At 33.9% G+C, this 72,089-nt stretch overlaps 1 protein-coding gene and 1 pseudogene across 1 annotated transcript; one reads left to right on the top strand and one right to left on the bottom strand.

The window, feature by feature from the left end:
• The first annotated feature begins 21,372 nt into the window (after positions 1-21,372).
• LOC149573209 (cysteine-rich receptor-like protein kinase 3) lies at positions 21,373-37,365 on the top strand (annotated as a pseudogene).
• A 966-nt stretch (positions 37,366-38,331) lies between these two features.
• Positions 38,332-39,549, bottom strand: LOC149573208 (uncharacterized). Its single transcript, XM_089812120.1, has one exon. The coding sequence runs from the start codon at positions 39,351-39,353 to the stop codon at positions 38,496-38,498; it is 858 nt and encodes a 285-aa protein (XP_089668246.1). The 5' UTR covers positions 39,354-39,549; the 3' UTR covers positions 38,332-38,495.
• Positions 39,550-72,089: the final 32,540 nt, after the last annotated feature.

The following is a 72,089-nucleotide window of genomic DNA, read 5'->3' as shown; positions in this document are numbered from 1 at the left end:
CTTGTTACAATACACAATGTTTCAGTTAAACTTTGCCTTGAACCAAAATGAAAAGAATGTCTACCCTCTAAGAGAGACACATATTAGCACAAATGAATGACTTAGAGGGAACAACTCAACATACAGTTCAGATGATTGGATAAAACACCTGCCAACACAATTGGACGACCTAGATTTAATGTGTTCTGGGTAGTTGGTTCATGCACAAACTATAGTTATAGAGATTACATTTAAATACCTATGATGGTCAAAAGGAACTTGATGATTCTTCTAGTTTACGAAACAATAACAACGTTTATGATTTTATTCTATTTCAATCCCCAATTCTCCTGGTAGCATATCTATTGTTTGAAGACAATTAAATCACACCCCTATTTGTTCCCTCTAAGGAATGGAATTTCCAAACAATCTTTGAAAACAGACGCATAAGAATGTTCACTCCATTTAACCTAAGTTAACTTTTCACAAAACAGTGAAGACATGATTTCCATGCACGACAAAGGGGTCTACCATTATTAGTAGTTGAAATAAACAAAAAACTAAGCAACTAAAGGAACCTGGTATATCCAGAATCCTCTGACTTGCTCGCCCAACCCACCTCCTTCTAGCGACTACTGCTGTTGGTTTTTGCCCTTGCCCCGGCTTTTTAACAACATCCCAACAAAAATAATTGACCTTAATTCGTTCCCGCCAACCTCCACAATGGTAATATATATTTAATTTTTTTTTTGAAAGTTAAAAAGAATGAAAACATTTTAAACAATTTGTTTTATGAGCATATATATATATATATATATATATATATATATATATATATATATATATGTTATAAATTTTTTTCTTTGAAGTTCCTATTCACAAAATCAAAATAGAACTTTTATTTGTATATCATAATAAAACATCAAAATTCATCCGTTAGTGATTGAATATATTAACAATCTATCTATACATCTTTCATTAAACCAATCAAATGAAACATCAAAATTTTATTTCGAACTTTCAAGGTTAACTTTAGTAAATGTAATGAAAAACAACATGAGATCCTATATGATGTGTGTGTGGCAGCACGGTCATCCGATGCACCCCGTTCTGAGAGGCTAGCTCTATCTACCTCAACCACACTCTCGTCGTGATGATTCCTGCATCCAGTCAGACACTCGCAACTAACAATGAGTCAGTACCCATCATAATCAATATATCACATCTTAATTACATCATCATCAGGAAGTAAATACATTAGCAATAATCACATTGGTATTAAATCACGACATTAAAAAATACATCTTATGGCAACATCATCATAACATAACAAATCATGTATTCCATTGTAAAATAATGCATTTAATCTTTCATGTAAATCTAAGATGTTAACTTTCATTTATCTTAAATCAAGATTAAACCATCTTTGACCAAGTTACCATTTGGCTATTTGCCACATAAGCAAGAAAAAGAAATGGTTCAAGACAAGACATGACAACACTGCATTTGCATATGAATATTCAGAGTCCTTATGTCTGCAAGCAGTTGGAATCACTATTGATGGGTATACATCTATCTACCAATTAAATGCAAATCACTATCAAAAATAAACTTTGTCATTCAGTGCAAGTAGCATAACTAGCTTTCAAGGGATAACGTTTTTCTCTGCAATTTTTTGAATTTTTTCTCGCCTGGCTCCCAGAGCCTGGCTTCGGCTACGGTTTCAGCCCCTGGCTTTGATCCGGCCTCTGTCACTGGCTTCGGCTACGGTTTCAGTCCCTGGCTTCGATCTGACCTCTATGCCTGGCTTTAGCTTCGGCCCCTGGATTTGATCTGGTCTTTGTGCCTAGACGACTTTAACTATCCTCGAGGTTTGGATTATTTGGAGGTTGGGAGAAATATCAGGGTTTTTGCTATTGCTGGTTTTCGGGTCCGCTCTTTTTCTTAGGAGCTTCATGCCTCTCTATGCTAGTTGCTAGTAGTTGCTCTTTGGGTTGGCTTCTACTATGCCTTCTAGGGGTAGATCTGCCTCTTATGCCGATGTGGCTGCATTTGAGGCTGGTCTTCATGGTGCTCGAGCTGTTTAATCTATGCCTTCTCGTCCCTGTGAAGTTTTCCCTATTTGTGTTTCAAACCCTTTACGGGTACTCCTGGACTTTGAAACAGTCGACAATATTTTTGGTATGGCAGATGAGCTCTCTTCTTTTGCTACTATCTTTAGATTTCGAGATTTTTGGCCCTCTCTTTCTAATCTTCATGCTTGGATTTCTAAGCATTGGGAGCCTATTTTAGATAGTAAGGTCCACATCTTTTCGGTGGCTAAAGGTTTTTTCATTGTAAAGTTTAGTTCTGTTAAAGACAAGAAGACTATTTTGTGCAATTACATTTTTTCATGGGAGGACAAATTTTCTCTTATGGCCAAACCGTGGCATATGGACTTTGATTCCCTAACTGAATCTTTTAACAAGGTCCTCATCTCGATCCGGATACTGAATCTCCCAATGCATCTCTGGCATGATTCAGTTTATGAAGCTATTGGGGCTGCCATTGGTGATTTTTTATATGTGGACTCAAAAACTTCGGATATCCTTCATTCGACATATGCTAGATTTCTTGTAGAGATGGATATTTTTAAGGGCCTTCCTGAGAGGGTTTGTTTGGATTCTTCGAGGGGCTCTTTGTCCCTTATTTTGGATTATGAAGGTATTCCTTTTCGCTATAGGAAGTGGCATAAGATTGGTCACATTGCTGCTCGTTGTGCTGCTGTGAAGACTAAATCTAGATGTCCTCCTTCCTGGTGGTCAGGGGCCTCTTCTGAACACTATACGGTGGTAAAGTTCAGTGATGCGCCTCTGGATTCAGCGGTTGTATCTGAGGATGTTTCCTCTACAAATTTTCTTTCGGTGCTAGTGTTTGAGGAGGTTCCTGCTCCTTCTCCTGCCCCTGTACTGGATGTTCCTCCTAGTCCTGTTGGGGGCCAGGACCCTTTTCCTGGCCTTGGCCCTGTCCTTTCAGTGGGGGGCCAGTTCGCTATGGGCTCTTCTAGGATGAATGTTGGTGTTTCGGATCCCCCTAGGCTTCATTGTTTGGTTTACTCTGGGGATTGGATTGCTGAGGCAACTAAGGTGGAGGATGGTTGGACTACGGTTAAAAGAAAGAACACTAGATCGTCTGCTCCTCCTTTAGATATGAACCTCAGATCGTGCAAGGGTGGCTCAAAATCAAAGGACAAATCATGATATATCTGACTTTGCCCCCTTGCTGGATCGCTTCTTTTGGTTGGTGATAGGCTTTTTATCACCTTGGTTACCCTATGTTTCGAGGGGTGACCAGTTCTACTTTTTTTTGTTGTATCTTTGTTTTTGAGTTTATTGAATATCTTTAGTCTTGTACAGAGTTTCAGGTACCCTTCAAAATCTGTTTATCTAATAAAAAACATAACTAGCTTTCCTTTAAAATAAATCGAGAACCTCCAATTTTTGTGCAATGAAGCTGCCCAATTTGTATAAGATGCACTATGTACTAGCCAATGGATTTATCTACATTAAATCTCCCTCTTTATATGATATTATAGCACAACTACAATGAAACATCTTATAGCAGATGAGATAGATCCCTATGTTATGAAACATTCCTTTCGTTGTACACATAGCTTTCATAATATATCTCAGATGATGGCATAATGGAGTTGAATTTGATGATCCATGATCACCCTATACGTGTTTATTGTAATCGAATAGGAAGGCTTGATCTCATATTTTGACATCGAGTTCTCAAATAAAAATTAAGCATAGTCCACATTAGTGGCTTAAAACTCCATATACCTAACTTTCTATTTCGAGGAATATAACTTTGAACCCCTGCAAAGTAGCAAAGTTATGAGAAATATCGTAGTCCAATGTGTAAGGAAGCAAAGGTGCGTGGAATCGCTTCCTACGCTAATCTTTGAGAGGACGATTATGCAAATCAAAGTAACTATTGCAAAGATCTCAAGAAATGCGTAATAACATAATCAAAATAACAAAGAACACACAACACAGTGATTACCATGGGGAAACCCTTCCAGGAGAAAAACCCCACCCTCCAAAACTTGCACAATGTATTATCAAACAAAGATGATTACAATACACTTGCAATGCAAGTTCTTACAAGAGCACATCACCACAACTCAAACTTGAAGAGACTCCTTCTAGCACCAGTCTTGCAAACTAAACTCAATTACACAAACACCTCCCCAAGCCCTCCTTTTATAGTGAAATTGCAATCTGGAAACCACTTATGGTTTTACAAAACCATGAGCAAAACTACCATGCCACATGTTACCCATTTTTGACATTTGCATTTCCAATATGGAAAAACAACTAGGTTAAAAATACTAATCCCGTCCACAATTTTGTCTCTTAGTCTAGACCCCCATAAAAGTCACAAAATGAGTCATCAAAGCTCTAAAAATAGCCTACCTATATTCTACTAAGGACAAGACTCATTTAACAATTCACTAACCACTTTCCAATGCATAAACAAGTGGAAAACTCCCACAAACTAATTCTGAAATTTTCCAAGAAAAGATTGCAAGGTTGAGACACATGTTTCTCAACACAATGTACCATCAAGCAACAAGGTTTTGAAATAATAATGCATATAATTGCGGATTTGAAGCATTAGGATCATTATTTTCACCATATGCCTCATTAAGCTATCTTATATTTATTCAATGACTAAAGTTTCAAGGCATTTAACATGGATCTCTATTGGATTAGTGGTAGTTCTCATGCAGATCATACAAACAGATAAAAAATGACTAATTTCACCTAATTTTCTTATAGCCCAATTCATATATTTATAGAAGAGTAAATGCATTATTTAAGAAAGCTTTCAATTAAAATTCTTATAAATGCATTTAACAATTAGGGCAATATTAAAATAATGTAACTTTTAGAGAAAAACTTCGCATTTAGAAAGATAGTTATCTATTTGGATTTACAAGAATCCTTGTAAAGAAAAATCATACTAAAGATTTCATAGACATCTTCATTTGATGCAACTGTACATGATATAAATAGGATGTAATAATGATCACTTTAATAAAATTTTCATTTTGAAACTAAAAGTGATTAAGGAAATATTATCATTAGAAAAATATATTTCTTCATGCATGATGAGATAATTAAATTCATCGTTTGGAGATACATATTCGAATGATTTCACATTTCATAATATACATAACTGGATATTTTTCAATCTATGAGAATTAGGGATGAAAGTGAATAATTGATCTCGATCAAATAGAGAAATGGAACTCCAAATTTTGCAAAATTTAGGGTTCCAACACTAACCTTCACAATGTTATCAAAGTTAATATGATAAAATATCTTATGTCATAACCAACTATCATTCACTTTAGCTACTAAACATGTCATTTCAGTAGGATTTGACTGAAATAAATTACCTCTTGTTCTTGTACTAGTACCAGTTAGTGTGCTATTCTTATCCTTGATAATTCAAGTCTTCTCAATGAACTGCAACTGATATCCCTTATCAACAAGTTGTCCAACACTCATAAGATTATGTTTCAAACCATCCACATCTTAAACATCTTTAGTATTAGTCTTTCTATCTAGTGTAATAGATCTCTTTGTTTTTATGCGACATGTTGCTTTATTTACAACTCTAACTATTCAACTAAGTATTGAACTTAAAAAATTGGTTCACATCTCCTGACATGAAATGAGAACAGCCACTATCTATAATCCAATTAGACTTTTTCTTTTCAACTTGGGATACTAATGCTCTTTCCTATTTTATTTCTTCTTTTATTTCTTCATTTTTATGGATTTCTTCTTTAATAGAAACAAATCCAATTTTGTCATCATCCTCATTTTGGGACATTTAGAGGAATATTGACTAAATTCTTCACATGTCCAAAAAAAGAAGAAGAATTTTGTTATCTTTAGGTTTTCTCTTCATAGGAAGGGAAAGTACTTCAATCTTCTTGTCCTCTTCATCTTTTTTTTGACAACTACTAGAATAATCTCTACTTGTAATTGCATTTATTTTCAACATGGATTTGTCTTTCTTTACACTAAAACTACTCTCCACTCTACGAAATTCTCCACTTTATTTACTCCCAATGTTAGATATTTTCAATATTGAAAAAAATGTTCCTCTTACAACATTAGGTGTGTAAGGAAAAACATATTCAATAATTTGCATTATCTATTTATAAGTAAGTGTCAAGACCTTAATATTTTCCATACAACTTCTTCTTTTCATTTGTCTCCTCCATAATTCTTTATTCCTATGATAATCTTTGATATTATAGAAAAACATCCTCTTACAATTTCATCTTCTAACATTTTAGCATCTTGAAATAAACATATCCAACTCTATAATCTAGCCTTCTTTGCATGTTTATCACCCTCAAATGTAATTTCTAAATCATTCCAAATCTCATTAGCAAGTCTTAAATTTTTTACCTCTCCATATTAAGTTTTATGAAGAGATGATAAAGTGCTTCTTTAGCAAGCATCTTCTGCATGAAATTTTTTTCTTTGCTTCCTCACATCCTTCAAGCTTGTCTTCTCCAATCATAGTTTTGGGCTTTATAGTTACCAACTAAAGTTTTTGACCCATGCATAGTAGGCATGTCTTCATCTTTTCTTTCTAACTGTCATAGTTAACTCCATCAAACTTCATACTATCTTTCCTAAAATGTACCATATATCTCCTTAAGGTCTTAAGATTTTCCTTCAATGACCTAATTCTCTAATATTCTCTGATACCAATTGATAGAAATTGAATTCCACCAAGATAACTGAGAGTTGGGTGGTGGTGAATCATTTATGCACTTAAAATAACTTTCAATATGTTTATTAATTTTGAAACATGTAAATATTAGATGCAACAACCATATAAATATGACCATTCATAATAACACCAGATATGTTAACTTGCTAAGCCCTTGATCAGAGGTAAAACCCTAGTGGGGATGGTACCCACAAAATGATGTATTAATACAAAAGTCCCTCTTTAGAGGATAAACCATATTAGGAGTCAATGAAATACAATCAATACATATCAATCCCTATTAAGACACTTTAAATCCCTTCTAGGAGATTCCTATCCTTTTAGGAGTTGTGTCTATCTTGTTAGGATTTGTGTCAACCCTATTAAGAGTTGAAAGGAGGACTCCTGAACCCACTATCCAAGTAGCCTCTATACTATTCCTTCCAAATAATACAATGTGAAACAACAACTATCCAACCATCAACTTGTCTTGCCAAATAGGATTCCTTATAAGGTCAGTGTGCCTCAACTGCACCAAACTTTGCTCTAATCTTGACAAGTTAACATATCAAGCTCACACAATACATATTATGAATAGATGAACGTAGACCATTACCTCTACTAAAAGAAAATAAACTTTCCTTTATAAAAGGTCCTAAAAAATTATTGAGTTCACCTTGAGGCTTTCCAAATTTACAATAATCATATAAGGCCATCTTAAGATATTATAATACATATTATATTACAATTTTACAATCTATCCAAGATTACACACAAATTTTCAACTCACAATCTTCATAGATTTACACTCAATGATCTTCAGATTATGATCACTTAATGAAGGAATCTTGAACATGTATTCAATATCTATCTAATTCTTCTGAAGCCAATTCCATCTCTATGAGAAGATAGAATCAAAACAACAATACTTGGTTTCTAGAAATATTTTCTTAAAGATGTCTTCACTAAAATCCTCACAACTTTGTCTAGTCTCCATATTTTTGTACGCACTCATAGCTGTAGTATCTAGAAATACTATAGAATATAACCTCAAGTGTGAATAAGATGATCTTCAATTCTTTAATTTGTGCCAAATGCTTCTTCATCTGTAACTCTACCAATGTTTACAAAATAACCAATATGTTTGTGTTTTGACAAACACTATCATTAATACAACACATAAGCTTAGAATCATGTCTCCACAATGCTAATATATTCTTGCATATAAGAATATCATTAGTATTCATGCCAACACCCTCTTGTTACCAAACCTCCTAATTCATTCTAGAAGTCCATCATTGATAAGATCAATAGGAAACTTGCTAGATGGAAAGGAGATATGCTTAGTCAAGTAGGAAAAGTTTTGCTTCTTAAATATACTCTTCAAATCATGTCGGTCTATGCTTTGAGTCCCTTTTCTATTCTTTACAAATGTACAAATAGTCAATTAGAAATATCCAAAAAATGTTTTTACAGTCTGGTGTTGAAGAGAAGTGTTGGATTCCTCTGGTTTCCTGGGAAATAGTGTGTAAACGTAAGAAAATTGTAGGGATGGGTTTTAGAACTATCATAATGGTGAATATATCTTTGCGGGCTTAATAATGTTGGAGAATTTTTGAAGAAGAGAAAGAATGGAATTTGATCATTAACCATAAATATATCTTTGAAACCCTTACTATAGAGGAATTTTTTACTACTAATCTATTGATTAATGGATCTCAAAAATGGAATAACACTAAGAAAGATAAAATTACTATTAGATAAAGGAGGAGATGGATTCTTTGGAATGGAATAAGGATCAAGTTATAGGAAGATTGTTGTATAAAAGAAAAGTCTCTATTAGGTGACCCTTCCTTTACTCAAATAGCTAAGATTTGCGAAGATATATTTGTTAGTGAAGTTCAAAATTATCAAAGAAACAGTATATGGGTCAATCTAAAGGAGGTTAATCCTATTAGTGTCATAATTCCAACACCATTTCCATCTTCAGTGGAGTGCACAATATTATCAATTAATTTCAAACTTACGGTGATTGCACGCATATTAATAAGTTATGATTCAAAAAAATTGGATCACTATTTCTTCTTGTAGTTTTAATCTCTTTGTAATTGCTTAAGGAATCAATATACTCCTCAACATCTACACCCTAATCTTCTATTATATACAATGGTTTTAAACATTGTATTCATTCAATTTTCTTATGGAATAAATGATATTTTTTAAAGATTTTTTTTTTCTACAAAATATTTCTATTTCCAGCTATATCTATGGTGGAAATTTTTCATGGTACTAGAGCCTAGTTTCTAGCAAAGAAAATTTTTTTTTTGCGAGTGTTGAAGATCATATTTGTTGGCACAATGGAATTCTTAGCACCTATTTTTCTTACTCCATACATCTATTTTGAATGAAATCCCAAGATTTAATTTCAACTTAGAGGTAAAGTCTTGTATAGAATAGTCATTGGAAAAGTTTTTAGATTGACAACCAAAATAATTACAACTTATGAAATTGTAGGGCACCCATGACCGATGGAATTTCCCTCAGATTGCAGCCAACACGTTAGGATCCAAGAGCAAATAATAATCCAATATATGCAAGGGAATCCTATGCTAGACAAAAAATTCAAAACTAATATCATTGGGGAGAAGGCTTTTATAAATATCATTAGGGAGAAGGTTTTTAGAAATGTCAGTGAAAACTTGATGTCTAATTGCAAAGATTTCAATAAGGATGATTGTACTAATCTAAATAACTCAAATTTTGTTGGCTTCACAAAAGATAAAATAAAAGAGAGAGAATTTGATCTAGTCAAGTCCTCCTAAGGCAAGGTACAAGATGCACATTGATAGTGAAGCCAAATCAAATCTGATAAATTCTCGATGTGGGGGAATGATCAAAAATGAAGAGGGAAGATGCTAACAAGCTATGATTGTGCCACTAGGAACTTAGACAAGTCACATGGCATAAGCCATAGAAGTACTCCAATCTATTAGTTTGGAAAAAGAAAAGGGTTTTGATAACATGTGGTTTTTTGGGGATTCTAATAACATTGTCAAATGCATCAAAGATACATGTAAAGGTTCTAGATATATAGACCATATCATTAAAAAAAATGAAGTCAATATCCCAAATTTTTAGAGACTTTCATATTTATCATGACTATAGGGAAACTAAAAGAGCTATCAATATTTTAGCCAATGTTGGTACTAAAATGAATTAAATGCAGAAGTGAAATGGTGAAAATGATATGAGCAACAATTTAATGGATATTATTAATTATGATAAATACAACCTTAGGGTAGGGTTCATTTCCACCAATGAGTGACATAATGCTTTATACTTGCCACCATTATTACTTTGTCTTGCTTTGTAAGAAGGCATGGAATATCACAATTTTGACTTTATTTCCAAACACTTTCTAAGTTCTTAAAAGTCTTAAGTTTTTTTAAAATATCAAGTCCATTTTCTCTCTACAAGTTTATTTTCTTTGCGAATATGGGTGGAAAACTAAGCTGTGAGGAACATAGCATTTTTGAGTGGAAGTGTGATGAATTTGTGTGGAAGAACTGAAGAAATGGGGAGTTACCTAATACCTAAAGAAGTTGCATGTTTTAGATCAAAAGATTACCAAAATATTTGTTGATTACTGGAACAATGCTAGGGTTACTATCTATGACAGATGTATTGAGGTAGCTAAAGTCACTAGTTTTCCCAATGCTAGTATGATTCTTTTTAAAGATGCGAAGATTTCTAAGAATATTGTGATCAAGTTTCTAAAAAAGGAAAGATAAATGGGTAAACACAAAGTTATATTTCTACGAAATAAGTCAAATTAAACCTTTCTAGGTGAAATTTCTTAATGTTTTTATGGAATAATTCACTTTGGATGGAAGGTTTATGAGGGTTCACAATTTTAATTTCGTTTTCCTAAGTCATTTTTTCTACAAGTCTTGGATATATTTTCCTATTTAAAAAAATCTCTATAGTTCCTTGTTGAAAAGTATTATGAAGAATCATAAATACCCTATAAAATTTGTTCTTTATGAGGCATTGATGTTGGTTATCTATGAGTACTATTGAGATAACCACATGGGGTCTTTGCTTGAACTCAAAAGGAAAATATTAAGAGGAAATGTGATGAACACCATGTTGTTAGTTTGAAGAATAAGAGTAAATCGTGTCAAGGAAAATATCAGGAGGAATTTTAATCTGAGGCCATTGATAGTGATAAAAATTTCAGCGAGGATGATGCAAATGAATACTTAATGGGTGATTCAACTCAGGAAAAGACTGGGAAAAAGATTAAAGAGTGCATAAAAAGGGTAAAGAAAAAACTTAGGTAGTGTCTACCAAAAAAATACCATAGAGGAAATGGAAACTGAGGATTAAAGATATTAGAAGACCAAATATATGAAGAAGAATGATTAGGTTGGGCTGGAAGAAGAGGTGGCTTCTATCTTACACAAATTTAGCATTGAGAAGGATACTGGCAAGGAAATTGTTATTGTTGTTGAAGAGTTGGATAAGGTTGATTATAATAAAAGGTCAACAATTGAGAAGTAGTAGGGAGAGGAGAATGTTGAGATTTTTTAGGATAGTGTTAACATTGTGGAAAAGAAGCAAGGAGAGGAAAGAATAAGGCCAATAAGGAAAACCCTAACCTTGTGGACAACAAGGATTTTGCTTTGCACCCTCAGAAGGAAAAATAAATCCCTGCTCTAGTAGTAATACCCCAAAAATCAAAGTTGATAATTAGAAGAAGCCTTCTATCTATCTACACTCGGATGACCCCAAGGATGAAAGAGATAAAACTTTGGGAGCTCTTTAGTAGACTAAGGCTAGGTATATCTATTTGTTCTGAATAGATATAGGTTCATCTAGCTATAGAGTAGGATATAAGTAAGATGAACAAAAAAATTAAAGGATACACATTTATGGATAAAATCAAGATTAGAATTACATTTTAAGACAAATAGTGTTATCTTTCAATTAAGATTAATGACTTCTACTAAGGTTAGAGTTAAGTTACAGTTATAAGGTACCATCTTCATATGGATGTACATGCATTTTAAGACCTTTTAACACTCTTTCTATAATTTCTTTCTTGGACCATGGATGCACCTATTATCAATGTCTCTTTTTCTCCTCTCCCCTTCCATTTCAAGATTCTTTGTCATCTCTTTCTTTTTGACATGATCTTCTAGGTGTCTGTTTGATACCTTTGGACTCTATGTCCTAATCTATTTGTCATCTTCTAGTTTTATGTTTTCCACCTTTTGAAGTTTTTTGTGGCTTTTTTGACTTGTCTACTAGGACTTGGTCAACCTAGATCAACCTAGTCTAGGACTAGGTTGACCCAAGACATCCTAGTCCCCAGTGGTTGTGGGGTTTAGGGTCCAAATGTCCTCAAGTTTGCCAATTAATTAATTTTACTCCCCTGTTAACCTAAGTTATTTTCACACCTGAAAAATAGTATAAAAAGAGGCATGAGGGCTTCATTTTCATATCCCATCTCATTCTCAACAAATCTCATCAAGAACTCTAGACAAGGAGTTCAAGTATTCAAGCAAGCAAGTTTCTTCAAGCATTCAAGGATCTTTTGTTAGCATTTCCTCTTCAAGATCTAGCATATTGTTGGGCATCAAGGGAGGAGATTTACATTCAAGTATTCATTATATTCTTCATTGATGCACATTTACATCCATGGATAGATAGATAGATAGATAAAATTTTAACATCCACGAGGCTAAAAATAGCCTATGGGACAACAAGACAACTTAAGCAGTCTTAAGTAGCTCTGTTCATTTCTTGTGTAGGATGATGATGAGCCTACCCAATTGCTCAATGTACTCTTCATTGAATAGGTTATGCAAAGAACTACCACATATCGTATTTGCAAATTTATCTCTCCTATCCTTGTAGGCCTCACATTCTAAAATAAAGTGCTATTTAGTTTCCAGTTTCACAAAATTGCAAAATCTGCAAATTCTCTCTTCCCAAGCCTCCTTTGGCCTCTTCCAATGCCCGGTCTCACAATGAAGTTGGTGGGAGTTGGTTCTCAGCTGAGCCATAAGAATTTTAGCCCTCTAAGAAATGTTGGCTCTTATGGACGCTTTTTGGATTTGATCAAGAGTGGGGTTGAACTCATTTATATATTATATTTTCTTCCTCCCGATCTCACTTCCCCAATTTCTCTTGAAGAATTTCTCCATAACAAAGACCTTTATTTCTTTATTATTTGTGGGGTACATATTGAATTGAATATTCCATTTACTTATCCATTTGATGTTTTGTTGCATCCATATCCTTTATCGCTTACATAGTGTATTACTAAAGACAACTTTAGGCCGTCTATCCTCTTCCAAGGTTTTGATCCATGATGTGGTTATGGTAGATTCATTGCAATTATGGAGATATCTTTCATCCTTTATTTCAAATCCAATATCTACAACACACACGACGAAAAATCCTTATCGACAAAGGTTTAAAGCAAAGTGAATCCTAAATTTATCTTTTCTTCGAATCATTTAAATTTAAATTTATCAACTACAATTAATTCCTTAACTTAGGGCTTGAAAAGGAGAGCCCTCCCCTAACAAAACCCCCAAAACCTGTCTTCTCTATGTTTACTTACAAGATATCAATGAAAGGCTTATAGATCTAGAACCCCCTTTTCGAGTTCTTTCTCGACAAGTTAGTTTTATATCGTTGGACTACCTCAACCTAGTTATAGGAAATATTATTAAGTTAATCTAGTCCTCAAGTCTCCATTTTTTTGGGATATTTATGGTTTTTTTTTTTTCTTTCATCATTTTACTATGAGATCCATGGACAAATATTTAGAAATAAATTCACTTCCACCCATTAGCGACTTCGTGGAACATAGACAGATTCATCCTCAATAAAATCTTTCTCTAATAATATCCCAATTCTTTCATTTTCATCTACACGAGTTTCAAGACCTTGAGTTACCCCTTTTTGGGTCAATCCTAGAATAGGTTAGCCTAGAGTGAAATATTCTGGAATAGGGTTACCTATGTTGAGTTATGTTGTAGGGACTTTAGATGCCGAGGCCAATGTTGTATTAGAGATGCACATTTAATATTCAAATTATCGCATGGGATTTTTTTTTTCATGGCCAAAAACAATAAAAGAAAACTTATGAACCTTATTTTCACATCCATCATCCATACAAAATTCACAAGACATTAACATGCATTCAAGCACTCAAGAAAGACAAATATTCCTAAGGCATCTGAAGAATACAAGGTTTAAGGATCCTTTGTGAGAATTTTACAAAGTGTATTCTATGTCGGACTATTTTGTCTTTCTTCAGATATATTCCCTCTATCACAACTGAACCTGCATCACAAATTTAAGTATTTTAAAATTTGATAGATATAAAGTATATATATATATATATATATATATATATATATATATATATATAGAGAGAGAGAGAGAGAGACACACACACACACACACGTGTATATGTATAATTTACCTACGGGGAACAACATTCCATCACTTTCTTCAGGCTCATATAACTTTGTCCTCTCTGCAGTACATCACAATAAATAATAACTGACACCTTCATGATTTTTAGGCTTAGCAATCACTGCACAGACATCTCTTGCATAAAAAGTATACATGTGTGTATGTGTATAGTATATATAAGACAATTCAAATTGATAATTAAATAATAAGTTGAGATTAATTTTTATGATACTTACCCACTTTTACCAATCCAGAGATATAATTATAATCATCAGAAATCAATGGAATATCATCAAAATTTTCATCATCTTTATCAAATGTAATGGTAACGTCAAGTGGTACCGAAATCCATGCACCTGTATATCCACATGTTTGATTGATGCATTCCTGATAATCTTCATCAATGCAACTGTCACAAAAACATGAGTATTCTCTTGTCTTCAATGTCCAATTGCAATTATCTGTACTCATAACTGAATGTAAGAAACATGTCTTTTCTATCCTCTTGCAACCATATATGTTTTTTCTATTAATACCTGAAAGTTCATTAAATTGAAAATATAGACAAATTAAATTTAAACTTCAAAAAATTGAAAAATAAAACTTAACAATAAAATTTTATAACTTAATTGCATAAAATTTAAACAGATGTACACATCCATACTTGTTATCTCCCAAAAGACTCTATATGGTAAAAAAAAAATGGCCCTTTTTTGTTTAAATTTTTTTTGGCTCTTTTGACACCCATAATTACAGATGAATGATTTTCTTATGTAAAATAAAAAATGCTAAAATGTGCTACTCGGGGTAAGCTTTCTAATGACTATAATTGTAATACATATTTTAATAATTAAGACTTTCAAATATGAGTTTAAATCACCATAGGTTCATTACCACTTGAACATCAATTGACTTCAACACTTCGGAAAAATTAGTAAATTAAGTCAATTTTTTTTGGAAAAATATCTAGGAAATAGCTTATTGAAATAGCTTTCTATTCAAAAAAATAAAAATAGATTTATGATAAATTGACTTCAAATTATCTATGTCAAAATAGATTGGTGTCACTTCAAAAGTTCATAAAATATACAATATTGAATCAAACCAAATGCATCCTTTGGATATTGATGTTACAAATCCAATGCTAAAAGAATTACCTCATTATATTTTCTAGAAAAATATTATGTGTGTCAAGCGGACTGTCACTATTTAAAAATATTGAATTTTATTATGTACCACTTTTTGCAAGAGAAGAAAAAATTGACATAAATATATATATATATATATATATATATATATATATATATATATATATATAAATATGGTTACAAAATAAGAACAGAGTCCTAAAAATTACTAGTTTATGTCATCTTGAAATTATTTATAGTTTTAGAGATATAGTCACTTGAACGTGAGGTTTGTTGCAAAAATATTGATTTCATTGTCAAAATTGGTTAAAAAGTGGAACCCATTATTATGGGATTATCTCATGGCCACAACATTCAACATCTTCACTATTGCTATTGCCACTTCCCTATTTGCTCATCATTTCCTAGCTATTGGATCTATATAATGACAAAAGTTGTTCAACCTAAAGATTTAATATTTCTTCATTTTTCCAGTTACTCCTGTGCATAGTGTTGTGTCCTATGAAATTTCATAAGTTTAATAAGGTTTGACAATTGTCGTTTGACTTTTAGTCTCACTCCAAGCAGAGAACAGGTGGGAGAGGTAGATGACACCTACGCTGCCTATTATATGCCAAATGGAAATTTTGCAAGAAGATACAACTACCCATCTCCAAACCTATTTTTCTGCAAAATTTTGTGTGCAATAAAATAAGAAGACTAGTGTAAAAAAGGCCTCCACCAATGAAAAAATTAGAATTTATCGATCAATTTTTTTTACAGCTCTTGTCTCTCATCTTGATGATGAATCATGTAGTGTGATTCGAAATGTTGATGGTAAAAATTCCAACACAATCTAATCTAGAAGCAATTAAGAATATAATTTATTGATAAAAAGTTGTGTTTAGTGAGATATAATTAATTGAACATAGTTTTGTGGAAATATTTTTTTAGTTTTCACCATTTTCCAAAAAAGATGAATTGTAAAGAGTCAACTGAAAACTATAATGCCCACCTTTAAGGCAGGGATTATTAAAGAGAGTTTAGGAACAACTATTTCTCAACCCAACATTCAACACAAATGAGATGTAAGAACAATTGGTTGTTTAATTAACAAGAGCTTTGGTGGACCTAGAGTCCCTGCCTTTTGTTAAAAATGGAGAATAAAAATAGCCTATAATTAAAGTAGGACTACATAGAAAAGATAAGAAAGGTTACTAAATTTTTCACTAAAAATTGCCAATTTTTTTTTTAACATTAAGTCTATCCATGTTCTTAAAAAAAAAAAAATCTTAAAATGTATTCTTGCATATTTGAACACACTATGCATGTGTATGGAGGAATATTTAAGAGATGGATATGAGGCATTTACCAATCATCATTTGTTTATATGATTGTGGATGAAAGTCTAGAAAGAAGCTCTTAATATCACAAGCCTTGCACAAGGCACACGTAAAATTCATAAAAACATAAGATACTTAGCAACTTATGTGCCCATGCGCCCATCAATTCCACTTCTATGTTAGTCAAATGAAAGATAAATATTGCAATGACAACAATATGACTTAAAAAAAATCTAAAGATTGCATAGAAGACAATTATTTTTTGTATATGGGATTTATTATAACAAATAATTTTAGATAAACATATAAATATGCAAATTGAAAGTTTTAAAATATAATTATTTTAAACATAACAAATATAAAAAATAATTTTAAAATGGCTTGGACACATGAAAACAATTTAAATTATAAAGGAAAATATAAGAACTATCTGTATATAATTTGTATTATATATATAAATAGATCTATAGATACATACATATATAGCTTTATACATAATTATTTTTTGATTCCATTATTTACAATTTTTCAAAATTTACATTTAGATCACAATCATAAAGAAAAATTATACAAATGAAATTGAAAAAACATAATTTATATGAATTATACAAAGTTCACATCATATATATAAATAATAAAAATAGAAATGTTTTCCTACAAAATATCATAAACATTTATAACATAAAATAATTTTAAAAATAAAAAATATATGTTACATCTCTAATTTAATAATTGAAGAAATCAATGAGTTACTTTATAAAATTTAAATTATTTATAAAAAAAAAACCTGAAGTAGTGCAACTTAAAATCATTTTCATTATTCATATAACTAAAATTAACTAATTATTCATATAAATTTGTGGTCTTGAACAATGCTGATATTTATTATTAATTAATATAATGGCCCACTCATTAAAACATGTTATCCCTGCATAGTTTGAATTGAAGGCTCAATTTGAATGGTAGGTTTATGCCAACTATTATCAAAAGTTGTTGAGGGTAATAATTTAGAAGAAGCTACACAAGAAGAAGAAGAAGAAGAAGAAGAGTACAAAAAAATTGGAAGAATATAATTTTGAGAGAGGAAATATTTTGGAAGCAAAGATCGAGAGTACAATGTTTAATTGAAGGTGATAGAAACACTACCTTCTTCCATAGATTAGCCTCGAACCATAAAAGAAGAAACGAGATCAATAGGTTGCAAGGAGAAAAGGGAGCATAATATAAGGATTAGGAGGAGATGGGAACACATGTTGTGGAATACTTTAGCAAGGCATACACAAAGGAAAATAGACTAGGGAATCAGGTAATAAGAAGAAGCTTGATAAACACAATCCCACAAGTGCTAGGAGAGGTGGAAAATAATAGAATTCTAGGAAACATCGTAGAGGAGGAAGTGAAAAGGGCTGTGTTTTCTATGAAAGCTTACAAAGCCCCAAGATTGGATGATTTCCCCCTGACATTTTTCTAGCAATTTTAGGAGGTTATTAAAAATGAGCTGATTTGGGCAACCAGGGTTTCTTTAAAACGGGGAAGATGCTAAAAAGGATAAATAAGACTTTTATTGCCTTGGTCCCTAAGACTCCATCACCCACGAGTCTCCTTGATTTTAGACCTATAAGCTTTTGTAACACTATTTATAAGGTTTTTGCTAAAGTAATGGTCAACAAGATTAAGCCCTTCCTTGAGAACATTATAGAAACACCACAAAAAGGGTTTGTGTTGGGAAGACAAATCTTGGATGCTGCAATAACAACCCATGAGATCATACATTCAAAGGAGAAAAATAAAATACTTGGTATGGCCTTCAAACTAGATACCTCTAAGGCATATGATAAGATAAGGTGGGACTTTATGTATGATGTTATTGAAAGAGTGGGGTTTAATGAAAAGGTCATAAACCTTGTAAGGAGGATGGTGAGTACTATCCAGTATGCAGTCCTCCTAAATGGCTCTCCTTGGGGTAATTTTGAAGCAAGGAGAGGACTAAGGCAAGGAGACCCACTATCTCCCTACCTTAGGTTAGCAAATAAAATACTGTAAAAGTAAACTCTATTTTTTTTTAACACTAATGTTGTTATGTAGAGGAAGATCAAGAACATTTTAGGCTATCAATTGGCTAAGCTCTTGAATACTTATTTGGGTTTACCTTTAACCACCAAGGAGGTAAGAAATGACTTTTGGAATACCATTGTTGAAAGAATACAAAAAATACTAGCATGATGGAAAGGGAAAATTCTTAACAATGTTGGAACATTGCAGGTACTCTTAGCGGCTCTGCAGGACATTCCAATTTACTTTCTATACCTTTTTAAAATAAACCAAAACATGGTAGATAGAATTCAGAGAATACAGAGGAACTTTCTTTGGTTAGAAACAAAGGAAAAGAACAAATTGAATCTAGTCAACTGAGAGGATGTTTCCAAACCAAAAGAGAGGGGGAATTGGGAGTGAGAAGACTCAAAAATTTGAATAAAGTCCTTCTTGCTAAAATTGGATGGAGGCTGGGAGAAAACAAAATGGATTGGAGCAATATAATGAAAGCTAAATACCTAACTAACTCCTCATTTACTCATTATCTCTTTAATAATGACCTCCCAAGAGGATAAAAAATATGGATGAATATTGTTAAAAGAAAAAGTTTACTGAGGGAAGGAGTGAGGTGGATTATAGGCAGTGGGCAAAACATCAGATTCTGGGAGGATAATTGGATGGGGGGAAATTGCTGGTTTACCATAGATTTAGAGGACTAATGGAAACATTGAAAGAAGAGGTGGGGATGAAAGTTGTGGATTATATTGACCCTAGAAGGAAGTGGAAGAAATTGTGAAAAGATAATTAACCCTAGGAGGATATTCAACTACTTAAAAAACTAGAGGAGTTGATAGAAGCTCAAAGAATCCCAATGTTAATATAGGAGGATAAAGTTGTGTGGGAGATAATATCTAGTGGCCATTATGCTATCTACTCTACTTACAAACTCCTGTTTTGTAAGGACTTGTGACAACATGGCTTAAAGTCTGGATTAGTAATCTTCTACCTAAAATCAACTTCTTTTAGTGGATTGTTCAACATGGTAAGATTCTATCATTGGACAACCTAGAAAAAAGGGGTCTTTTTAATCACAAATAGATGCTATCTCTGTAAGGAAAAGGATGAGAGTATCTCCCACCTCTTCCTAGAATGTCCATATACCCTAAAGATCTGGTCACTAGTGTAGAGAAAATTTGAACTATGTTGGGTGATGAAGGAAAATATGAGTCAATTTGTGGAAAACTAGGATTGCCCCTTTTATCACCCCAAGCTAGTTTTCCTATGGAGAATTGTCCCATCATACATTTTTTGGCACATATGGAAGGAAAGAAACAACAGAATCTTTCGAGAAGAGGAAAGGCCTGTGGAGGTAGTTATGGGAATTATGGAGAATTTTCTAAAAGAAAATACAAAGATTACCAAATGTAAGGTACCGAACGAAGAACTAGGAAGGAAAGAATGCCAAATAGCAAAAAGATGGGGTATCCACTGGAACTTTAATCATTTTGATAACTCTAAGGTAATAAGGAGGCAGTAGACAAGGTGGAAACCACCTACAATAACACAACTTAAGTTAAATATTAATGGTGTTGCAAAAAAAGGTGTTGCGGCTGGGGGTGGAGTGCTGAGAAATGGAAATCGTGAAGTATTGTTAGCCTATTTTGGGAACGTTGGTGGAGGAAGTCATAACATGGTAGAAGCAATGGCTCTACTTTGGGACCTACAATTGGTTAGGAATATGCAAATTAAGGAAATAACTATAGAAGCTAATTCTAAATTAATAATTGATATGGTGAAAGGAATCTCTTAGCCATGTTGGAATATCCAAAATATTATCACAGATATTAGACATACCTAAATGGGATGGGAAAACTCCAATTACAACACATAAATAGGGAAGATAATATGGTGGTGGATGCTACTACTACCATGGGGTTTGATCTAAAGGAAAGTGCTAGAGAAGAACAGATACCCTAAAGAAGGAAATTAAGACCTTGATTTGCAAGGAAAGGGAGGGGAACAAAAACTGAACATGGCCAGACAAATAATGATTGATGTCAAATTTGGCAATATCATAATTAGGAAAGTGAAGAATGCCAATTTTAATAATAATTGTAAAAGAAAGATGACAAAACACTATAGTACAAGTCGTATAATAAATGGATGCAATTTGAGGCAAGAGTTACTTTGCAATTAACAAAATGTAAAAGTTTACAAATTTTCTTTCTGAAAGTGCAAATAATATCATTACAGATGCTGTCAGAGATTTCAAGGACATTGGAGTTATGATGCAAAGTACACACGAATCCCATAATGAGAAGGGATGGGATTTTGAAGTGCCTCAAAAAATTGCTTATAAGATGATTAAAAGCCCTAGAGATGTTATTTTCAAAATTGTTGTGCTAACATTAATGAAAAATATCTTCGCTGCTAGCAAGCTTGAAGGTAGGAAGGTTCAGATGTAAATTACTAAGGTTGGGGGGATAGGAGACAGTGAAGAAGAAATGGGTGTAGACTTGAATCGACTAGAGCGAACAAAGATTGAAACTTTTAAGGATAGAATCGCGATCTAGTTCCTATTGAAAGATGGGGGATTTTTATCGTATATGCAAGCAATGGTGGGTTATGATGAAAATTGTGCTCTTCAGTTTATGAATGGATGGAATGACCGCAAAGTTACTATAAATGGTATCAAATTTCAAGTGAATGACGAGGTTATTGTGATCGCCACTGGGTTGTCCTTGAAAGGAAAGAAATGGAAGAAGATCATGAAAATGGTGGACAAAGCAAACATGAATAACGTTTTTGATGAGGATGAGGAACCTGTTTGCTATAGGGGAGGCTTCTTAAGGGATAAGCTACCAACTCCTCAAGATGATGTTTGCTTGGTTATCATGAAATACCTCACGCTCGAAGGCAGGTTTGGAGTTTACTATTATTATCAGTTCCCCATACTAAACCATTTTAGAAATAGAGATTTTATTTCTATCCTATTCTTTATGTTACACTCGCTTGAGGATATGATAAATGATGTAAGGGAGAAAAGAACCAAGGGTAATAATTTCACTATCATTCACTAGGGTCTGATTTTTTCACTTTACCAGTTTCATGTTGCCCTCTGTCGCCCTAGGGTTTTTGTTGTTGATAATCAATGCCACCACTAGAATTTCCCTTTGAGTACGAGCACTAGAACTACAATTTACATGCCACACCCTTCCCCTAGTAGATATAATAAGAAAAAGAAAAACCCAGACCTGACAGTTGAACAAAATGGTCGTTAAAAATCAAAATTGAAAAGCCAATGGAAGTGGACATTGGGAAGTCAGAGGAGGAGGAGGGAGGAAATGGTAGGAGAAGGTCAGGAAGGCTAGCCAAAACACAAGCAAGATATAAACAAAAGGCTAACAGATTTAGGGTTGAGGAGGTGGAAGAGGAGAATTCTAAAAATAATGAAAGAGAATTGGAGGAGGAGAAACTCTTGGACTTCAAGAGAGAAAAGGGGAATGAGGAGAAGGAAAAAAGTGAAAATTCTATAGATAAAACCCAGATGTTTGCTAGTAATGCCAATACCATTGAGATGACGCATGTGTCAGCTAGATTTATCTTGCAACCTATTACCTTATGTGAAGATAGAAATAAAGTGGATAACTCCCCCATTACATCTCTTCCCTGGCTAAGGAAAAAATCAATGTTTTTACTAACCCCCAAGTTTTACAGGATGAAAACTAGCCATTGACAAAGACTAAGGAGGCGCATAAGAATGTTGAAAAAGGAAACATAGAGAAAGAGGAGGAGTAGAATGAGAGGAATGCACAAATTGAGAGAAGGGTAAAATCCTTAGAGGATGGGTTTTACTCCTCTAAATTTTCCTTGGACGTTACACATGCTGCTGCTACCACCATTCAATTATTGGCGCAACAAGCTCCTCTATAAGTTCTTGGCTGAGGATTGGACTAGAGTGCTTTTGGCTGGGAAGGAAAAAGATAAAGATGAAAAATACAGTGGTGGTTCCTAGGGGTATTTTAGTCATAGTTGTTTATTGGTTTCTGATGCTACTTGGTTTGCTGGTTTACAACTTATTCACTGACTTGGGTTGGCTTGTTTATGCCAACAGATTTAAAAAATTAAACTTTAATAGTATGTTTGGTACTTTAGACTTTAGATTTAGTATAGATATTATGTTGATAGGTGTAAATGATAGTGTGATGGTTTTGGACTGGGTTAGTTTTGTTTATGCCAACAGTTCATGTTTTGAACAATCATGGTATGCTTACTACTATAGTTTCTATTCTAGTTAGTAGTTTCTCTATTAGTGGTGTTTTTGGTTAATAGTTGTAGTTTTCTGTTGTTTGTGACTACCATCTGCTTGTTTTGCTAGTAATGTGCTAGTTAACAACTTTTTGGTTGTAAGGGCCAACCCCCTTGTTTTGGTCGCTTTTTATTTCAAAAACTATTATCAAAAATTTGAAATGAATAAACCTTCTATGTACCATTCAACTAGATAAATGTTTAATATCCTATTTCACTGTCAAATTGTCAAATAATATGTCAGATCTTTTATTTAGTTTGTACAACTCCTTCATTGACATCAGTGCAACAAACTTTATCATCTTAAAAATAGTTTCTTGGACAGATGGAGATAAGGAGTTATGTCAATGAGAATGCACTAGAAGAATGTTTTAACTCATGTCATATCAAATTCTAAAAATATTACTCCATTGTCTATTTCTTTGTATCCCTACTAATGAGTAGAACCTTGTCTCCAATCCCTCTAAATTCGATTTGCCCTAGATGATAATTTTTTGATAGATAATGAAGAAAATAATATATCTGCAATCAGTAATAGAAATTATTTGAAATGCCTATCCCTATACCTATATACTTCCTCTTGCTTCTATATGCCAAAATTTGAGGAAATTGCATATTTTGAGTAGTAGTATATTAGAGCTTTAAAAATAGAGAATGATTGTGGCAAATAGCAGGCCAAAGAAGTCAGAGAGTTATATCCCTGGAGAGGTTAGTTTGATGCTTGTATTTGAAAAACAATTGGGAAATTGAACATTTTGAGCAATTGGATTTGAATTGTATATTAGAGTGATTAAATGCTTATTGCTACATAAAGATTTAAGAAATTTAATTGGTCATTTATTTCAATACTGACATGCTCAAATTATTTTAGACATGCTATCGATGAGAAGAGGGTGATATTATTCATTGCCACTTCAGCTAGCTTTCACATCATAGTTTTCATAGGAGGAATACAATGATCTGGGCCAAAAAAAATACGAAAAGCAAGAATCACACACCTCCCCAAAGAAGATCAAACTACATGTGTCTTATGGGTGGGACAGTTGCTACCATTGGTAAAACATCAACTTCAAATGCAAATCTATGGTGGTTTGGTTCAGCCCAGTGCCTCCTTCAATACAATTAACAATGATGTTTACAACCATTTCTATAGTTACTACTATTCCATTCTTTGCCATTTTTTTCTATAGAGTGAGAGTTATATGATGTTTTTCTATAGAGTGAGTTCCAAGAACTATGCACATATATCCTTACATAGATTACATGGGATAAGCATGAGTGATTTCCTAAGATAGTAGGATCAAGATTTCATCTGGGAACAACTATTTGCATAGGAGCATAATCAACAAAATAGTACGAAAATTCTAAACTTTCATTCTTTTGACAAAGATAGAAATAGAAAATAGAAAGTTCTAGAATTTAATTTTTGTATTTTTTGACTGGAAAAAAAAGAAATAAACCCAAGGAAAATTGTTATTGACCAATAGAAAAAAATAAATTATTGTACAAAAACTAAATTTAAAAATAAAGTTTTCTAAACCTTAGTATCATCATATTATTTTTACTTTGCAAATTAATAGAAGAGGGCTAATGAAAACATTAGTTTCCTATAAGGCAACGACTAATAATCTTCATGGTGGGAAATTCTTATCGATGGACATTTAAAGTAAAGGATTTGAAGTCGAGTGCAAAATAAAGAAATATTTCAAGCACCTTTTTCAAGAGTAGTTTATTTCTATTAGTATTTAATGATCAATCTTTCTGATAGAATGATATTATTGTTATTAGTCATTAGTCAATTGACACGATAAATATAGATCGTATAGGTAGTGTAAAACTCACCAGTTTCCTTTTAAAACACTCCACTTGGATTAAATGACCAACCCAATAGACTAAAAATCCAAAAGTCCAGTACAAAATCACTTTTATCATTACAAACCAAATCAATCAACCTGACTACAAACATCCACAACAGGTGTACTCTAACAAATAAATGAACAAATCCTTAAGATTTTCTTATCGATGGACATTTAAAGTAAACAATTTAAAGTCGAGTGCAGAATGAAGAAAGATTTCAATCACCTTGTTCAAGAAACCAAATCAATCAACCTGAGCACAAAATTCCACAACGGGTGTACTCTAACAAATAAATTAACAAATCCTTAAGATTCACTTATCGATGAACATTTAAAGTAAATGATTTAAAGACGAGTGTGGAATGAAGAAATATTTCAATCACCTTGTTTGAGAAACCAAATCAATCAACCTGACCACAAACTTCCACAACAGGTGTACTCTAACATATAAATGAACATATCCTTAAACTAAATCATCACTTTTGTCATTACAAACCAAATCAATCAACCTAACCAAAAACTTCCACAACAGGTGTATTCTAAAAAATAAATAAACAAATCCTAAATAAATGATAAACAAAACTTATAATGGCACTAACTTTAAATCTAACAAGGTGATGAGTGAATCTTAAGGATTTGTTCATTTATTTGTAATGACAAATCTTGTAAAGATTTTTGTGCACTTTTGGATTTTCTGTCTGCATGATTTTCAGGTGAAAGCACAAACCTGTGTCACCATTTGCGATATTAAGAAGGGTTATGGCCTAAATAGTTACGGTCGTATTGGAATGGCCGAACATGTTCCAGTTGTACATACGTTGCAGGTGTCCCCGTCGACGTGGCATGCAGGGTTACGCTCGAAAAACTTATGGCTGAAAGGGTTCCAGTCATAACCCCCATGTATCAAATGACTCAAAATATCATTAAAAATAGCCAAAAAGTGGTTGACGGCAATTTTATAAGCCTAGGGATTTTAGTTCTAACCCTTTCAGTCGAAACAGTTACGACCAAAATTGTTTCGGTTGAAACTACCTATGTGGCAGCCACACAAGCAAAAATAAGAACTTTTACAAACTTCTCACTTTGAAGGCCAATTTGACTTATTAAATTGAAGTTTTTTTAAAAACTAAAAATATAGTTTTGTAGGTCTTGGAGTCAAGATTATGATCATATAATTTTATTATCATTTTGATTATGGATAATATGTCATAATTTGAAAATATTACAAGTAGGTATTTTAAGATTCAGAAAGATGTCTATTCAAAAATAAGAAAAAAATAGTAAATCATGTTTAAAATTATTTTTTAATGCTGCACTAAAGGAGAGAGTCTTCTTCAAGAATATGTAATTTGTTTTAAAAAAATATGTAAATTTGATGGAAAAAGTTTGAGTGAAGAAAAAAATTGTCAATTTCTGATAACTTTGACTTTAACCAATTATAACTTGAAAAATATTAGCCAAATTTCAATTTTTCTTCTTTGGTGCACTAAGTATACATGTCAACTCTAACATATTCCAAAATTAGACCAAAATATTAACATTTGCATATATTTGTTTGAAGGGAAAAAAACTCTATATTTTCAATTTTTTTAAAAATTAAAAAATAAACTTTTAAAAATTAAAAAATAGATAAAATCTTCAATCAATTTGTTTAAAAAAAATTACAGACATAAAACTCGTCTAATTTTACACATTTTATTAGTTTACATCATCTTCAAATTCTAAGCACAAATGCCACTTTTATGTCGTTAAAGTTGAAGACTTTAAATTCTGATATCACTTTTCCTTTATAAAAGGTGACATAGGTTTGTACTTTTACCCTTTCACCAGCAGACTGAAAATCCAAAAGTGCAGTACAAAATCACTTTTGTTATTATAAACCAAATCAATCAACTTGACCACAAACTTCCACAATAGGTGTACTCTAACATCACTTTTGTCATTACAAACCAAATCAATCAACTTGACCACAAAAATTCCAAAATAGGTGTACTCTAACAAATAAATGAACAAATCCTGAATAAATGATAAGTGAATCTTATAATGGCACTAACTTTAAATCTAACAAGGTGATAAATGAATCCTAAGGATTTGTTTATTTATTTATAATGACAAATCTCATAATGATTTTTGTGCACTTTTGGATTTTCAGTCTATTAGATTTTCACTAGCAGACTAAAAATCCAAAAGTGCAATACAAAATCATTTTTGTCATTACAAACCAAATCAATCAACCTGACCACAAACTTCTACAATAGGTGTACTCTAAAAAATAAATGAACAAATCCTAAATAAATGATAATTGAATCTTATAATGACACTAACTTTAAATCTCACAAGGTGATAAGTGAATCTTAAGGATTTGTTCATTTATTTGTAATGACAAATCTTGTAACAATTTTTGTGCACTTTTGGATTTTTAGTCTGCTGGTGAAATCAAACAAACTATAAATCCAAAAGTGCAGTACAAAATCATTGTTATCATTACAAACCAAATCAATCAACCTAGCCACAAACTTCCACAACAAGTGAACTCTAACATCACTTTTGTCATTACAAACCAAATCAATCAACCTGACATCATTTTAATTTTGACCTAAAATAAGATATTTAGGAAGGAAGTAAGGGCAAAATAGGGTTTACATGGGGAGATCGAATGTATAGGCAATGAAATCGCAAGAGGGTTTAGTGTCATTACATTTAATTCAAATCCCTTATTATAATGGCACTAAACTATCCTACAATTTTGTTGCATGTACACTTGACCCCCCACACAAACCCTGTTTTTCCCTTATTTCCTAAATATACTATATTAGTTCAAAATTAAAATGCAATAAATGATGATGGAACCACGACAAACTGAAAATCCAAAAATGCAATACAAAATTACTTTTTTCATTCCAAACCAAATCAATCAACCTTACCACAAACTTCCACAACAGTTGTACTCTAACAAATAAATGAACAAATTCTTAAGATTCTCTTATTGATGGACATTTAATGTAAAGGATTTAAAGTTGAGTGCGAAATGAAGAAATGACTTCCACAATAGGTGTACTCTAACAAATAAATGAACAAATCCTTAAGATTTACAATTTGTGGTTAGGTTGATTGATTTGGTTTCTTGAACAAGGTGATTAAAATCTTTCTTTACTCTACACTTGATTTTAAATCCTTTACTTTAAATGTCCATTGATAAGTGAATCTTAAAGATTTGTTCATTTATTTGTTAGAGTACACCTGTTGTAGAAGTTTGATTGATTTGGTTTGTAATGACACAAGTGATTTTGTACAACACTTTTGGATTTTTAGTCTGCCAAGGTTCTATCGTCATTTCTTGCATTTTAATTTTGAACTAATATAATATATTCAGGAAGGAAATAATTGAAAAATAGGGTTTACATGTGGGATCAAGCATACAGGTGACAAAATTGTAAGATGGTTTAGTGCCATTATATTTGATTGAGATCCCTCTTTGTAGCAGCCGTTTGATGGTTTGTCAGCAAGTGCAGAAAATCTTAAAGAACACAAACTTCCACACAGGTGTACTCTAACAAATAAATGAACAAATCATTAGGATTTGCTTATTGATGGACATTTAAAGTAAGGGATTTAAAGTCAAGTGGAGAATGAAGAAATATTTCAATAACCTTGTTCGAGAAACCAAATTAATCAACCTGACCACAAACTTCCACAACACGTGTACTCTAACAAATAAATGATTAGTTATTTAGAAGTTAGAGTACTGGACTTTAGGATTTTCACCAGCAGACTAAAATTCCAAAAGTGCAGTAGAAAATAACTTGTCATTACAAATCAAATCAATCAACCTGACCACAAACTTTCACAAAAGGTGTACTCTAACATCACTTTTCTCATTACAAACCAAATCAATCAACTTGACCACAAACTTCCACAATAGGTGTACTCTAACATCACTTTTCTCATTACAAACCAAATCAATCAACCTGACCACAAACTTCCACAACAAGTGTACTCTAACAAATAAATGAACAAATCCTTAAGATTTGCTTATCAATGGATATTTAAAGTAAAGCATTTAAAGTCGAGTGTGGAATGAAGAAAGATTTCAATCACCTTGTTTGAGAAACTAAATCAATCAACTTGACCACAAACTTCCACAAATCCAAAATTGCAATACAAAATCACCTTTGTCATTACAAACCAAATCAATCAACTTGACCACAAGCTTCCACAATAGGTGTACTCTAAAAAAAATATGAACAAATCCTTAAGATTGAGTTATCGATGGACACTTAAAGTAAAGGATTTAAAGTCAAGTGCAAAATGAAGAAAAATTCCAATCACCTTGTTAGAGAAACCAAATCAATCAACTTGACCACAAACTTCCAAAGTAGCTGTAATCTAACAAATAAATCAATCCTTAAGAAAATTTTAAGGATTTTTTCATTTATTTGTTGGAATACACCTGTTGTTGAAGTTTGTGGTTAGGTTGATTGATTTGGTTTGTAATGACTAAAGTGATTTTGTACTGCTCTTTTGGATTTTTAGTCTGCTAGGGTTTTGTCGATATTTCTTGCATTTTAATTTTAAATTAATATAATATATTTAGAAAGGAAGTAAGGGAAAAGTAGGGTTTACATGGGTGATAGAGCATATAGGCGATGAAATTGCATCAGGGTTTAGTGCCATTATATTTGATTGAAATCCCTCTTTATAGTGGTCGTTTGATTATTTGTCAAATACATTTCTCGAACATGGTGATTGAAATCTTTCTTCATTCGACAACACTTGAGTTTAAATCCTTTACTTTAAATGTCCATCGATAAGTGAATCTTAAGGATTTTTTCATTTATTTGTTAGAGTACACATGTTGTGAAAGTTTGTGGTTAGGTTGACTGATTTGGTTTGTAATGACAAAAGTGATTTAGTACTGCACTTTTGGATTTTCACCAGCATAATGAAAATCCAAAAGTACAGTACCAAATCACTTTTGTCATTACAAACCAAATCAATCAGCTTGAATGCAAACTTCCACAACAGGTGTACTCTAACAAATAAATGAAGAAATCCTTCAGATTCGCTTATCGATGGACATTTAAAGTAAAAGATTTAAAGTTGAGTGCAAAATGAAGAAAGATATCAATCACCTTGTTTGAAACTAGTTTATTTCTTTTAGTATTTAATGATCAATATTTTTGATAGAATAATATTATTGTTATTAGTCATTAGTTAATTGACGTGAAAAATATAGATTGTATAGGTAGTGTGAAACTCACCAATTTCCTTTTAAAACAATCCCAAAAGTGCAATACAAAATCAGTTTTGTCATTACAAACCAAATCAATCAACTTGACCACAAACTTCCACAACAAGTATACTCTAACAAATAAATGAAAAAATCCTTAAGATTCACTTATCGATGGATATTTAAAGTAAATGATTTAAAGTCGAGTACGAAATGAAAAAAGATTTCAATCACCTTGTTCAAGAGTAGTTTATTTCTGTCAGTATTTAATGATCGATCTTTCCAATAGAATGATATTATTGTTATTAGTCATTAGTTAATTGACATGACAAATATAGATCGTATAGCTAGTGTGAAACTCACCAATTTCCTTTTAAAACACTCCCAAAAGTGTAGTACAAAATCACTTTTGTCATTACAAACCAAATCAATGAACCTAACCACAAACATCCACAACAGGGGTACTCTAACAAATAAATGAACAAATCCTTAAGATTTGCTTATCAATGGACATTTAAAGTAAAGGATTTAAAGTCAAGTTGGAAATGAAGAAAGATTTCAATCACCTTGTTCGAGAAACCATATCAATCAACCTAACTATGCATTACAAAATCACTTTTGTCATTACAAACCAAATCAATCAACTTGACCACAAACTTCCACAATAGGTGTACTCTAATAAATAAATGAAAAAATCCTTAAGATTCACTTATCAATGGACATTTAAAGTAAAGGATTTAAAGTAGACAGTGAAATGAAAAAAATATTTCAATCACCTTGTTCGAGAGTAGTTTATTTCTATTAGTATTTAATTATTGATCTTTCCGATAGAATGATATTATTGTTATTAGTCATTAGTTAATTGACATGACAAACATAGATTGTATAGGTAGTGTAAAACTCACCAGTTTCCTTTTAGAACAGTCCCAAAGGTGCAGTACAAAATCACTTTTGTCATTACAAACCAAATCAATCAACCTGACCACAAAATTCCACAACAGGTGTACTCTAACAAATAACTGAACAAATCCTTAAGATTCGTTTATCGATGGACATTTAAAGTAAAAGATTTAAAGTCAAGTGTAGAATGAAGAAAGATTTCAATCACCTTGTTTGAGAAACCAAATCAATCAACTTGATCATGCAGTACAAAATCACTTTTTCCATTACAAACCAAATCAATCAACCTGACCACAAACTTCCACAATAGGTGTACTCTAATAAATAAATGAACAAATCCTTAAGATTCACTTAGCGATGGACATTTAAAGTTGACTATAGAATGAAGAAAAATTTCAATCAGCTTGTTCGAGAAACCAAATCAATGAACCTGACCACAAAGTTCCATAACAAGTGTACTCTAACAAGTAAATGAACCAATCCTTAAGATTCACATAGAGTACACCTATTGTGGAAGTTTGTGGTCTGGTTGATTGATTTGGTTTCTCAAACAAGGTGATTGAAATCTTTCTTCATTCCACACTCAACTTTAAATCCATTATTTTAAATGTCCATCGATAAGTGAATCTTAAGGATTTGTTCATTTATGTGTTAGAGTACACCTGTTGTGGAAGTTTTTGGAGCTTAAGATTTTCTTATCGATGGACATTTAAAATAAAGGATTTAAATTCGAGTGCGGAATGAAGAAAGATTTCAATCACTTTGTTCGAGAAACCAAATCAATCCACCTGACCACAAACTTCCAAAACAGGTGTACTCTAACAAATAAGTGAACAAATCCTTCGATAAGTGAATCTTAAGGATTTGTTCATTTATTTCTTAGAGTACAACTGTTGTGGAAGTTTGTGGTCAGGTTGATTGATTTGGTTTCTGGAACAAGGTGATTGAAATCTTTCTTTATTCCACACTCGACTTTAAATCCTTTACTTTAAATGTCCATCAATAAGTGAATCTTAAGGATTTGTTCATTTATTTGTTAGAGTACACCTATTGTGTAAGTTTGTGGTCAAGTTGTTGAAAATACAAAAGTATTGTACAAAATCACTTTTGTTATTACAAACCAAATCAATCAACCTAACCACAAACTTTGACAACAGGTGTAATCTAACAAATAAATTAACAAATCCTTAAGATTTTCTTATCGATGGACATTTAAAGTAAAATATTTAAAGTTGAGTGTGGAATGAAGAAAGATTTCAATCACCTTGTTCAAGAAACCAAATCAATCAACCTGACCACAAATTTTCACAACAGGTGTACTCTAACAAATAAATGAACAAATCCTTAAGATTTCCTTATCAAAGGATTTGTTCATTTATTTGTTAGAGTGCACCTGTTGTGTAAGTTTGTGGTCAGGTCGATTGATTTAGTTTCTTGAAGAAGGTGATTGAAATCTTTCTTCATTCTGCACTTGACTTTAAATCCTTTACTTTAAATGTCCATTGATAAGTGAATCTTAAGGATTTGTTCATTTATTTGTTAGAGTACACCTATTGTGGAAATTTGTGGTCAGGTTGATCGATTTGATTTGTAATGAAAAAAGTGATTTTGTACCCCACTTTTGGATTTTTAGTCTACTATGGTTCCATCGTCATTTCATGCATTTTAATTTTGAACTAATATAATATATTCAAGAAATAAGTAAGGGCAAAATAGGTTTTACATGGGGGATTGAGCATACAGGTGATGAAATCACCGAAAGGTTTAGTGTCATTATATTTGATTGAAATCCCTCTTTATAGCAATCATTTGATGGTTTGATAGTGAGTGTGGAATGAAGAAAAATTCAATCACCTTGTTTGAGGGTAGTTTATTTCTGTCATTATTTAATGATCGATCTTTCCATTATGATGATTGATCCATTGATAAGCAAATCTTAAGGAGCACAAACTTCCACAATAGGTGTACTCTAACAAATAAATGTACAAATCCTTAAGATTCATTTATTGATGGAAATTTAAAGTCGAGTGCGTAATGAAGAAAGATTTCAATCACCTTGTTCAAGAAACAAAATCAATCAACCTGGCCACAAACTTCAACAATAGGTGTACTCTAACAAATAAATGAACAAATCCTTAAGGATTTAACAGTACAAATCATTTATTTGTTAGAGTACACCTATTGTGGAAGTTTGTGGTTAGGTTGATTGATTTGGTTTCTCAAACAAGGTGATTGAAATCTTTCTTCATTTTGCACTCGACTTTAAATCCTTTACTTTAAATGTCCATCGATAAGAAAATCTTAAGGATTTGTTCATTTATTTGTTAGAGTACACCTATTGTGGAAGTTTGTGGTCAGGTTGATTGATTTTGTTTGTAATGACAAAAGCGACTAAAAATCCAATAGTACAAAGTCACTTTTGTCATTACAAACCAAATCAATCAACCTAACCACAAACTTCCAAAATAGGTGTACTCTAACAAATAAATGAAAAAATCCTTAACATTCGCTTATCGATGGACATTTAAAGTAAAGGATTTAAAGTTGAGTGCGGAATGAAAAAAGATTTCAATCACCTTGTTCAAGAAATCAAATCAATCAACTTGACCACAAACTTTTACAATAGGTTTACTCTAACAAATAAATGAACAAATCCTTAAGATTCGCTTATCGAGTGTGTGAAAACATGTCTTTGGTTAAATTTGAAAAAGGCTTGACAAACCATCAAATGGCTGCTTTAAAGAGGGATTTCAATCAAATATAATGGCACTAAACCCTCCTGCGATTCCATCGCCTGTACGCTCGATCCCACATGTAAACCCTATTTTGCCCTTACTTCCTTCCTAAATATATTAGATTAGTTCAATATTAAAATGCAAGAAATGATGACGAAACCCCGACAGTGTGCAAAATGAATGTACAAAGACATAAAAGGGAACACTTCTAAGGCAAACAGACTCAAATTGCCAGTGAGCATTAACTGCATGCAAATGGATAAAAAAATACAAATGAATGTATAAGATATATGATACAATTGAAATTGAATGTACAAGATTTATATATAATTGCATCCAAATGGACACGCCATGCCACATTATCAAATGGACCAAAATCTATCGGCTTACCAATGCAATAGACTGAAAATCCAAAAGTGCAATACAAAATCACTTTTGTCATTACAAACCAAATCAATCAACCTAACCACAAACTTCCACAACAAGTGTACTCTAACAAATAAATGAACAAATGCTTAAGATTCTCTTATTGATGGACATTTAAAGTACATGATTTAAAGTCAAGTGTGGAATGAAGAAAGATTTCAATCACCTTGTTTGAGAGTAGTTTATTTATGTCAATATTTAATGATCGATCTTTCCGATAGAATGATATTATTGTTACTAGTCATTAGTTAATTGACATGAAAAATATAGATCATATAGGTAGTGTAAAATTCACATGTTTCCTTTTAAAACACTCCACTTGGATTAAATGATCACGAAAGCTCCCATGCTAAAAATCTAAATTGTTTACCGTAATTAAGATGATGGTATTGGTCATTTGAGATCTTTGATTACAATTTCAATAGTCATTAGAACTCATATATATATATATAATGAATTCAATAGTCTCTCACTAATGGACGGTGTAGCAACAAAGATTCATGTAGATTGTGTTCAAAATACAACTTGAAAACACACACTATAATATTTGACAAAGGTAAACATTCAAGAATACGAAACACATTCCTAATCATACCTAATTAATTCCTAATTATCATTTTGTTGTACTAAGAAAGATTCACCATCACTTTCCTTCCCCTAACACTCCAATATTAAATTTAAATGATATCACCTTGTTTGAGAATTCTAATTTAAATAAAATTATTTTAAATATAGTATACTATAACATATATTATTTTTCATTCATATTTTAGATAACTAATTTTGTTATATATTAAATCATGTATTAAAATTTATTCAAGTAAAAAAAGGTATTTTCTTAAAAATTCAATTTATTATTTTATAATAATTTATATAAGATATGATAATGAAATAAATAAAATATTTTTAGATAAATAGTATTATTGATAAGTTTATGTTAAAATGAAATTCATTATTATGAAATATTTAAATGTAAAATTTATAAAATAAATTATATTTATAATTATATAATTTTAGTAATAAAATGTAATAAATTATTTAAGCCATATTAAAATAATATATAAGTTATGTCTAAATCTTAATTTTCTTCTTATCATTATATAAATTAAATATATAATAAATTTATTAAATTAAAATATGAATTATATAATATTAAAACTGGCGAATGCAAAGCGACCTGCAAATGGCTGAGGTTCAGATCGTACTACAATTGTCAGAGAAAAACTTTCATCACAAGTAGAAAAAATCCATCAGTATTGTCAAGGATCAGGGGATGGTTATTCAAAATAAACAGGGTTATCAGCGTTCACTACAATCTCAGAATCTTCAGGATCATCGAAAAAGGAAAATGTGAAGGCAAACACAAATGCATCTGCATTGGGACTTCTTGGATTATCATTTCAGCGATGCCCTTTTGTTTATACATTTATGTATAAAAATATAACCAAGGTATGTTCAGAAGCTACGGTGTTGGAGAAGCTAAGACATCAAGGGATTCAATAAAAGAGAATCTCATAGTTCATGTAGTGCATTGTTTATACATTTTTGCAATTTGAGAATATAGGCTACTGGATGTATAAAAGTATGTTATCAATATGCAAACAGTAGTGTTTTTTTTATTATGAACTAACAAGAAAGTTTGTGTCTGAGTTTCTCATAAGAGAAGATGCTTTTGATTCCAATTTGATGTGGAGAAGACTTATATACAATGTGTTGGATCAAAGTCTGACAATGCTGAGATTTTCTCTTGGTCTCGTTGTTCTTTGAGATGCAGATTAGGAAGTAGGGGATGCCTCGGAAGTAGGGGATGCCATGATGCATGATTATGTTGGTTGGCCTTCATGGGGGAGATTGTTGGGATATAAAGCCCAACAATCATTGTGACTATTAAGCTTTTGTGGCTCTTTGCTAGAAGGTTGTATGTAAATGTATACATAGACATATGACTGTCATGTACTAGCTTAATCAAATATTTCCATAATAAATATTTCCATGCTCAAGTGTTCACGTAGGAAAGTTTTGTCGAACCACAATAAATATTGTGTTTTGTGTATTTGTCTTCTTTGTTTACTGTTTCATTTGTCTGCTTGTTGAATATTTACAAACAATTGAGAATGCTTTATTCGTCATGCATTTATATGTAGATGGTAATAATGCATCTATTTGCATGAGACCTAGTAAACCCACTTACTCTATATGAGGTCATCCGACTAAAACAAAAAGCAGGCTGGCTACTCTAATTCACTTGAATGTTTTCAAAGCATGGAATATAAGGAAAGGAAACATACGCACGTAGACTTGTCTATTCCCTTAGGCGGCCACCACAGAAACAAGGTAAGCATATTATTACAATATTCTCCTAAAGATAAAATTAATATGCGCGACATATTCTGATCTAGAGAAATCTGTGCAACAGTGAATACAGAAACCGCAACGGAACTCCGCGGACCGGTAGATTTTGATTACAAGATCCTCCGAAAGGCAACCGATAATTTCAGTGCAGAAAACAAGATTGGAGAAGGAGGGTTCCGCCAAGTATATAAGGTGAGTGAGTAATTGCTACGAATTGGGTTCTAAAGCATGTTTTATGTCAATTGGAATCCATTATCTGAAAAATGGTTCATTTCGTTGCAGGGCACGTTAAAAAACGGCAAAGTCATTGCGGTAAAGTCCGCGCGCGATATCAGAATTCGAAAGCGAAGTAAAGCTTGTATCAAATGTTCATCACAGGAATCTTGTGCGCTTGTTGGGATGCTGCAATCAGGGACCGGAGAAGCTTCTTGTCTACGAGTACATGTCAAACAGTAGCCTTGACAGAATATTATTCGGTTCGCAATTTTATCCCCTATTTCGCCTTTTAATTCTCAAGTCTCTCGTTTTCTTTGTAATAAAAATAGGTTGAATGCAGGGCAAAGTGAAAAGATACTGAGCTGGAAAGAAAGATTTGATATTATATTGGGCACTGCTCGTGGTCTGGCATATCTGCACGAAGATTTTCATGTGTGTATCATCCATCGCGATATCAAATGCAGCAACATATTGCTCGACGACAACCTTCAGCCTAAAATCGCAGACTTCGGACTAGCGAGACTTCTTCCCGACGACAGAAGTCATCTTACGACAAGAATCGCAGGGACTCTGTAAGAAAACATAAAACTATTTGTCTTACTTAGAAACTCGCCCAAGGACACCTCATTATATTAAGACTTCAAATCTATATTTCGGGGTAATAAAAAGCAGCCCATTTTCAATATATGCTAGTGCATAACACAAATGCTATTACTTTATTCCGTGGACCCGCTCCAAATCCAAATCCAAATTAAACCCTCCCAATAGCATGTTGCTAAGCATTCTGCTACCAAAGCTTCCAGACTTGAAACTATTCAACAAAAGGCTATCCTCAAAACCCAACCTTCTCTGTCTTATTATGAGAGCCATAAATCTACTTGACAGTGAGTGAACAAACCCAGCCCATTAACTCGCAACTCAAGAGGCATGGATCTACTTATAAGCAATTTAATTTAGATTTGGGTCTGGGTGTCAGCCTCTAATCTAAATAAGTTCAATGGCTCAAACCCAATCCATAATTAAATCTATACTTTATTGTGAAGATTCCAACATTGTTCTTGAAGTTTACAAGTGAGATTAAAAATCCATTTTCTAAGACTGGGAGGATATGGGAAGCTTACCAGAACAGTGCAAAGAAATATCAAACATAATGAAAGACGGCCTTAGCAGCTCTCATTTCAACAGCATGTTGCTTTTGCAACTTCCGCTCAATCGTTAGCATGTCTAAGTGGAAGCATATAAACTGAAAATCTTCTAGATCTTCTAACATTATTTTGTTGATGTTTGCAAATCTCCATGATAGCTTACATTTTAATGCACACATAGAGCCCACAAACAACCAGGGAACTCCCAAAAACAAATCAAAATATTGATAAAGAAATGCATTGCACACACAATCTAGACACCTTTCCCTTCAATAAGTTCAACAGAAGACAAGCTCTAGATGATGCAAAAAATATTTATGGCATTTTGGAAGCAGAAAATAAATTTGAAAACATCTAGTACTCTCATTAGAGCAATCCACAAGTTCAAACTACTAAATTAATAAAACAACCAAAATTATATAACGTCAGTTGCACAGATGTTGCATAAATATTCTGACATAGCAATCCAAAATATTTAGCGATGGTCAAAGTATTAAGTTACAAAATTAAAATGTTCTAATTAGTAATTCAGCAATCAGTAATCATTCCCAATTAAAATACCTAGTGATGGCAAAACTTTGCCATGCGTAGCTGGAGCTCTTCTTGCAATAATGCTAAATGTTTGGAAGCAGCTTCCATCTCAATAAGTTGTTGTGCTCGCCACTTGTGATCAAGTATTTCAACTTCTGCTTCGCTTAATGATGGCAACTCTCTCTCAGACCACATTCTATTGTACTCTTTCCGAGCCATTTTCATCTGTTTTTCTTCTCTCCTCGGCTCCAGAACAACAAATTTCTTCCTGGCTCCTGCATCAACAACTCCCTCGCTCGCTTTCGCTGTACCAAACATCTCCTCATCGTCTTCTTTATCTCTCCAAATTTGGTAGGAGAATTTAAACAAGTCCCCTTCGTGCGCATTTTTAAACCCAACACAACCTAAATTCTTAAACTTATCCGTAGCCACTCTAAACTTATTTCGGAGACCCTTATACTTGGTATAAAGCTGCTCCTTACTGTACTGGTTACTTAGATCTTTATTAACGGCTTCATAGAAAGCACCCAAATTTTTAGGCAGAGCCTTACCATTTTGGCAACACGCGAGAAGACTCTTCAGAAACGCAGTCTCGTCCTCCGGACTCCAAACAGCGGCGCCTTTCTTTGCAGACTTCTCGGCTTCTTTACCCTTGCTCCTACTCTCTCCCTGCGCCGCTCTCTTCCTCTTCTTTGAGGAGGGTGCTTTGCTGGCCCCTTCTTCTTGGGGCTCCCTTAATGGCCGCTTCACGGAGGAAGAAGGTCCCGATGAGCTTCTTCTCACCTCTTTCGTTGATGGCCGGGTAGCCATTTTCTCACCATCAGACGATGACTCACTAGCCGTAGCCGTAGCCGCAGATGAAGAAGAACGCTCTGACGACGAAGCCATTTTCTGTGACCGGGACTTCTCCAGTAAAATTTACCGAGTGCAAAGCAAAAACTAAACAAAGAAATTGCAGAAGAAGATGCGGGGAAATACCAGCGGGTCGAAAAAAGCGGGAGGCAACAAATCGTAGGACGATTTCCGAGAGTAGAATGGACAGAGTTTGCGTACGTAAAAGCTTAATAACTTCGCGCCGTCTAAATATCAAATTAGAACGCGTGTTTCGTATCACCATCCACCCCCCGTCCGAATACTTAATTAGACCATCCGCAAATTCAATGGCCTTGCGTGGAAGATGGGAAAACTTTTATCATATTTCCGTAGGACGTGACATCTATTGCTTATATTAATGCCGACTAATGTGAAATGAAACGGATAGATTGTTGTACAAATTTTATGATTAACCTAACAATGGTATGTAGCTTTTATGTTGTTAAAGCGGTTACTTTATAAATATTTGTTTTCACCTAAACTTTTGCACATTAGTTTGCATCGGAATGTAAATATTAACCAAAGTTTTAGAATTTATTTATTCAGATTTTCTGAGAATATTATTTTTTTGTAATTGGTCTTTCCTAATTTTGCTAGAGTTTTTATTTATTTTTCATTTCAGAAATTAATAATTTCTCTAGAACGAAGTAATGGAGATTCCACAGGAGACCGTATATCAAGGGCTCTCGCGTGCAGGCCTAGAAGGACGGCAAGAGGAAAGTAATAAATTGAAGATGGAAAAAGTTAAAAACAGGAAAACATATGAATACAGAAATTTTTGTCACTCTCATGTAAAAGAGATTCACTATCCGGCAAAATTCACGGCAACTGACCAAATCTGGATTTGCCATGAGTAATAGCAAGTCACTGCTGCGCGTTTAACCGAAAAAAATTGAATGCGGCTGTACAATGAAGTATGCCAATGGTTTGGTCAATTGTTTCCAAATGATACGATTTTCGGTATTTTAAAAATTAATTACTAGTGTGATAGAAATTAATAATTTTAATTTAAAATTGTGATTTTGTTATTTTTGTTACTTTTATGAAATTTGCATTAAATCTTCAAACATTGTATTTTCCATTTACCAAGTTTTTATATTTCTAATTATGAATGCTTTTGAAAATATATTAATTTATTTCATTTCATAGTTTTTAGATTTTATATACTCTAAATATATAGAGTATTGTATATTTAAATGGCAGGTAAATGAATTTAGTTAAAATTGATTTTGATGATGACAAAAACTAATTAATTTATATCAATTAATTCTTATTTTATGTTTATATACTTTATGAAATTTGATTTTTATCTTTTACATTAAATCCTATTTTATAGTAAGCTAATTTTGTGAATGTTGTTTCCTTGAGCAATTTCTTATTTTTGTTCTATCTCTACGTTTGTAATTCTAAATATTAACTTTGTTCTCATTTTTTATTAATTAAATATTATAAAATTTATGGTGCATTTATACTTTATTTGGTATCAAATTACCAAGTGTAAGTTTAGGTTTTGATTTGTTCTTTATATCTATATTTAAACCTACTTAATGTAGAGTTTCTATTTATTATTTTCCCAACTTATATTCACTTGAACTCTTTTTTAATATTTAAAGGCTAATAGTATCTACAATTGCTTTGAAATGTTATACCAATTAAAGTGGTTAATGTAAAAATCATGTGAATAAAATGGAGGATGAGATCCTTTGATGATAAAAGTGAACTAAATGTCATAAATACTAACACATGACATCACAGTTATAGACTGTGTACTTAATCAACTAATGCAAAAACATGATAGAGTTTAGTTAGCCAATTTTAAATTTAACTATTAACAAGCTTGATTGTTAAGCCTACATCTACAAGGTTGAGTTCATGGCACAAATAGTTGGATTTGGGTGGATATGAACTATACTAGGGTTAGCATATGAATATTTGTATAATAATTTCAATAATATCCAACAATATTACAATACTTGTGTAAGGATAAGTTGGGGATAAATATGTGGAGTTTATGTGTGTATATAGGGATAGACAAAGGCGATGAGAGTGAGCCAAACACTATGAAAGACAAGATCATTTTCATGTGTGTACATATATTAAGATACTCTTCCAAAATCGGAACAGAAATACATGAGAATTTTCATAGAGATGTAAATTTTAGCTTATCAATAATGTTGTGATATTGCTATCAGGATTTAACTATGTGATTTTGGGTCAAACTCATTGGACCATGTTTCATGAAAAGTGATTCAACATGAATCCATCTCTCATGAGAATAAATGGAACACTTGACACTCATTGGATCTAGGTGATGCTCACAGGGGTGAAGCACTAGGACTTCCTGGGAGGTCACCCATCCCAATACTACACTTATCAATAATGTGTTATTTTTCAATAATGGGTTGAACTTCAAAGTCTTTGCAACACAGTTACATGGAATCATCTTTTACAACTTCTCTTCTTGGACTCTGCCCAATTCCCTCAAACTTTCATAGCATTTTTTATAGTCAAATCTAAAATAAAATTGTTACAAATAACTTTGCAAATAATATCCACACGAGATCAAAAAATGTGTGTTGGGTAAATATTAATTGCTCTTCTATACTATTAATTTGAGATTTTATTTTCAGTCATGTAATATTTTATTCTAGAAGTTTTATTCTTGTTCATTTCAAGTTTATGAAATTCAAACTATTATATTTTATGTCATCTTAAAATCTATTCATTTGATGAAAACCTCATTATAATATTTATCTCTAGTTTTCTTCCCCGTCAAACATATCACTCCTATCGGCTTATTGTTGCATGTACAAAAACGTGCAACTACTAGTATTATATATATGAGCTTTACATATTAAAAAATGTATGGTGAAAATAGAAGTACAGATCTTGCAAATTAGTTGATAGTTAATTATTCGTAGTATTTGTAATTTCATACAATTTAAAATCTAAAAAGACTAATAGGGTGAAGATTGCTTATGGCATGTTCTTATGCTAAGGAAAGAAATTAGGCTTACTTTTTACAAGCCTATCCATTGTTATTGTTAAAACTCAGGTCCTTCATATTCCATAAATTATCATGAGAGTAGTATGATTTCATTCTTTTCTCAAATAACTATAGAATGTGTGATTTTTATGGCATATTTTGGTTTAATGTTTAGATTTAAACTTGGTTGCACTCTTTATTATTAAAAAAATTTATATAAGTTTATCTATTTAATAACACTGTCAAAAATTAATTAATTATCAATAAATATTAATAAACTTTTGTTTTAAAATGAGAAAGTGTGTATATTTGAAATAATTTAAGATAAATTTTGTGAAAAAAAAAAAAAAAAAACAAAATTATATTTTTAAGTTGATTTATTAGTTTCCAGTAGAAATAAAATTAGGATCATTGAAGATATGAAACATTTATTAACCATTTTGAATAGATTTGAGTTGCACCATATTTTTCAAGAGGGAAATGAGGTGGTAGATGGGATTGCAACACTAGGATTGAACGTGCAAGGTCTACGGTGCTGGAGAGAATTTAGAGTCTTACCAAACTTGGTAAGATCTTTAGTGAACAAAGAAATTAAATCATGGCTAAGTTTAGTTGGGGGAATTCTTTGATTAATAATGACAACTCGTTGCTGAGTGGGTTGATGAGGTGGGGACAGTACGGATAGATGGCAAGGTATGATGAAAGGGGTACTTGTGATTATAATTTCACATGGTTTGAAAGGGAAAGGATATCAAAGTATGATACGGGTGTATTTTTAATTATTTTCTTATGCATGTGATCGTACTTGGTGCTAAGTAAAAGTTCAAATTTCAAAGGTTTGGGTTTATTGGGAACGATGGAAAAGATTGGGGTTGGGGCAACGACAGTCGACATGTGACAACTAAGCTTAGATGTGACTGCATTGTTAGTAATTGCCTCTGGTTTTTTATAATAGAGAGTATTCTAGTGAAAATTGTTGAGATGGGTGGTGATCTTCTACACATTGAGCCTTCGATGATCGAGGATAGTGCCCATAAACCAATGGTTTGGTATATGCTTAAAGAGGGAGGGTTTATCCAGTTCATGAAGGCACTGAATGGATATGATGAAAGTTGTTCTTTGTAATTTGTTAACTCTTGGGAGGACAGAAAGGTTACTATTAAGGGTATTTCATTCCATATTTTGAGAAAATTATCTCTTTGGCTATGGGCCTTGCAATGAAGGGGAGAAAGTGGCAAAAGGTGACTAGGGTGGTTGATGAAGCTAGCCTAAATCATTTATTTCTAGAAGGTGAAGAACTCATTCATAATAGGGGAGGGTTTATGAGGGAAAAGCTTTCAGGGCCTTGGAATGAAGTTTTCCTAGTGCTAATGAAGTACTCAACACTTGAAGGGAGGTATGGTGTTTGCTACTACTACCATTTCCTCTTTTGAACCATTTCTGTCACTGTGATCACATTTTATGTTACACAATTTGGTTGATACGGTTGTTGATGTTAAAGAAAAAATGAGGAAGGGCATAAATTATTATTGGATACAATTATCCAATTCTGTGTTGTCTTTTATGTTACACAAATGTTATACAAGTCATCTGTTAGCACTTACCGAGCTCAATTGGTTTGCAAAAAGATTTACAATGTCTACCGAGCATTCTCAAACCTTACCTTGTGCAGATAATTGTTACTGAGCTTTCAAGGTTAACAAAGGAAATTTAGTGTCTACCAAGCTTACTTGGTCATCAAAGGAAAATGTGGCAAAAAATAGTTCTTACCGAGCTCTCATGGTCAGCGAAGAAAATTCAATTCTTACTAAGTTCACTTGGTAGCCAAAGGATTTCACAGAATTTGCAGTGTTAACCGAGTTGAGATGGTTAACTCAGGAAATTGTTTCTGAAGTAGTGTTTACCGAGCAGAGTCAACTAGTAAAGGAATTTTTTAATTAATGATTTAATGCTTAATTATTTTAAGTATTATTTCCAGCCGACTATGGTAATGATTATAGGTGATTATAACTTGTAATTGAGCCGACTTGATAATCTAAATGGTATTTATGAGAGGTCAAGTTGCGAATTTTAAGTGTGATGAATTTGATGTGATATGAATGTGAAGGTGGACTAATTATTGTGAGAGTGAATTTTGAAGGATGATCAGAGATCATTAAGGAGTAGCAAAGCTACATTTGATCAAGGAGGATCTAATGGTGCATAATAGAGATATGTAATCAGCAAATTTAGTTGCATCTTATTCAAGTCATTTCATTGTTACTTTCTAACCATTGTAGCAGTGATTCCAAAATCTCTTAATAGAGTTGGTTTAACAACCATTTTGCAAATCCTCAAAAAAGGTGACATTTCAATTGAATTGTTCTAAAGACCTCTAACAATGCCACTCCTAACATGGTGAATAAATCCTCTAATAGGGTCACACCTAATAGTGTGTTTTGTAAACCTTTAACAGGGTTGGCTCCTAACAGGGCTCACTTTAGAAGAGTGAAAATTTGTAGCTAGTTACTTGGTGGTTTTTCCCATATTAGGTTTCCACATTAAATCCAGTGTCTCTTTTGTTCATGTTATTTACTTTTGCATGCATGTTAATAATTGTGAATGGTTAAACAAGTTAATGTACCAAGTTACAACATTTTTCTATGTGGCTACCGACTATCAACAGTAACTTGTTTGACATCTAAGGGATATTACTAGGCCTAGAGCCCCTACCCCACAACCTTCTCTTAGTGGGTCCCCTGTGGAGAGGAAGATTTCCCCTGGTAAAAAAGGGAAGTTGGAGAAGGGTAAAGAGAAAGAGTTGGAGGACTCTGAAGACAAGGGAAGAGGTCGTAGGAGGAGCTCTAGCAAAATTGCAAAATCCAATGCTAAAAGGAAGTTGAGGTTTGGGACCTCAGGGGAGGAGGATTCTGATTTAGAGGAGATGACCCACCCTAAACAAAGATTAAAAGAGAAGACTTCTAATTATAGTGGGGGGGAGGGGGGCCATGGAGGAGGAGGAGGTGGAGGTCTTCGACTCCTCAATGTCTAGCTCAAGAGGTGTGACTAAAGGTGGGAAAGAGACGACTCATGTTTTGGCTTCCATTGTGTTGGGGTGTGTGGGAGAGAGTGTATGCCCTAGAGGAAAGAATTGATATCCTCACGCAGGACTAGTTCTTAGATGTGGAGGAAAAAGTTCCCTCCCCTATGACGATGTCCTCACCTACTAGGGTTATAACCAATGATAATGTTATCTATAACCCCTTGTTTTGTAGGAAGTTGCCAAGGATTTGGTGGATGGTAATCAACGCAGAGAGTAGCAGGTCCCTAAGGAGGCTCAAAAACTAGTTGACAAAGAGCTATGGGAGAGAGTGTATGCCCTGGAGGAAAGAATGAGACTTCTAGCTAAATTCACAATCAAGGTAACACATGTTGCGGCTACTTCTTTGCACTTGTTGAAGGATAACCAGGAGGGAGATTTAACTAATGAAGATGAAAGAATGTTGTTCAACTTCTTGGAAGAGGACTAGGACAACATCATCCTTAAAGGGAAGGATGAGAAGAAGCCTAATTAGGGCCTTTTCCTCTTTGTTTTCTATGTTTTTAGTTTACAGTTTGATGAACTCTGCTACTTTTAAGGTGGTTGTGCCTTGGTTTATAAACTTTTATAGTTTATGTTGTTATGGTATAGGCAATAGTAGTATGATGCTTGGTAAAACTCTTATTTTTATCTTTTTGGGTGATGTTTTGTAATTAAATGCATTAGAGGGTAATTTTGTGTGGTGGTTATTTGTTGGTTGTTGACTAGTTTGATTTCTATAAGGGCAAGCCCCCTTTTATTGGTTTCTTTTTAATTCAAAAGCAATCTTCTCTCAAACTATAAATAATATTGTTAATGATTAACAAGAAATCAACATTTTCTCCCAAAAAATGACATTAAATAGTTTGGGAAAAATGAGCAAGTCGCAAACAATTTCAATAACTTTTCAAGAGGAAGAAGAATGTGTGATAATGTTTATAAATGCAATTGAGAATATGAACAAAATAGGGGCATGACCCGATTGAAATATGTTTAAAATTTGAAGTTGATAGTTTGGTTTTGGGTATTCTATATTATTTTTAGAACAATTATTTTTGGGGAGTTGGAAATTTTATGGTTGTGTTCATAAAAAAGCATAACTATATTGCCCATAATGTGACACAGTAAACGTGACAATAGGAAAACATATATTCGATGGAAAATACAAAGGTTGTAGGCAAAAATTAAGTTGGGATTCAATTTGCTTTATTTTATTACACAGTTTTTTAAAAAATTATCTTTAACTCTAGCATTGGAGATGACTCTGGATATGAGGAGAAAATCAATCAATGTACGGTGCACATCCATTTAAAGTCTAACCAATACAATGCCCTTGTGTAGAACTAATGAAAGATATGAAAAACTTCAAAGAAGAAATGTAGAATGAAAAGAGAAATGGTTTGCAATAAAAAAGGAAATCTATAATATGAGATTAACAAGGGATAATATCGTCATTGTAAAAGCAATCAAAACAAAAACTGGTCTACTTACATGTTTAGGGTTTTGAAACAAACAACAAAGTTCTAACAATGTGACAATTATGGAACTTCTCAGCTAAGTTAAATATGAACTTGACTAGTAGCTGTAGACACCTAAATCTGATTACATCAATAGGTAATCATATTTAGTCATCTCCTAGGACATTATTGATTAAATATTTACTATTTAATTAATTAATCGTCATCCCCTAGTTAATTAATTAATTAAATTAACTGTAGTCCAATTGATAAAATCAAATGATCACCCAAAATCAATTTATCAATTAAATCCCTCTTCCCCTATTAAATTGAATAAATCATCAAATCCATTCAATTTAATTCCATACTCCCCATTTTATTAAATAAATCATTTAATAAAATATCTAAACTCCTAAGAGCCTCCCTAAACCCTATACTAACCCCTAATCTAACCCATTCACCCATACTAACCTCACTTAGCCTCCTAACTAACCCATCCCATCTAAGCTAAATCACTTACCCCCTAACCCCCCTTCTAAGTTAATCCTAATCTCCCTCCTAAACATGTGACAACTTTAAGTATGGGTTAAGACTTGCTAACCCAAACCAAAGTCAACAATCTCATCCTCACCCTCACCCTCCAACATTTATGACACTTACACCTCTTACACCTCCCTTAATGACTCTTACAAGGCATTTATGGAGCCCTTATCTCTAGATCCTCCTTTGTTGACCATCCACCTTACCTTCCCTTTATTCAATCACCCTTTGACAAGTGTCACCTCCCCATTGTTGCTAAACAAGCACAATCCATGTGCTCCCTTTTGAGTGCATCCTGACCCCCCCTCACCATCTCATCATCTTGAAATCTTGGCCCTCCATTTCTCCAACCTTTGGCCTATAAATTGAACCTCCTTCCTTCACAAAATCATACACCTTTCATGCAAAGTTATAATGCTATTTTGAGAGCCTAAAAACTACCAAAATACCATCATAATGCTAAAATCCTTCCATACCTCCATTGTTGAAACCCTCATCCACACCCATATTTGATTATCACCCATCTACTTGGATCTTGAGCACAATGTGAGCATACATCCCCTCTCATCAGGGACATAGCTTTGTCATCATGAGAAGCACTTGACGAGTTTACCATCTTTGGTCTACTTTCCTCAAGTTTGTCTTTTTTGGTCCTATCTTAAATGTTAGTTTTGTTTAGTATGGTTAATGCTTTCCTTAATAGCTAGTATTCAATTTACACTACTAAACTAGGTGATACATTTTGGCACGCCCAGTGGGACCCCGCATTTGGGTCAATCTAATGAGTTTTTAGTTGTTTTTTTTATGAACTAACCAAAGTAATGTTGTTTGCTTGTGGGTTTTTGTAGGTGGTTTGCTAACATTATTGCAGGTACACAAGTCAATCTTTGAGAAACATGCTCTTAGCCATCTAAACATTTTTCAATTTTAAACACTTCAGAACAACTTATTTTCGCGATCTCCCTACCCCAGGAATGCGATCCCACGATCGTGAGAATGCTGCTATTACCCGACAGGAATGCGAACCCGCGATTGCGAGTTCAACATTAATCCCACAAGCAAAAAAACTCTCTGAATTCTCGTCGGTCTTTCATTCTGCGGGAATGCATTAAACGCCTGCAGGATCACTTCTATCTCCCTACAAGAACGCATTTGTTGCCCATCAAACCTACTAGTCTTGCAAACTATTGACCTCTCAAACCCGTCGAAACAGTTTCCCGTAGGAACATGCCAAAGTATACCCGCGAGATTGGTTGTTTGCGAGATCGCTCTACATTTATAAAACTGCGGCCTCAATTTTCACTATCACCAATTTTTTTGTCCCACGTTCCCGCTGACTATTTTCGCATTCCCGCAATTGCGAGATCACTGCATTAACTCGCAGGATCATGCTGACTTTCTGTGCAAAACTCAACTTCACCTTTTCTGCGTTCCCACTGACAGTTTTGCATTTCCGCACCTAAGGGAATGTGTTCTTAGCCCATAGGTTCGCTGTGAGATTTGTTTTGCTCAAAGTTCTAACAGTTTTTCATTTGCAGGTTTTATGCTGACGTGTTTTGTGCAGATTTTATCATCATCAATCATCTGTTGAATGGCTTAAAATTGAACAAATCTTTCTTTTTCATGGAATGAATGATTAGTAATTAAACATTCTGATGAACACTTCATTTTAAGGCGTTAAAGAAAATAATGTGCAAACACTTCAAATTTGGGGCTTAAAATAAACTTCATCAAATCTTGAATGCTTTAAAGATTTAAAACGCTCTTATTCCCTCCTCTTTGAAGCTTTGGCACGCGATTTCCCCTTTGTTGACTCGATTTAATTTTGTTGGCGACGTTACGAAGTTGGAATGAATCTTATATGCTAAACACGTGTGTTTTCAAAAGTTGTAAAGTAGAGCATTAAAGTGTCCAAATAGCAATGAACCCCATGTCTTGCGTGTTTTGAGATTGTGCATTTTCGCGCATCTTAGACTTCTATCTTTTCATGCAAAGTAAGACCATTAAAGTACGTGATGCATGTACCAAAAGTTGTTAGCAAGATCATCCGCAACAACCTAGGAGTGCTTCTAGCTAGTTCATCCACCTCTGGGAAGCGCGTCCCCTTTGGTGAGAAGCTCAAACTAATAAATAGTCTGGCCGATATAAAAATAAGGGGAAGGGTAAACCTTCTCGCTCCATCTCTTCAATTCGGGTGGCATGTTTTTGGGGGTAGTATAAGGTGGGAAAACTTTCCCACAATTTCAGCATGTCCAAAATAGACCCTTAAGTGGATCACAACCAGTAACAACCGTTGCAGAGACTCCACAGACCTAGTTACAACCCTCTTAGTCTAAAGTATCTCACTTTCTTTCATGGTATGTTATTCACGGTGCAACGGAAACAACATCCCTCAAGATTACTCACCATTGTGCTCCTCTGGTAGAGGCATAGGGCCACTTGGGTTTCATCTCCAAGGGTTGTTCCTGCAGAAGGGGAACTTCTATTTGTCATGCCTTCAAGGTTCTCTGATGTGTATCCTTTGTCGATCGACTCTTGTATCGACTCACCTCTTCAATTAGAGGGAAATATTACACTAGAACCAGGAGACATCAAGCTGTGGGCTGTTGAATAACATATGACAATCAAATTCAAACTTGTAGGGATAAAGTGTGTGTTTGAACTGTCTTAAATTGTGCTCAAGGCCTGTGAAAACATTTGTTGAACATACACAATTTAGTGGTTACTATCAAAAAAATCATTTTGCTAAAGAGATCAATTGTTTGTATTTCTCAAAGTTGCTTTGTCCTTTGAGAAATTGTTTGCTCATTTATCCCTGTATCAAAAGAAAGAAAGTTTCACCTTCGTCATTTCAAAACAACGGTTCTTAGCAAGTCCATTCGCAACAACTACTTGTCTCGTTGGTCCAATTTGTCCATTTGTTTCAAAGCGATCTACTTATTCCCTCAAAAATCACTAAGAAGAACCTAAGTTATAAATCCTTTGTTGGCCCAAAGTCTTGCTCTTTTTCAAAAATACTTTGCCATTTACCCTACTTGACTAAAAGTATCACAAATTTTACCTTTGAGAGACCTCACCTTCATATGTAAGAAATGGTTGTCAGCAAGCCCACTCGCAACACCGTACTTTTAAGTTTACCTTTTTCCTACACTTATTACCTAGAAAATACCCCACAAAAGTCTAGTTACCAATGAACCCCTTTTTGCTCTAAAAAGATCCAACAGTTTCTCTTTTCAATATACCTTTTGCTACTAATCTACTTGACCAAAAATGACACAATTTTCCTTGCCTAGAAGATAGTTAGCCAAATTCATCCTGAAAAAATCCAAAACTTGCTATTTCTCAATTGATTTATGTTCCAAACCAAGGTCTAGAAGGTATACTTAGCATAGTCACTACCTCTAAAAACCCCACAGTTGTGATTTAAATCCTTGGAAATATCTCATGTCAGGCCATCCCAAGACTAAGTTTAAGAAGGCTAAGCTTCCTCAAATACGAGCCAATAAGGAAATCAAAGCAGAGGATAAGAAACATACCCCTAACCCTAGGATTGCCAAATTGGATCAAATTGAGAAAGACGGAGCTGAGGTAGCATTGCAAACTGAATGAGACTACAAAATCCAAAACCTAACCCTTTGACGTGGTGTTAATATGAGCCTTATCAACAACTCTATTGTTACTCATTCTGATTAGTTCCTTCCTTTTTCCACACACTTACACACTTATAGGTTTAGTCTCTCATCTAGGAATTGCATTATCCCATTCAAACATTTGAAGTTAGACTATCTCCTCTCATCTTAGGTTGTTGAAGCAAAATCCTCCACATGCATTGATAAAAATCTTAGCATCTCCCCATTATATTCTCACTCACTTAGAAAGCTTTTTGCATCACATCTCTCATCATCCTAAGTATCCTTGAAACACACCATTTGCTAGAAACAAAGTTGTCATTAGTACCCAACATCACCTTGAGCTAAAGGTTAGGGTCACACTTTTTGCATCACCATGACATTTCCACATTCATATTTTAGGAAAACACAAGTCTCTTGCACTTAGCACCATATCATTTAGACTTCCTTAGTATCATACATCCTTAGTATCATCCCTCACAACATTTGCATCTTTAGGAAAAGCATCCTTCCATGCCACCCACCACACGTTTTGGAAGGAACACACAAAAAAACAAAGATATGGATCCTAGTCATAGTGGTAACACATCTCGAGCTTAGCCGTACTCTGTAGTATCCATGACACCATCAGACCCACCACCTCAAATCCCAGAAGAACCAGGATCATCCATAGATATTGAGGCTTTCATGAACCAACCAGGTCACGCTACCATCGTAAATGCCATCATAGACCACAACAAGGAAACCATCATGGCAAATTTCTTACGAGATAATGTTGGTGTCTTTAAGTTTGGACGTCCACCACCTATCGACATAACAAATCCTACTCACCCATTGTTTAGATGGCAACCACCTCAGGTAGAACCAGTAGACCCAAATATACCCTCGACCCAAGTGCTAGTTCCCATTCCACAAAACACTCAACCCATTCTCACTCAACCATTAGTGCATACTACATCTCAACCAACCTTAATTATACCATTTGCATCTGTTTCCACCACTCACTTTTTCACTCCACCAAATCCCCCGTTTGCATCTAATAGCACTACCTTTTTGCTTCCACCACATATCACATTTAGTCCATTTGCTACTCAAATACCACCATTAGGGTCCAATACCTCATCTTCCATCCTCCCAAACATCACTATTAACCCCTTTGTAGCTAGTCAAAGCTCTTTACCTACATTTCCTTTGGGACCTTGGAATGTTACCACCACATGGGGCCTTATCACCAGTATCCCCTCTAGCACTGCAATTGTATCCGCACCTCAGGCACTGTCATCTACCACTTCACATAGCTATTCTCTCCCACCCCTCACCAACTATTTCTCCATGCCACCTCTAGGCAATAGCCCAAATCCACCGCCACTATAGTTCCCTACAGTAAACACTTTATTGCAAATTAACTACCTTGTGCCTGTTCCAAATTAGTCCTACTCTCAAGTAGGTGCACAACCCACATATATTGAGCATGGTATATATTCCCAGAGCATAGCACAAGCATTATTTGCATTACCACCATTTCAGCCGTAGTCTTCACATTAGCAGTATGCCCAAGCACCCACATAGAAATATCTCATAGGGTAGCAACCTCATAGTTATCTACCACACCAACCTCAGCAGATGCAACAGTATGCACAACCCACATTCCAGCAAACCATAGCATCCACTCCACCAGTAATGCAAACCATTTTTCCACAGACACCATATGGTCATCAAAGTTCTCCATATCACGCTTCAGATTCTGGCACGTATCTTATACCGGGGGCACCCGCTTCCCCACCTATAAATTCTAAATGGGAAGAGATGAAAAATGCTCCCAAAGCCCTCAAGGATGGGATGAACACCAAAACTTTCAAATTTGAAAATGATTGCCCATACCCTTTTGATAGAACTATCACATTGACTCCATTTCCTAAACATTTCGAGATCCCCAAGTTTGAAAATTTTAGGGGGAAGAGTGATCTAGTCACACATGTTAAGGAATTCTATATGCATTGTTAGGAGGTAGCTTATAATGATGTGTTCCTCATGCAGCTCTTTCCCAAGAGCCTAGTAGGGCCATCCTTGGAATGGTTTTTTCGTATCCCTCAAGGTACTATTAAAACTTTTGCAGAACTTTCTGAGGCCTTTGTTGCTCAGTAGACCCATCTTGTTGAAACTGAATTATTTGTAGTAGACCTCGTCCACACTAAACAAAAAGGTGGAGAAAGCCTTGCAAAATACTTGCAACACTGGTAGATCCTCACAACAAGGATCTCTTGTACCATCCCTAAGCGTCATCTTGTCAAGATGTTCATAAACAACACACACCCTAGCCTCGCTCATCTTATGGTTATGAACTGTTTACAAACATATAAGGACATCAAATAAAAAAGAATGGGCCTCGACCAAGGCCTCATTAAGGATGGTGTCATCAGATTGTACAAAGAAAACACCTAGGACCGCGGTCCGAGAAATGACAAAACCTGATATTGGAAGAAAAACAAGAATACAGTGATAGATGGTGCCACTGACACTCGACAGGTCCATATTGTTGGGGTGGCTACCAATGTTCCCACCACATTTTGCCAACAACAAACTTATCAACAACAACCCCCTATATATCACCAGCCACCCATGTAAACTCATCAGCAAATACCTATTCCTCACAATCAAACTAATGCTATCACACTGTTGGTAGGTAGTAAACCCCATGTTTAGAGGCAATCACGAACATACACCCCATTAGGGGAACCTCTTGATACAATCTTCAAAAAATTGGCCAAAGATAACCTTGTCTGTTATCCACAAATGCAACCCTTGGAACCCAATCATTCTAGAGCATCCTATTACAAAGATAATGAATATTGCAAATTCCATTGTGTCAAAGGGCACACTACCCTTAAATGCATGCAACTTAAGGATTACGTACAAGACCTCATTGAACGGAAAGAGATCACAGTGGGGGCACAACCCTCACCTAATGCAAGATTAATGATGTATCAAAATGCTTTCCCTCCTCACAACACGAATCTGGGAAGGGCACCTGCAAACCCTCCTGTTAACAAACCTAACAATGCGCCAGGTAAACAAGGTGACAATCGAGACACGTCTCAGAATTATACCTCAACATACTTAGACTATGGTAGCTTAATTGGTTACATATCACAAGTTGAACCATCTGTCAATGTCATCAATATCAAAGGCCCAGACACTCAGTGTGTAGTTGCTACCCGTCGAACGCGACTCAATATAGTTGTTCCACCTGTATCCACACAAATCAAACCACCATCAGCACGACCAACTCCATCTCACGCATCTCCATCAAAATCACCTTCACTAGGGCCACAATACAACATCTTGGAACACCTTGGAAACACGCCGGCCTAGATCTCCATCTTGAATCTCTTGCGGACAAGCCCACTTTATCAAGAGATCCTTGACAGTACTCTACGTGAGTCACGCGTCCCCTTTGACATAAATGCCACTAAGTTTCGCAACTCGGTTGGCCATCTTTCAGCCTCATGTGCTTTATCCTTCAAAACCACTGATATCCCAGTAGTTGAACCTGATTACATCCTCCCACTTCGCATTGCTGTCATGGTTTCTGAATTTGCAGTTAAATGTATCATGATAGATAACGGATTAGGTCTAAACCTATGTACTCTAAAGTTCATCAAACAAGAAGGATATACTGAAGTAGATATCATCAATGAGGTGATCACCATCAAGGTATATGACAATTTGGAGCGTACTACTGAAAGAACCATCTTGCTCCCTATCAGAGTCGGCCCAGCCACTCAAGAAACACTCTATCACGTAGTTGATCTTAATCTTCCATATAACATCCTCCTTGGTTGCCCATGGATTCATGCCATGAAGGTCGTCCCATCCACATATCATCAGTGCATCAAATTCTCGCATAATGGAACTGAGATAACCATCCACACAGATCCTAAACCCTTTACTTATTACAATGCGGTTGAAGCTTCATACACCAATCACTATCTTGGGATCGAGATTGGCACCACCATGGCTAGCTCCTCTGGCACCTGCCATGATTCGAACACCATGTTAGCCTCCACTCTCTCCATAGTTAAGATCAACTACCAAGGTTGTGGCGAGTATAATCTCATCGATGCTTTTTCTGTTGGTGCTCTACCACTTGATCCACATACTCAAGGATGCTCGACACATCAAGGGTCTATACTGAAAACCACCTCTCAACTCCACCAGTTGGGCCCTACCATATTTGTTACCAATGGTATCCTTGATGGAGCAAAAAATGCACCAGACATTAACACATGGCTATACAAAGAGCCACCTCCTAAAAGTGAAGCACTTCTTGATCGCTTTAAACGGAAATATCCTTGGTCACATCGCTTGGCCATGGAGCAATGGGATTATCAAGGAGGAGGTCTAGGCTGCCAGGAATCAAGTATGAGACAGCCTGTAGAAGCACACCAAGGATAGAAAACTAAAGGCTTGGGCTATGGACTCCCTGCAACTAGGGGCACTACAACAAAAGGCCACGCCTTTATGAACATCCAAAACACTCTCGTTTAGGTTGAAGACATCCCTGAAGAAGTTGAAAAGAAAGCTTACGACGATATTTTCCTTGATGAAATAATAATTGGAGCCTCTGTTCTCTGCCAATTATCCTTGAATCTCATAGGCCTCCCCCTCGCTCACCCCGAACTCATTGATTGGGACCAACCAAGTGTCATTCATGTTGACGAGTTCTCTACCAAGCACTCGCTCCTTAAATTCATGGGGGCAAAAATGCCACATAAACGACTGCCACCACCATCGGCATATGTCTACAAGTTGGATCCTGCAGGTTACTTCGGGGAGGAGGAAATCTCTAGTCAGAAAAATAAAATTCAAAAAGAAACAAAAAAGATAAAAGATAAAAGAAAAACATCCCATGGTGAAAACTCCTCTGGAACACCATTGGGTAACTCAAGAAATGAAACAAAAATAAAGGACGTATCCAATGGTGAAAACCTCTTAGAGGCACCTGAAGATGGAGATTTCATCCTCACCCCACAAGAGCATCGACCTCCTATATCTTTAGTTTTGACAAAAGAAATTGGCTTGTAAATATTAGCTTGACAGAGATACCACATATCACATACATCACAGCCTCTCTACCACTTGGACAAGCAGATCTTCTTATTGAGGTTCTCTACGAAAATGTGGGCTGCTTTGCATAGTCATATTAGGACATGCCAGGGTTGGACCCAAAACTAGTCGTACACCATCTAGTAGTGGATCTAGGGGCCAAGCCTGTCAAGTAGAAACTTCGAAAAATGCACCCCAAGGTGGCTTTATTAGTCAAAGCAGAGCTAGAGAAGTTGTTAGAGGCTAAAATCATTCGATCAATAGATTATTCTGAATGGATTTCTAATATGGTACCTGTTACCAAGCCCTCTAGTGATATTAGGATTTGCACTAATTTTTAGGGATCTTAATAAAGCTTGTCCAAAAGATGACTTTCCACTACCAAATATTGACATGATTGTGGATCTCACCGCAGGTCATGAACTCTTGTCACTAATGGATGGTTTCTCTGGGTATAATCAAATTCATATTATAGAAGAAGATCAGCATAAAACGTCATTCACTACACTTTTGGGCACATTCTACTACACCATGATGCCATTTGGGTTAAAGAATGTAGGGGAAACCTGTCGGCGCGTGATGACGGCCATCTTCCATGACCTAATCCATAAGATGATTAAGGATTACGTGGATGATATTCTAGTCAAGTCTCTCAATGCTTTGGATCACTTATCTCACCTTGAGGAAGTGTTCAATCGACTGGTAGCATATTGTCTCATGCTAAATCCAAAGAAGTGTGTCTTCGGTGTTACTTCAGGAAAGCTCCTAGGCTTCATTGTGTCACAGTGTGGTATTGAGATTGAACCTAAGAAGGTCAAAGCCATCATGGATATGGCTCCTCCTAAGACACTCAGGGACCTTCGTTCTTTGCAAGGAAAACTCTAATCAGTCTGGCGGTTCATTTCTCAGCTTGCTGATAGGTGTCAACCTTTCACTCACATGCTTAAGAAAGATCAGATTTTCAAATGGGACTCAGCTTGCCAGTGCAATTTTGAGCTCATAAAGCAATACTTAGCTAATCCACCTATTTTGGTTCCTCCAGTTGCAGGGTGCCCACTCATATTGTACATCATAGCTACTCCTACAGCATTAGGTGCTCTTCTAGCACAACTTGACGATGTAGGAAAGGAACGAGCTATTTATTACATCAACCGAACTTTAGTGGGCTATGAGCTTAACATGCCAATGGAGAAGGCATGCTTAGTAGTGGTGTTTTCCACCCAGAAGCTATGTCATTACATGTTGAGTCATACTGTGCAACTGATATCAAAGATTGATCCATTGAAATATATGCTCTCTCACACAGTACTCACCGGACGCCTGGCAAAATGGGTTATGCTTCTCAGTGAATTTGACATTCAATATGTTGACAGAAAGGCCATCAAAGGCTAGGTTATTGGAGATCACTTGGCTGATGCACCCTTAGTTGCAGATCACCCACTCATCATAGAATTTCCAAACGAATACCTCTATTTGATAGAAAAACAATCACTTTGGAAGCTATATTTTGATGGCTACTATACATCTCATGGCTCCGGTGCGGGCATACTCTTGGTTACACCTCAAGGCGATAATATTCCTCAATCTTTCAAGCTACAATTTTGGTGTACCAATAACATTGAAAAGTATGAGGCCCTTGTTGCGAGACTAAAAATTGCCATTGAATGGAATATCACAGAGCTTCAGGTCTATGGTTATTCTCAGCTTATCATCAAACAAGCATTGAATGAATATCAGACCAAGGATGACAAGCTACGACCTTACAAAGATTTGGTTGATCAATTAAAGGAGCATTTTCCTCAGATCCAGTTCGTATAGGTATCTGGACTCCAGAATAAGGCAGTTGATGCTATGGCTACTATTGGTTCTCTCTTGGAAATGTTGCGTAAAGCTACACAATATGAATTCTTGGTTGAGCAGTTGCATGAACCTGCATATGAGAGAAAGGATTTTTACAATAGGGAGAAACTAAATAAAGAAGACATTGAAGGTCAACAAAGACATACTCCTATATCAAATAAACTATGTATACCATGAAGGAATAATACAATATACAGGCAAGGTAATATTTCTACTTCATATAAAATGTGATAATAAAATAGAGGTCAATATGTTACAGAAATAACATAAAAGTAGTCGTTCAGACACTATTCTTGATTCAAAAGGATTTCAAAACACCAAATTCTAAGTGCGCCTACCGCAATACCATTTACAACAAACAAGTTTCTAATGAAACAAACAAATCTCTTCCACCCAACTCATAGCACAACCAACCTCCTTTTCTAGTGTTTTGCTTCTACAATCCCACTACTCAAACCAATGATTCCCGGACTCATTTTCTCTTTCCCAAGAGAATGTGTACCTCTTAGCAAAAAAATAAATAAATAAAAATTGAAACTATTATCTAATAGGAAACCTCCAAATCATGTGCTACTATCCTCTCTTCTCAAGTGAAAATTTCATAGAATCTGTCAAAGTGACACAAGAATGCATTGATGCTTACAAAGTTTATGTATCTTTTTTTCTTGTGAAACTTGTTTTTAATTATTTTTACTCCATATCCCAATTCAAGCATCTTTTTTTGTCCACTTCAATGATATTTTGATAGCTTTTGATAGTTTATAATGCTATCTTTTTTCTTATTAAATGAAAACCTTTTAAATGGAAGAGGAGAACAATATTTAAGTGATTAAATGAGCATATTAAATCAATCAATGAAGAAGACAAAATATAATGACACAACTATTTATTGTGCTTTGGTAGAAATTTTCCTATATCCACATCCGAAGCAGGGAATAATTATATTAATGAAATATTTGATACCTTACAGTACATGACATCATATGTGTATTTATACATTGGAAAAAGCTTTCAACTAAATGGTCATATGAAGCTGAATAGACAGTGTGATTGTTGTTCTTCATATCCCAACAATCTCCCCCGTGAAGATCAATTGACACCAAATGCATTGTAGTATTCCCTGCTCCTTTTTCCAAATTTTAGATAACAATTAAACCTTGAGAAGATCTTAAAGTTTTCCAAACTTTGTTCCACAATAGTTTGAATGAGTCTTTTCCACATTTTTTTAGACTTGATAAATTTTAACAGAGGAATATATTCTTCTCCATACTGCAACCTATTGCTCACAAAGTTAGCTACATTCTTATCATTAATAATTGCATCAAAGTAACATGAATTGGACCCGGCTTGGACTCAACAAGGGTAACTTGACTCGTGACCCAGCTCAGACTCGAAAATGACTCGCCAGTGACTCGACAAAGTGAAAAAAACCTTGAAATTTTGAGATTTTTTTTGGATTTAAAGAACATTCCATGCACCCATTATTGAATAAAGCTTAAAGACACAATAAAATCATTAAATAGAAGAAAATTTGATCATAATGCACATACTTAAAGTTAAAAGTCAAACATACATCAATTACATAAGTACAATACTACAAAGGTAAATTGCTAAATACTATATTACTAGTAATTAAAGTTTAAATAGTAACTGAAGGAAATACTATAAAAGTAAAACATAGAATCATATATAAAATTATAAATCCATGCAACCCATCAAAATGTATATGTATTATGTATTATGAAATCCAACACATCAAGATTCAACGAATCAATACTACAAGTCGTCATCAAATGTTCCAAATTCTGATCATATATTAAGTTAAACAAAAAGTTAAAACAAGACTATAGCTATGGATCCTAGTCAGAATCCTCATCATCATCCTCATCATCATCGTCATCGTCATCGTCATCGTCATCATCATCGTCATCATCATCCTCATCCTCATCCCCAACCTCAACCTCAACCTCAACCTCAAGCTTAGTATACTCTATAAAATGCCTCTTAATAAGGTGTCTAAGGTAGGTCCTAGATGACTAATTAGCCATAACATCATCCTATGAAGTTCCTCTAGGATCAACTGTAGTCTCTGGCTCTGCCAATGCCTATGAGGTGCCACTAGGATCAACTATAGTCTCCGGCTCTGCCAATGCCTGTGAGGTACCACTAGGAACAACTAGAGCTCTATGGTCCTTTGCTGCCACAACCACAACCTCAGCCTGGCCCTCTCCATCTGCCTAGTCAACCCACTGTAGGTCCTGATCATCAAAGATAGGATAAGTAGCCTTAGCGATCCACTTAGACTCTGGATCAACCTCCTCTAGAGTAATCAGAGGGGTGTCACTATCCAAAATCTCCCTGGTCCTAATGCGCAGGTTGTAATACACAAAGACTAGCCTATTTATTTTCTCCACAGACAACCTGTTACACCTCTTCGAGTGGATGTGCTTGAACATGCTCTAGTTGCACTCACATCCAAAAGCGCTACTTGGCTAGCTCAAAATGCGAATGGTGACTTGCTGAAGGTTTTTGGTTGAAGGCCCAAACATTTGCCACCATCTATTTGAATTTTGAAAAAAGGAAAAGAAAAAAATATTAGTCTCATTTCAAAATTTGAACTTTAAAGTTTAAAGCTAGAAATTTAGAAACTAAATTGTATAAGGCTTAAACTACAATTTTTACCTAGCTACAATTTTGTATGACCTTCTTTGAAAATTTGACTTGAAAAAATGGGCCCTGATGCATTATTATAAGCATCCATCTCAAGGAATATATATGTGGCATTAGTGGTCATCTTCGATATCTCAGTGTATAGGCCACTAAGAAACTCCTCATCTGCCTTGAAATCTTCACAGAAATGGTATGCCGGATTGAGGTAATAGGCTACTACGTGGATGGGCTTATGAAGTTGATTTTTCCATCTCCTATCAATTATGTCCCAAATAGGGACATAGTTTTCCTCAACTCCTACATATTTTTCCTTAATAGCCTCCTTGACCCTATCCATGCCCTCATAAATGTAGCCCATAGAGAGCTTCTCACAATCAGCAACTCGTAGGAGGGCTACAAGGGGCTCAGTGATCTACAAAACAATTAAACAAAAAATAATTTAGTGATCATATAGTAATCATGCCAACATTTGAAGACTGCTCTTCCTCGGTTAAAAGATTAAAATATACATATTTGGCAAATACATAGAATCAAGTATGCATAGGATAAACAGATTGGCATTAAAAACTATAAAAAAATTTAAGTATTAAAACAGAGACATTAAAAATCTAATTTTTTGGAGAGCCCTCTTAAACACGTGCATCCGATGAAAGACTATAGGGAAATTCTTTTCGATTCTGCCATCCGATATAAGCATACAGTCCAGTAGGACCTGCTTTTAAAGGTTCACTTACTGATTTTTGGGAAACAATTCTTCAAATGGCCGTGGCCAACCACTAATTTGTGCACTATTTTTGTTTTCTTTCTGCTAATTTGTGCACTGTTTCCCGCCACCCTTCTTTTATATCTAACTAGTTATAAATTTATTTTGTTTTATTCATACATTTCTATTTTGGTGATGGATCATTAAATCTGATAAGATATATTGTTGAAAAACATTTTGATACAATAAAATCTACCAAGATACAGTATAATTGTAATAAAAATTGATATATTAGAATCTATAAGACACAACATAATTGTAATGGACGCCAAAATCTAATGTCTATTACTTTGAAAATTAGTCAAAGAATACTTGATTTTTGTTGTATTAATAATGATAAAATGGTAAGAATACACATTTATATATAAGGTCAAGATTAGAATTTCAATTGAAGATAAATAGTGTAAGCTTTGAATTGAAACTAGCCAATTATATTACAGTTAGAGTTAAGTCCGCTCTGTAAACCTCTATGGTTTTAATGTCAACTACTTTGAAAAGTAGTCTAGGAATGCTTGATCTTTGTTGCATTAACAATGTCATTATTTATATTCTAGTCTAAAGTGAGACTATCCTAAAGAATAAATTATCTCCATAGATTCAAATAAATAAGATGATTAAAATTTGGGAAGATTACACATTCAGAGATAAGGTCAACATTACAATTACATACAAAGATAAATAGTGTTAGCTTTCCACTGAAACAAAGGAATCCTTTTAGGGATAGAGTTAAGTTACGATTATAAGTAACATATGAGTAGGGGTAAGGTTTAGAGTTTGATATTAATATCATATTATTTGGGTGGCACCGAGATCGAGGTTTTTTTATATTTTTGAGGCAACTCCCTTGTATAAACCTCTCTAGTTTTAATGTCTACTACTTTGAAAATTTGTCATAGAATACTTAATTTTTGTTGTATTAGCTATGTGATCAATTATATTCTAGTCAAAGGTGAAACTTTGTTAATGAATACATCGTCCATAGATTGGGATGAGTAAGAGGAATAAAAAATGGGAAGAATACACATTTAGAGATAAGGTGACTTCATTAGAAAAAGATAAATAGTATTAGCTTTCAATTGAAACTGAGGAATCCTTTTACGGTTAGAGTTAAGTTACGGTTATAAGAAACATATGAGTAGGGGTGAGGTTTGCTATTAATATTACATTAGGGTTTGAATAGAGTTAGCACTAAGGTAAGTTTTTAGTTTTCTTTCACTATAAAGGGATTAACAGGGTAGCGTGAGAACTCATAGTTCAGATCAAAAAATTCACCTCGCATCCTCCCTCAAGACAAGGTAGACCCCCTCTATAAATTTCTCTAGATTTAATGTCTGGTACTTCTCAAAGTAGTCGAGGAATACTTTTTTTATTATATTAACAATGTGATTAATTATACCTCCTTTCCTAGTGAAAGATACTCACCTAATTTATTATCTCTTAGATTTTTATCAAGGATCTCCATAAGTTCATGTACAACTACGATTTCTCCTCCAACCACCTCATGATCTGATAGATCTAGAACCTCCTTTATCCTCACATTTGTTGAAACATCTAGAAAGAGATGAACAACAAAATATTCAGGGACTTAACTAATAACAATGAGACTTTGGTAATATCAAACTCCAATGGCTCAAAAAATTGTGAATCCTCGAATGTGGTCTCTTGCACATAGGAAGGCCAAGGGAGACTTTCTTTCTTTGAGGGCACCCTTATGTGGTATTATGGAAGGACTGACACCTCAATAGATGATCGGTCTTCCAACTAGAAATTGTTTTGCCCCTCTAATCGGAGTTAAATTATCTTCTAGAAATAGCTATTTATTATATGGGATGGTTTGCACTCATATGCATTTAGAAGTAATGGAGGTTGTGGGATCTAATGCATAAAGTTATCTTGTTGGATCCTCCAACCTTACAGAATTGAGATGGTAAAGTGGAGGATTTAGGATGGCATCAAGTTAATGGTCACAAGAGATTAAAAATCATCATTCTATCCCATCAAAATAATAACTAATCAATCCATTAATTATTTATATCCTAAGTTGTTTCATGGTAATTTGAGTGGAAAACTTATTTTGGATCATCCTCTTTGTAAACAATGGTGTAAATCTAAGAATCAAATTAGCATTGATCTATCTAGGCTTCTAGTCCCCAATAACAACATAAATATCATATTCAAGGATCAAGGAGGGGGCTTTGTTATAACAAAATTTCCCCTCCCTATTGGTAAATAATTTACATAGTTCTTTGTATCTAATCCCTAATTCTGAAGTTGAGGGAAGGGAAATTGTTGCTAACCTGAAGGAAGTCCTCTTTAATCCCCCATGTCTTTTTTACCCTCCTGAGCACACTATTGAATCCCTCCCTTATACTGGAACTGAGCTTGTGAATTGTGACATTCATGTTGGCCCTTAGTCTTTGGTAGAAGATATATCTACCTGTGATCCCCCTTTTCCTCTAAAGATCCCAAAATGGTAAAGACTCTGGAGAAAATAAATCTACCATCTCCTCTAGGTAGCAAAAGAAAAAATATTGAATCCTTCTCTAAAAATTTAACTAATGACCTCAATAACACCTTTACATGATAGATTGAGAGGATGAGGAAATAAATATTCAAAAATAATTATTGGTTGAGAAAATTTCATATTTGGGTGATGAAACCTACTCGTTGGAAAATTTAATGAATGATATATTCTTCTAAGATACCTAGTAATGCTAAATTGATTAGCAATTATGTTTAGAAAGCTAAGAACAAATGAAGAATGAATCATGTAGCATAATAATGGTAGAAGAACTTTCTATTATGAGACATTATATTATGCCCTTAGCTTTCTCATATATAATAAGATTTCATGTGTAAACAAAAAGTTTGGGAATTTTGAGGATTTCTTAAATCCTAATAAGGGGGAAGCTTTGAGCATTTGTAGGTCCTAAAGTGAGCTTAAAGTCAAATTTCATGGAATCTTAAAATGCAATGGCTATTTTGTTTGAAATTGGACATGATTCGTTGATAAAGCCTGTTTAAATGGATAAAGATTCTTTATAACAAAGAAAAACTTTCAAATTTTTATATAAGATGTATTTTCTAATCGTTTTAGTTTGATTTCTTATTAGTACTTGTCGGTAGGCTAAGTACTATTGTGACACTTTTTAGATTTCTCATTTTAACTAGTTATTAAATGAACTCTCCTCTACCAATTAAAATTCATTTTATTTAATATTTTTTTATAAGTATTATGTTTCTTAAAACTTACACGTCATTTTTTAACTCTAAGATTTTTGTATATTATTTTTTCAGATTTTGATGGATTAATGCTTTGGACTCTTATATGTGGATTTGTGAATTCCTGACTTATGATTTTTTAATAAAGTATTTTAATTACTTCCTCTTATCTCTAATTTTAGCACATTTTGTCGCTCATATTATAGGGTTATAATGTCTTTCTACTATCTATTTATTGAAAAGTACATTAAAATTCTATTTTAACACTATAATTATTTTGCATGTAGACTTTTACAATAGGTTTGAAAGTTCATATAGATAATTATTAAAACTATACATTATAATACTAAAATTAATAATTTGATCTTCTTCTTATTTATTGGTAAACAACCAAAGCCTTTATATTATATTATATATATATTTAAAAAAAAGTTACATTGTTCTCCATTCAAATGGGCACTAGTAGGAAAGAATGAGGCAAGAAAATGTCTAGTCTTGCCCAAGACCGAAGTCCTATATTATACAGATTTTAAAAGGGGCATACCCTAGTATACACAATATTTATTAGATCTTACATTGACCACTTTATCAGATCTTGCATTAATAGGATTAATTTTTCTTTTTGAATTCAGACTTATGTTATTGATCCCCACTTTTTTGTCGATTATAATGTTAGAATGGGGTTGTCATTGCACCAAAAGACCAATCTTTCAATGCCCAATACAATGGCTCAACTTATAGTACACAGGAGGCAGTTAAGCCCTTTTCATGAATCCCAAGGAGAGCATTGAACAAATTTTCAACAATCTCCCCCTCAGCGTTACTTGAGGGTCTAAGGATTCGAACCTATGACCAAGCTCTGATACCACTTGTTAGAATGGGGTTGTCGTTATACCAAAAGACCGATCTATCAATGTCTAATACAACCACTCAACTTATAGTACATAGGAGATAGTTAAGCCCTTGTCACGAATCCTAAGGGGAGCGTTGAAAAAATTTCCAACATATACCTCCTGAAATAATGTTTCTATGCTAACCTACATAAAAAAAAAAGACTTTTCTTTCCACAAGGTGTCCGTAATATTAGTTCAAAAGGGTGAATGGAAAAAGCGAGATTGAAAAAGAAACCTTCTCTATAACATACTTTAACACTTTTTCTTTTTCAATATATGTAGATAATTGAGAGTTGGTAAAGTTCCAACTAATTTTCATTAATCAATTTTTAATGTTAGTGTCATTTTGATAATTTTTGAACTTTGACTATGTAGATTTGAAAAGTAGCCTATCTTACTTTGTTGGAAAGGGGTGGGAGTGATTAGATGTTTCCATATCCTCTTATTAATTTCTTAATGTAATTTCTTGATGTATTTCCTTATATGTTTCATTCGAGTTTTATACATCTTTATTTGATTCTAATTGTTCCTGTGTAGGTTGAATTAAATAAAGTACAAACTGACAGAGGGTATTGCAATTTTTTGAAGATGTTAGTATCCAAATTCTTCCTTTCTTCATACATTGAAAGAAACATATATGAAGAGCTTCAAGAAACCAGACAGATGATTAAAAAATAGAGTACTATATTCATTAGGAACTGTGATTATATACAGTGATTTGATGATCAAGGGTGATATTAAACTATGTGCCTTGAACAAAAATAATCTATCTATAGTAGATAGCAGCAGAAGCAAGGTAAAAGGAAGGATTCAAAAAGATAAACTAGAGCCCTAACATTGATGAAGACTAAACATTGATACATAATATGATACCATCCGAAATAAAGAGAAACCCAAAGGCAAGACAAGAAGAACTAAAAGAGAAGAACCACCAACTAGCGGTCGAGAGGAGCAAACTTTAACATCTAGGAAAAACCAACAAACTATAGAAAAAAAAAAAAAAACCTTCCTTTTTCCAATACACCATAATAATCTCCACTATGTCCTTAGGGTTCAAAGTTTGTAAGTTCAATGGAAATTAAAAGGAGCTTTTCTCCCTGCTAGACTTTTTCATATAAGGGAAGCAAAAATTCAAAGCTTCAAGGTTGTCAAGCTCCACTCCCTGTTGAATGTAGGAATTGAAGATGCTAAGGTAGTGCCTAAGCCATGCCTTGCTATGATCTTCTATAATACCTCTTCAGTGGAGGAGAAAATGGAAATTGGCTGCCATTTTTGGCCACTCTTAAAAAAAGATGGCATTCTCTCGAATTACCAGAGAGGAGTGTCTAGGGATAATGACTAGCTCAAAGCTTCTATGTGGATGCACCATGTATAGCTCAAGTAGAGGGATCCTAAGCTTGTCATTTATGCTCTTAATAGCTTCTTCAAGACCTACACTCCAAATTAGATTGAAAATATTGTAGCAAAGCCTGACAATCATCCATTTCTCCACTTTGGCTCTAGCCAAAAACCCTATAAAGGAACCTACAATGTCATAGTTGGTTCTCCAGATAAAGTCACAGTTGAAGAAACTTTCCCCTAAGGTGTAGCTAAAAGAAATTTTTTGGTCATATCATCCACAGGGTTTAAAAGTCGGTTCCATCTTTATCATTTTACATTGCCTCTAAAGGCCATAGTATAAACCTCTAATTAGTGAAATAAACTAATATTGGAATCCATACTAAATCTAGAACTAAGGCAAACACTAAGAGTTAGGGTGAAAGTGAGTAGTAAAAAATAGAGATGTTTGTTAAATAGGAAAATCGAACACAAAGAAAGGTTCTAGAAGTGGTGAAACCACTGACATCATCAGTTGATGGTAGCTAGAAGAGAACTAAATATAGGTGATTATAAATGATCATGAGTGTCAAACTATGATGAAAAAAGGGGGAGTTTTTAGAAAGTGTTATAGGTTAGTAGTTTCCATGATGATCTTGCTAAAAATGAGGGTGTGAGAAAGATTAGAACTAAGGTTAAAGTTTTAAGATAATAGATTAGATGAATAGTCTAGTTCAGGGGTTAATAATAGGATATCTTGTCCATCAACCCCTTTGTTTGCTAATAGATCTACCTCTAAATTACCTTCTTTATATACATATTTGAATCATACCTCTTCAAATTTATCCATTAGATTGAGAATACTTTCTACCTTGGAGTTTAAGATCCTATTCAAAGTGTTTTTTTTTCTCAAAGCATTGAGAATTATTTGGTGTTGGCATTAAATCATGTTTTTTATTAGTGATAGCACTTATTCAAATTTTGTATGGTTACTGAGTTCATCATTCAGTCTCCAGTGTCTGCCGAGCATTCTAGTGGTTACCAAGTGAATACAGACAGTGTGAAGTCCAGTGGCTCAGACCGAGCAGTTCAATTCTTATCGATCAATCAGTGGTTACCAAGCTTTACTGTATTTACCGAGTGATGGGATGAGTAGTGTTTACCAAGTGCAAGCAAGGTAAACATTTACCAAGTGACACTATATCTATCGATTCTCCAATGTACGCTAAGTTCAAAGCTATGTTGATTGATCAGTATGGACCGTGCCTCTACTTCTAATGAATGTATGAAAATGCCAAGTAATGCAGTGGACGTTGAGTATTAGAAATTCACCATGTCAGCTTTTAGAACCTAATTTTCTACATTTGGGCCAACTCAGTAATATTGGTGTTATCTTGTGTTTTGGCCTCTTAGAAGAATATATCATAAAAATTTAGTGCTTCAGTTTTGGACTCTTCAATTTTGTCTACTTCAGTTTTGCTTGCTCCAGTAAGTGCTCCTATTGTAAGTGCTTCTATCAATATTTCTCCTATAAATACCTCAATTTTGGGCAGTACATCAATTTTGGATTCTTTTAGCGCTCTAGTTAGCATTCCATCAGTAGGCACTATACAAGTTTTTATAGAAAACCTTATTATTTCCACCATTGTTTCTATTTCCAAATCTAAGGCATTAATGTTAGAAGTCGAACCAAAAACACAACTTAAACTTCTGATTAGTGGAAAAAATATTGAGGAAGATATTGATTTGGACAAGGAAATTGAAATCCCCAAGTTAGATTTTGATAATGCTACTATAGAGCAAATGAGACTAATCAATCAGCTTCTTGAGAAGAAGGCCAAGTAGAAGCAGCTAAGAGATGAAAGAGATAGAGAATTTTGAATTATAGAGGCACTATACAAGTTTTTACTGCAAACCCTATTGTTTCCACCATTGTTTCTATTTCCAAATCCAAGGCATTAATATCATAAGTCGAACCAAAGACACAACTAAACTTCTGATTAGTGGAAACAAAATTGAGGAACATATTGATCTGGACAAGGAGATTGAAATCCCTAAGTTAGATTTTGATAATGCTATTGTAGAGCAAATGAGACTAGTTAGTCAGCTTCTTTAGAAGAAGGCCAAGCAGAAGCAGCTAAGAGATGAAAGAGACAGAGAATTTTGAATTATAGAGAGTGCCAAGAACATCTTGACAGAGGTTATAGGTGTGGATGTTGATTCATCTCAACATATTCTATTACAATTAGAAGAGGCAGTAAATAAATTCAATGAGGACTCTTGTGGCCAGGAAAAGATTATAGAGAAAGCAGAGAAAAAGTTTGACAAGAAAGTGCTTGAGCACATTGCTCAGCATATTGTCATCCATCAGGTAGAGCCTTCCTCAATTTTGGAAAATCTTGAAAATTCTTTCACAAATGTAACATCTCTTTTTGCTAAGCTATGTGATGTTACTGAGTATACAAAAGAAATAAAGGAGAAATTGAGTAAGGTTGATGAGGATCTGAAGGCCACTGCTCAAAAGTTGTAGCTTGACCCCAGTTCAAGCTTTGCACATCACATGAGGGTGAGATTCCTATCAGATATGTAGGCAGAGTTACTAAGAGAGGTGGTCTACACTTATAAACATCTAGAACATGATCCTTCCTATCATGTATACAATGCAGAAGCATATTGCTTATTCAAAAATATTGATTCATGACAATAATTTTTCAATCGTAGATCATATGATTGAACTCTCAGCAGAAGTCCACGTTGCACTTCAAACCTGCAAAATTTTGCAAGAAAACTTGGACAAGACCTTAACTCTCATTCTTAAGGTATGTTCTGAGTTTCTTTCACATTTTGATGTCTCTATATAAGTAGATTGTGTATAAATCTTTGGCATTATTGTCAAAAAGGGGGAGAGACATGAGAGAGACATGTATATAAGATATTATGCTTGATATGATATGTACATTGTATGGGGGAGATATGTGTAAATGTATATTAGTAGAATTGCAAAGACAAATTTTGAAAAATCAAAAATCAAAATCAACATGACATTGTACATAAATTTTGGCTAATAAGTATTTTTGTCACTAATGCCAAAGGGTGAGATTGTTGGCATTAAGTCATGCTTGTTATTAGTGACAACACTTATTTAGATTTTGTATGGTTATTGAGCTCTTCATTCAGACTCCAGTGTTTGCTGAGAAAATCTAGTGGTTACCAAGTTTCACAGTTTATACTGAGCATTCCAATGGTTACCAAGTGAATTTAAAGGGTGCAAAGTTCGGCAGTTCAGACCAAGTAGTTCAATTCTTGCCTAGCATTTAATGGTTACCGAGCTTCACAGTGTCTACCAAGTCATCAGTTCTTGTGATGTGAAGCTAGTGTTAACCTACTGATGGGATGATTAATGTTTACTGAGTGCAAGCATGGTAAACATGGAATTCAGTTTCTACCGAGTGACACTATATCTACCAAGTCTCCAATGTTCACCAAGTTATTAATGCTTCCTCTATTTAAAAGACTTCAAAGGACTTCAAAAGATGAAGCACTACCAAAAGAAAATAGCAAATACTGAAATTCAGAATCTTCCAAAATGGACAAGGAACGCTCATCATAATAGAAGTGAACAACAATGTGTATGCATATTGATTATACAAATCTGTGCGACGAATGAGGGCATGTAAACTAACAAATAGTTGTGGTTGTTTTACATCAGGTCCATTACAAGAGAGAGAACATAAGAGTTCCTTAGTGCTTGCATCTTTCTAGTTGTTCAATCTGCTGAGATTGTCCATGCACACTGCCATTTGATAAATTGGGTTACATTGTGAAGGATCTGCATTGAAGATTAGACTCAAACTATGCAAGTCTCGTTGAAAAAGTAATCGTCAATTGAAAAAGAAAAGATTAATGGTGCAATGGTAGCGCGTCTGACTCTAGATCAGAAGGTTGCACTTCAAATGAAATCAAAATTGATGCCGACTCACACTATTTTAAGGAGGAAAATGCGAAGCGTGGCCCACTCGGGTTCCCCCATGCAAAGTTTAAGTTCAACTTATTTTCTGTTTAATAATTATTAATATCTGTTACTCATATCCAATAATAACTATCATCGCACTCATGTTACATCTATCATGTTTACAAGTAACTCATAATGTTTTTTTTTTTTTGCATTTTCCATATACTTTCATTTAATCCTTTTACCACTATACAGTTGATATATATATATATATATATATATATATATATATATATATATATATATATATATATATATATATATATATATATATATATATATATATATATATATATATATATATATATATATATATATATATATAATGTACAACTTCCATACTATTAATCTTATATGATCTCATATAAAAATATATCATATTTTATCATTATATGAAGTAAATAATAAAACTACTCTATTTATAATCAAACAATATATATCTAGTAGGTGATTTCTTTTTAAATTTTTTAAATTTTAAATTTTTATTTTTACTTTTTTTGTTACAATTTTCTAATGTATTTGTCTTTTCACATGATATCTACACATATTTTTACTAATCTGGTAGCATAGCAGAAGCGTGTTGGGCCCATAACCCACAAGTCCCTAGATCAAAACTAGGCTCTGATACCAAAATGTCATGCCCAAATTATCTTGAACAAGACACACACACACACACACACACACACACACACACACACACACACACATAATAACATTCAATTTTGATTCTTGGAACAATTCAAGAAATATTTAAAACTAAATATACATTCACAGTATTGAAAATTTCTTTTCAAATATTACAATCATAATTGAATCCTTACATGAAGATCTATTGTTGATATTTTACATTACATAACTTTCACTAATGTGCATAAGTGAATCATCTTCAATCTTCAACAAAAAGTGAAAATCTTCTAAGCTTTTCTTCCACACATATCCATTCAAAGAACTTGTACAAAACAACCCTGTATACCATGGAGAGTTCACTTCCCAACCTAGGTCTCTAAGAGACCACCCACCGAGCTTGGAGAACCAAGACCAACTAGGTAACAATCAAGCACACACATATACATTAACAATACATGATACAACATTTAATACCCTTTTTGAGCTTACACAATAGGTTACCAGAGGAACCAATAGAATGGGTGAAGGTGTGCCTAAAACCCCAAGGAGAAGCCAAATACAAAAAACCAAATCTGCCTTCACAAGGCATACAAAATAAATACCAACTCTCA

Source organism: Cupressus sempervirens, chromosome 2, assembly GCF_028749045.1.
Source record: "Cupressus sempervirens isolate cs-2001-9-10 chromosome 2, ASM2874904v1, whole genome shotgun sequence".
Lineage (NCBI taxonomy): Eukaryota > Viridiplantae > Streptophyta > Pinopsida > Cupressales > Cupressaceae > Cupressus > Cupressus sempervirens.
The sequence above is the reverse complement of the archived record's forward strand: the minus strand, read 5'-3'. Positions and strand labels throughout refer to the sequence as shown.

Excerpts from the sequence above, each read along its gene's own strand:
- LOC149573208 (XM_089812120.1), bottom strand. The coding sequence starts at position 39,353 with ATGGCTTCGTCGTCAGAGCGTTCTTCTTCATCTGCGGCTACGGCTACG.